The 72,089-nt window shown below is 38.3% G+C and overlaps 4 protein-coding genes across 5 annotated transcripts in view; 2 read left to right on the forward strand and 2 right to left on the reverse strand.

Moving 5' to 3' along the window:
* Positions 1–2,185: 2,185 nt before the first annotated feature.
* Positions 2,186–16,420, reverse strand: LOC121386594 (protein sister of odd and bowel-like). The gene is made up of 3 exons (XM_041517545.1): positions 16,362–16,420; positions 10,369–10,494; positions 2,186–3,678 (listed from the first exon to the last, which is right to left on the reverse strand). The coding sequence occupies exons 2-3, from the start codon at positions 10,463–10,465 to the stop codon at positions 2,318–2,320; spliced, it is 1,458 nt and encodes a 485-aa protein (XP_041373479.1). The 5' UTR covers positions 10,466–10,494; positions 16,362–16,420; the 3' UTR covers positions 2,186–2,317.
* A 6,091-nt stretch (positions 16,421–22,511) lies between these two features.
* Positions 22,512–37,785, forward strand: LOC121386798. Its single transcript, XM_041517814.1, has 7 exons — positions 22,512–22,705; positions 24,015–24,129; positions 24,575–24,892; positions 27,513–27,631; positions 30,805–31,036; positions 35,622–35,733; positions 37,472–37,785. The coding sequence occupies exons 2-7, from the start codon at positions 24,069–24,071 to the stop codon at positions 37,578–37,580; spliced, it is 951 nt and encodes a 316-aa protein (XP_041373748.1). The 5' UTR covers positions 22,512–22,705; positions 24,015–24,068; the 3' UTR covers positions 37,581–37,785.
* A 6,715-nt stretch (positions 37,786–44,500) lies between these two features.
* On the reverse strand, positions 44,501–56,373 carry LOC121386456 (zinc finger protein 16-like). Of its 2 annotated transcripts, none has more exons than XM_041517356.1 (4): positions 56,353–56,373; positions 48,907–49,047; positions 47,127–47,378; positions 44,501–46,298 (listed from the first exon to the last, which is right to left on the reverse strand). In XM_041517356.1, exons 1-4 carry the CDS (start codon positions 56,369–56,371, stop codon positions 45,082–45,084), a joined length of 1,629 nt encoding a protein of 542 aa, XP_041373290.1. In that variant the 5' UTR covers positions 56,372–56,373; the 3' UTR covers positions 44,501–45,081. The 2 variants fall into 2 exon arrangements, with proteins under 2 accessions (XP_041373290.1, XP_041373288.1); XM_041517354.1 differs by having other exon boundaries at positions 47,127–47,381.
* A 5,329-nt stretch (positions 56,374–61,702) lies between these two features.
* Positions 61,703–72,089, forward strand: part of LOC121385852 (fibroblast growth factor receptor homolog 1-like) — a 54,559-nt gene continuing 44,172 nt past the window's right edge. Inside the window, exon 1 of the mRNA XM_041516641.1 lies at positions 61,703–61,769. Coding sequence (XP_041372575.1) covers positions 61,730–61,769 — 40 coding nt within the window. The 5' untranslated portion in view covers positions 61,703–61,729. The remainder of the gene's footprint in view (positions 61,770–72,089) is intronic.

The raw sequence follows: 72,089 nt of genomic DNA on the forward strand, positions 1-72,089 counted from the left end.
TTTCTTTTCTTTGGGACGACGTAATTGGTCAGTTTTGTGATTTTAGATGGGAAAGTCTACTTAATCAAGGATTTTACAGAATTACTTACAGTAATAAAGCAGGGCGGTTGGTAATGTCCATTACGATTTGAGGTGTATCCGTCCTGTTATCACACAATACCCTGTGATCTTCATAAAAGAGACACGTCTTTTTAGTGTGTCTAGACACAGTGTCTGAGGACCGTCTGAATATACACCTGCCAATCAGGAACCACATAAAGGCCACGGAAAGAAAAGACCAATTAACCAAGAAAACACTCTGATTATTGTTTCAGTACGTGGGTTAATTTATGTAAGAAACATAATACAGTTATTTCAACACTTTGACAATGGTGGTTTATTTTGTATTAAACATAAATATATAATTGTTGCTGGCTTACTGGGATGACTATTATTACAGAACACTGCGATGCATCTGTAAAAATCAGGTATGTTTTGTTTCTTCATTTCGAAGACTTAATTCCTGACGTGACACGTTAGGTATTACGTAACCACCAGCTCGCCAGAGGGCGTATTCACTGGGATGGTACAAAATGGCTGCGCCCGTTATATATAATAGCCGTCACATTTAACCGTTTTATTAATTAACTATACGATTAGACTTGTTGATATTAAGCAATAATGTGCATTATATATCGTTGAATATGCATACCAGGCCAAATGCCTTAATTGTCCTCTTCTTTAACATATGGCACAAAGCAAGCATGACTGCAAATCGATTCATTAATAATAGTCATTTTTAGAATGTCAACAATTAAATGCAATGAGCAACTAACTTGTGCACATGTATATGTATGCAGATATCAATTTAATTATTTATTTACTTGTTTGTTCTTTTCTTTCGTTCTTTATTTCTTCATTTATAGATTTTATAGAAATAATAATTTATTTTAATTTGTGGATGGTATTAAATGGTATACGTTCTACAAACAATAAAAAACAAAACAAGTAACAGTGATCAGACAGTTTGCAATTACTAATTATGGCTTATTTCAATAATATAACAAAAAATATATGTTATGCATCGATACAATAATTATACCTATGGTTATGGGTACCTTTTCGTCAATAATACAAATTTAAGAATAATAAATCTGGTTTTGAAAACTGATTCCCTCCCTGCATTATACATACGTTTATAAATGTTTGAAATAATTTAATAAATAATCCAAAATTATCCATTATGTCTTTCAATGAATCAAATCGGTATGGTTGTAAAATAAAGTGCATAACTTCATGGTGGTAACATCATTTTATTATTTGTGTAGATTTTTATTGTAATCGTGATTGCTAGACAATGTATTCGCAATCGTAATTGATTACTTTCAATTATCTTGTAATCGTAATCGTGACATTCTAAAGTAATTGTAATCGTAATCGATTACTTTTTTCACGTAATCGCCCCATCTCTGGTTATACGTGTCTTTTTAATAAATAGCCCGCCTCATTGCATCTAAAACGAGGTGGGTCATCTCGTTGCTGTTTTTGTAGTGTTTTCACCAGCCCCCTTGGCGTGACCCGCCTCATTGGATGCTAAAATGAAACCCATCCAGTTGGTGTTTTTGTGCTGTTTTCACCGGCCCCATTGGCATTGTAATGCTAAAATGAAACCGATCCAGTTGGTGTTTTTGTAGTGTTTTTCACCAGCCCTCTAGGCATTGTTATACATGTCTTTTTAATTGATGGCCCGCCTCACTGGATGCTAAAATGAAACCCATCCAGTTGGTGTTTTTGTGCTGTTTTCACCGGCCCCATTGGCATTGTAATGCTAAAATGAAACCCATCCAGCTGGTGTTTTTGTAGTGTTTTTCACCAGCCCTCTAGGCATTGTTATACATGTCTTTTTAATTGATGGCCCGCCTCACTGGATGCTAAAATGAAACCCATCCAGTCGGTGTTTTTGTGCTGTTTTCGCCGGCCCGACACGTCTCGAAGTGTTCGGTCATCTCCTCGACCCGCGCGAAGCCCAGCTGGCAGTTGGCGCACCGCAGCAGGTTGTCGTTCTGGTGACAGATCTGGTGACGGTCGAACTTCACCTTGTCCTGGAAGCCCTTCCAGCAGATCTCGCAGCGAAACGGCACCTCCCCGGAGTGCACCATCTTGTGGAACTTGAGGTGGTTGGGGTTCCTGAACGCCCGCTCGCACTCGTCGCACTTGAACGGCCGCTCGTCGGTGTGTTCGCGGACGTGCACCTTGAGCCGCTCCGCCAGGTAGAAGGCGCGGTCGCAGTGCGGACACGGGTAGGGCGGCGTGTCCAGGTGCGTGTTCAGGTGCTTCTTCATCGTGGCGTACTTGCCGAACTCGCGCCAGCAGATGTGCACTTGTAAGGCTTGTCGCCCGTGTGCACGCGGATGTGGTCCGTCTTCTGCGCCAGAGTCTTGAAGCCCTTCTGGCAGTACGGACACACGTGGGGACGCTCGCCCGTGTGCGACATGACGTGCACGCGTCGCTGCTGCGTGTGCTTGAACCTGCGCTCGCAGTACTCGCACTCGTAGGGCTTAGACTTGTGGTCGTCGTCTCCAGACACCGCCGATCCAGGTGGGCGCCCGGGACCACGTCGTCCGGGTTTCTGCTCGCTGGATACAAAATCTTGTCTCACGGTTGAACCGTATGAAGAGTTGTTGACAGAATTACACAAATCCGAAGCAAACTGAACTGGCTTGTCTACAGTCGAAAAGGTCTGTCTGACGTCACCGAATTGAATTGAATTACCATAGTGACCCGTGACGTCACTGTCCGAATTGAGACTCTGGCTCAACGCCTTTGCAACTATGTCTTCGTGATGTGAAGAGTCCACAGTCTGATTGTCCGTGACGTTAGAACTTGTGACAGTTTTGTGGTAAGACTGATGCAGCGTTGCCTCGTTCATAGAAGCCCCCGAAGACGTTACATCAGGGTAAGACTGGGACGCAGTTGGTATGGAATATGTCATTTCTTTTACAACTTTACCACAGCTTGACGGGACCACTGCCTCCTGTAATCCTGCTTGATAAATGGGCGACCTATCGCGGGTTGGTTGAAATTTCGAATTCTCAAGCTGCGACATCACCGAGCCTGCACTGGCGTAAGAGCATGACGTGACGGAACCAAGAACACTGTACGACGTTTGACCCGCCGACGCCACCAAGCCGCTGTTGGCGATGATGTTTTCTGCGTGCATGCTGCTCACCGCAGACGGCCAATACTCCTTCTGCATCGCACCGGGCATGTGCGCCACGACCATCGACGCACCGTCCATTTCCTGTCTGTGGGAAGCGGCCATTGCCACGGACCCGTCACGACCAACATGCACTGGTGCCATGTTCACAGCAGAACCCGCGTGGTTGACATTCGCGACAACTGGAATAATGTCCTGCCTGTTCAGCGGAGCAGAAACGGGCACACAAACTCGTGGTGGGTCCACTGTTCCCAACATCTGCCCGAATGACCCGTGACCTCCCACCGCGGGCAGGTGGAGAGGTCCCGTGGCCGACCAAGGAGGGTAGTAGGCTGCATAGTTGTGCAAACTCTTCGGTTCCAGGTTCACCATCACTTGGTTGCCATGCGACGACCCCAGTGTTGCCGTTGTCATGACGGCATGATTGTTGTGTGGTGACGTCACATGGCCTTGCTTCTCCACTGGGAAGGTTTTCCATTGAGCTGTAACAAATATGAAAGAATCATTGGAAAGGCCACAAAATATGTACAAAGTCTTGAAGACTTTGTTTCTAAAAACAAAATCTCAGAAACAAAGTTTCCAATACTTACTATAAATGATTTTACGAGATTTTAATATTAGGCCTATTTCACAAACACTTTTGCATAATGATGGACACACATAGCTTATCATAATCTAATGGCAAACAGGGGATATATAGAGATTATTATACGAGCTTGTGTGTCGTATTAATTTTACGAAACGAGTGTCAGGATTGTTGTATTACTCGAGCAAGAGCGTGGGTAATACAACAATCCTGACACGAGTTTCGTAAACTCAGTACGATTCACACGCGATTGTAATAATTTCTTTATTATCCACATTATCAAAAATATTATTTTCATGAATAACAAGCTAGGACCATGTCAAAACGTTTGGAATGACCAAACAACGTCAGTGGTGTCATTTTGATATAGAAAATAATACATGAGTGTCCATTTGATACCATTTATCTTACAAGTTGTTTAAAAACGTACAGATACGTTTTTTAAACAACGAGTTGTAAGATAAATGACATCAAACGGATACGAATGTAGTATTCTATTTCTTACATACCACGAAACAATGAAAATGTAAACAACATAATGAACTAAATTATGTTGTTACAGAACGTAGCCTAACTGGGTCATGGCGTATGAATACTTGGCTTTAATACATACATACCACGTCATAACCAAATTACTACTGTACTAATAGATCCCTTTTCCTTAAAAAAAATAGTGCACTCTAAAACATTTGCAAACCACTCGGAAAATGAAATTGATGAGAAGTGAGCAGACATAACTGTTTTCCAACACGAAAGCAAGCATAGATACATTGTAGAAAAACACATCTATTTTAGTAAAAACAATAGTGATATTTCTTTAACCAAATGGTCCATGTACCGCATGGGCGGATCCAGGGGGGGGGGACCAGGGGGACGCGTCCCCCCCAAAAAATTTTCAAGTGCCCTCAAAATGTCCAAGTGCCCTTTTTGTTTGTAGAATTTTTTTTTTTTTAAGTAAACAATAATTATATTGTAGATAAATGAAATCAAGATTTTCGTGTACATGCGCAAGCTTGCAGATATGTGTCTGTGTTATTGAGTCTCAATGGGGCCCCATTGAGGTTCTAACGCGAGTGACGCCAATTTACTTCATTATTGCTAGTATATTATGACGTAGAACTGTAGGAATTCATATTAATTGTAAATATCAAAACTTGTAGTAAGGTGCCCTTTTGACGAGTCAATGTGCCCTTCTTTTTTGGTCCCCCCCCCCCTAAAAATATTTCCTGGATCCGCCCATGGTACTACCATACCCTTTTTGAAACCCTAACATGAGTTCATAGTTTTCAATTATTGCATAATATATCAGTTACTTATGATATTATACTATTTCCCCAGGAGTCTATATATTATAACTCATGGTAATACTGTGCCTCACAAGGCTGCACAGAGTGTAAAGCATTTACACATCCTATATATTTTATTTGTATACTAAGTAATGTATGTATGTGTATATGTGTGTGTGCGTGTGCGAGTACGTCCCATTAAACTGTGTATTTTATTGGCATATATGCATCTTTATTTATTTATTTACTTATTTACTTATTTATTCATTTATTATTTATATTCGTTTATGTACCTATGTATATATTGTGTTAACAATAAAATTTAAAAAAACAAACAAAAAAACGCGGTTTTCGTTAACATCAAATAATCGTCCCATCCCTAGTAGCAAGGGGTCTTATATATGCACTATCCCACAGACAGGATAGCACATACCAGAGCCATTCATATACCAGTCGCGGTGCATTGGCTGGAACGAGAAATAGCCCAATGGGCTCACCGACGGGGGATCGATCCCAGACCGACCGCGCAACATGTGAGTGCTTTACCACTGGGCTTTGTCCCGCCCCATCACGGAAAAGATTCTCAGAAACAAGGTCTCAAAAAAAAGTCGTAGATGTATTGTGGCTTTTACCTAGAATCAGAGGAGGAATCATTATGGTATATAATAGAAAGAAGTGTTTTATTTAACGACGCACTCAACACATTTTATTTACGGTTATATGGCGTCAGACATATTGTCAAGGACCACACAGATTTTGAGAGGAAACCCGCTGTCGCCACTGCATGGGCTACTCTTCCAATTGGCAGCAAGGGATCTTTTATTTGCGCTTCCCACAGGCAGGATAGCACAAACCATGGCCTTTGTTGAACCAGTTATGGATCACTGGTCGGTGCAAGTGGTTTACACCTACCCATTGAGCCTTGAGGAGCACTCACTCAGGGTGTGGAGTCGGTGTCTGGATTAAAAATCCCATGCCTCGACTGGGATCCGAACCCAGTACCTACCAGCCTGTAGACCGATGGCCTGCCACGACGCCACCGAGGCCGGTCTGGTATATAATAATTAATACTCTATATACATGTATTGTGATATATAGAGGATACACCCCTTCCCCCCCCCCCCCCTCCCCTTCGAGTGTCTCGTGTCTTGTCATCCATTAAAGGCTTTTGTAGGAGATATCGCTGACACTATAATTTGCGATATCTCCGCAAGCCTCGGATTTCATACTTTTATCAACTCGTGCTGATAAATTATGATAAGTGACATGAGGTGGAATGCCAAGGGAACTTTGGGGAGGATTGGAGGGGCATCGTAACAAACTGAAAATTAATATATAATAGAATTATTACTATTGCAAAATTGGGAGGGGGCACACGCCTCTGCGCCCCCCCCCCCCCCCCCCCCCCCCCCCCCCCCCCGATCCGCCTCTGCATACTTGAAAAGTTGTGTAGGAATCGATTTCAGTCCTTTTTTTTGTACTGCATTTGCATACATTACAGTAATATATTGTCTATCAGGCTAATTAAAGTGTTAAACCTTGCACCCCAGTCACATGCAATGAACTGTAACTCTGGATGTTATGGGTTACCAAGCTTGCAATTTTCAGACTATCTTCTACAATATCCTAGATATATCCAGTAAAGTTTTGAAAAACATTGGTGAGGATATATTTTGGGGGTCAAGGTCAAAGGTCATTGTCAAACTAGAACTTCCTAGGATTGATTTTTAAAAATGTTTTTGTGTATAATAAATTTCATTCGTCTATTCAAGACCTTTAAAGAACCATTTAAATTGTTTTCTTTCTATTAATAAATATGTTAGAGCCTTTTGAAAATGGGTGGTATCTTTAACGAGGTCAAAGTTCAATGATCTGTATCTCGACAATTAATTGAGTTAAAAGTCCAAAATGTTGGTTCGAAGGTTTTCTCATTGACTACTAAAGGTGTACCAAATTTCATTAAAATCTGAGACGGTGTATCGGATCCTAAAAGTGATTGATATTTCTATTATAGATTATTACATAGACAATACATGTTTGTGTTCTTTTGAATACTGGAGGTGCCTTTTTAAATACCTCCCTTCCCTGAATAATGGAAAAAAAGAAATGTTTTATTTAACAATGCACTCAACACATTTTATTTACGGTTATATGGTTAAGGACTACACAGATATTGAGAGAGGTAAGCCGCTGTCGCCACTTCATGAGCTACTTATTTCGATTAGCAGCAAGGGATCTTTTATATGCCTATCCCACAGACAGGATAACACATACCATAGCCTCCAGTCGTGGTTCACTGGCTGGAACGAGAAATAGCCCAATGGGTCCACTGATGGGGATTGATCCCAGACCAACTGTGCAGCAAGTAAATGCTTTACCACTGGGCTACATCCCGCCCCTCTGAATAATGGAGTGCCGTTTTTAAACGGTTCCCCATTGCTAGAATTCTGCATCAACCCCTGCTGAGGAAGGATGTATTGTCCTAGGGAGGGACAGTTCTACCATAGACCAAAAAAAACTTTTGTTTTGTCTTACGACACCACTAGAACACATTGATTTATTAATCATCGGTTATTTGAAAGAAAGAAATGTTTTATTTAACGAACGCACTCAACACATTTTATTGACGGTTATATGGCGTCAGACATATTGTTAAGGACCACACAGATTTTGAGAGGAAACCCGTTGTCGCCACTACATGGGCTACTCTTCCGATTAGCAGCAAGGGATCTTTTATTTGCACTTCCCACAGGCAGGATAGCACAAACCATGGCCTTTGTTGAACCAGTTATGGATCACTGGTCGGTGCAAGTGGTTTACACCTACCCATTGAGCCTTGCGGAGCACTCACTCAGGATTTGGAGTCGGTATCTGGATTAAAAATCCCATGCCTCAACTGGGATCCGAACCTAGTACCTACCGGCCTGTAGACCGATGGCCTACCACAACGCCACCGAGGCCAGTCATCGGTTATTTGAAGTCAAACATTTGGTAATTTTGGCATGTAGTCTTAGAGAGGAAACCTGCTACATTTTTCCATTAGCAGCAAGGGTTCTTTTATATGCACCATCCCACAGACAGGATAGCACATACCATGGCAATTGGTATACCAGTTGTGGTGCACTGGATGGAATGAGAAAAACCCAATCAGCTGAATGGATTCACCGAGGTAGTTCAATCCTAGAATGCAAGCAGCTCAAGCGAGCACTCAACCGACTGAGCTAAATCCTGCTCCTACTATAGACAAAGTGCATGGCAATGATTCATAGAAAAAATCAGGAACTTTTTTAACACAATCCTTTGACTATATTTTGATTTTGCATACTATGTCTGTTTTGGCTTCCACGTTATTGAACAGCTAAAACTTATTATTAAATAACATTTAGTGAAATATCTTAAAATATCAGTCACTCAGTGACGATAACACATTTAAGAGTGAAAATTTCACTACTTCACTCTAAAATGTGTTATCGTCACTGTAGAAAGTGTTATCTTCACTGTAAGAAAGCTGGAACTATTTTGCTGCTGGCATTTTAAAAATAAAGATAAATTGCCAAACATTATGTAATAAATAGAAAATTTCATGTCTTTTGTCAAACATGATTTATATCTCATCTCATGAAGTGCAACTCGTGAGATATGATTGCAAACTTCACTCGATGAGATATAAATCATATTTGACAAAAAACATGAAATATCATCTATTTATTTAACGACTATATGTAACCCGTGCTATACTGAGTTTTCTAAAAAGATATATATATATATCTCTGTGTAGATAACCCTCATTAGTCAAGGCTATATAATGTAGATCCTGAAATTAATGCGATCATAATATTAATGCGAAAAAATGCGAGGTCGTGTTATTCACATTAATAATATGACGCATTTATTTTTATGTTTTGTCTATGTGTCCGAAAAAAACCCACCAAAGATTAAAATTCTAATAAATTTATAAAACACAACTGGAAAACAAATCATCATTTGCGAGACAGACTAATTGTCCAATAGCCCAGCAAGATGCCAGCCACATGTGACGATTGCAGGGTCATTGGCCACCCTGTCAAAAGCACACATGATCCATCGTGCACGGATGGGTTTTAGCACACTTATCCTGATTTAACCGAAGGGTACACAGACGTGTATTGTTAGAAAAAAGTAATATTTCAAAGGGAGGCCACTTGCATTAATTTCATGTCGCATTTTAGTCTGCCCACCGCCAATCGCATTAATTTAGGGACACATTAATTTCAGGATCTACAGTATATGGCTGGTCGCTGTTATGTATATAGCCATTTCTATGCTAAGTGACAAAGATGGCAACCTCCATTGCCAATGTATTTATGGAATTAATCTTTGTACGCAACATTTAGTACGATGTGTGTATGGACCTGGATGCAAAAATATCTCTGCAAAGTGTGACATTGGGTAAGTACAAACAATTTCTGCAGTTTGACAGCTTTTTGGAATTCACAACAAAAATTCAAGTTATACCCTAATTATTTGTCACATGTAACCAGAAACAAATATATATTTTTATTTGACCTTATCTCAAAACATATTTAACTAGTTATATGGCAATAAATGATTAATTTTTAGCCCAGGCCCTGTAGTCACTAAATATTGGTTGGTGTAAAACTCACCTGGTGAAGTGAAGATAACAGTTTGGTTGGTGTAAAACTGACCAGGTGAAGTGAACATAACAGGGTCGCTAGATGGTGGTTGGTTGGTGTAAAACTGACCTGGTGAAGATAACGGTCACTAGATGGTGGTTGGTTGGTATAAAACTCACCTGGTGAAGATAACAGTTGCTAGATGGTGATTGGTTGGTGTAAAACTCACCTGGTGAAGATAACAGTTGCTAGATGGTGATTGGTTGGTGTAAAACTCACCTGGTGAAGTGAAGATAACAGGGTTGCAAGATGGTGATTGGTTGGTGTAAAACTCACCTGATGAAGATAACAGTCACTAGATGGTGATTGGTTGCTGTAAAACTGACCTGGTGAAGATAACAGTCACTAGATGGTGGTTGGTTGGGTGTAAAACTCGCCTGGTGACGATAACAGTCACTAGATGGTGACTGGTTGGTGTAAAACTCACCTGGTGAAGATAACAGTCACTAGATGGTGACTGGTTGGTGTAAAACTCACCTGGTGAAGATATCAGTCACTAGATGGTGACTGGTTGGTGTAAAACTCACCTGGTGAAGATAACAGTCACTAGATGGTGACTGGCTGGCGTAAAACTCACCTGGTGAAGATAACAGTCACTAGATGGTGATTGGCTGGTGTAAAACTCACCTGGTGAAGTGAAGATAACAGGATCGCTAGATGGTGGTTGGTTGGCATATGGGTTGATGTGACATCTATCTTGTTCATTGCTGTATATGCCTGACATACTCACAAAGTCGGTGTTTCATCTAAAACCTAATTTAAAAAATACAAAACAAAACATGTTGTGGTTTACTGTAATACAGACATTGACAAAAACATGATGATTGTAATCATATTCATAAGCGGAAGGTCAGGGGTATCACACACACAACACACCATCCAGTGCTTGAGAAAATCTTCGAAATTTGAGCAAAACAATGGAAAGAAAGAAAGAAATATTTTATTTGTTTTATGCACTCAACACATTTTATTTACGGTTATATGGCCTCGGACATATGGTTGAGGACCACACAAATACTGAGAGAGGAAACCCGCTGTTGCCACTTCATGGACTACTCTTTTCGATTAGCAGCAAGGGATCTTTTATATGCACCATCCCATAGACAGGATAGCACATACCACAGCCTTTGATGTACCAGTCATGGTGCACTGGTTGGAGCGAGAAATAGCGCAATGGGCCCACTGATGGGGATCAATCCCAAACCGACCACTCATCAAGCAAGCGCTGTACCACTGACAATGGAGACACAGGTCTTCTAGATTATGGTAGCCCCACTCCTATGGCTAGTGATATTCAATGTTGGGCTAGTAAATAACTACTATTGCCATGCCCGATGGCTAGTGAAATTTGTTTGGGTCAAATGTTGTAGTTAAGTCTTATTTTGTTAATATGAATATCCTGCCCCCAGCCCAATCCTCCAATGTTGGTGTTTTTAAGCTCTATCTCCCTCTTTAGGTGACATATCTGATTATTACTATTATTTAGTAAAATTGTATTAAGTTAGAGTAGAGTAGGACTAAAGTAGTGTCGGAAATAGAATAAAAATGATTTTCGTCAATTATTTCTTTCATATTAAACTGACAAATAAATATTTTGTAAATACCTATTTAATGATACTTTACCTAATTTAGCATTTACTTGTTTGGGCTCTCATTGATGTACAAGGTAGTATTTACTCTTGAAATTTAATGTAAAGATGTCAGTAAACAGGAGATTTGTGACCTTTATTGGAACAGGCTATAACACATTTTGATGGCTATGTGTCAATTTCATTTACCCTTAAACAAACTTTTAATTTAAAACTGAAAGATAACTGATTATTTTGAATTGCAGCATAGATTATTAATTTTTACCAGCATATTTAGTGAATATAAATACAGTAGAAATGTAAACAATCTTGCAGCCGCTTAAAGGTGCTATATCAGAAGTTATATGTGATCATCTGTTTGTGATAAAGATTCTCCAATAAAAATGTATTTTCTACTAGTATATAAAATCATTTCCTATAATCATAATTATGGACATATAGTTAAAGGTGTAGTCTTTAAATGTTAAAGCAAAATTTAATAAAAACATGATTTGCAATAGCTGTCATTATGCAACTTTGAGATAGCACCTTTAATACCGGAAAATAGATCACAAACTCAAAATGGTTCTCGACAGTTTTGCTCAAAAGTTACTTATAAATGTCTACTAATATTTTGTTTTGGAGAGGAATAGGGGTAAACCATCATAAGAAACAGTCCCTCACATATTGTAACAGCAATGAAATTGACATATGTTGACCAAACTTTGTTATAGTCTGTTCCAAGAAAGTGCACAAATCACCTGTTTACCAACTTATTTCTTTTAATTTCAAGAGTAAACACCACCTTGTACATCAATGAGAGCCAAAACAAGTAAATGCTAAATTAGGTAGACTATAATTAAATAGATATTTACAAAATATTTACTTGTCTGTTTAATATGTAAGAATAATCGACGAAAATCATTTTTATTCTATTTCCGACAGCACTATAGTGACTTTTTAATTGTGGCTAATAAATGTTTTAAATCACTGATCCCATGGCTAGTGAATTTTGTAAAAATTCTATAAGCTCTGGCATCTTGTGCTTCTTATACACAAGGGCCAGATGTAGCTCAGTTGTAGAGCACTTGCCTGAGGTGTGACGTGTTGCAAGATCGATCAACTCGGGCTTTTTCCACTTCCAAGCAAGTGCCCCATGACTACAATTAAAAAAACTGTGGTATGTACTATCCTGTTTATGGGAAAGGGCTTATAAAAGATCCTATGATGTTTTACTGCAGAGTATGACAAATATTTTGAAAAGTCACTAGCCACAGGGCTAGTGGGTTTGTGAAAATCACTAGCCCACCAAGATAAAGCACTAGCCCAAATTCCTGATCAATTATAACTGGATTTTTATACAATTTTTTGTAACATTACACATTTACGAGTATAACAGTAAAATAAAACAAACACTTAAATCATGTAACTTTCAGTTTTTTGTCGTGTTGTACGTTTGGTTTTTTGTCAAGCGTGATCCATCGTCATTAGCGTTTTCGCGTTTGCCCTTCCCCAGGGGAGAAATAATTGAGCAAACTCATGGTTGATATCTAAACCCACTATCAAAATAATTAAATTTAAATGAGGGTACGACAGTGTGACACACGGTAATAGATGGTTCAGTGTATTCGGTAGTGGGTTATACATTTAGGGCCCTACTATTTATGTCGCCAGGAACGGTGATGCCAATTGCTCAAATACAGGACATTATCCCGTGTCAGACCGATATCAAAAGAATATAACGGCGACATCTAATCCGTTGTTAATTGATGAACAAAAAAGGTATCATCTTGTATCGGCAGCTGTGACGCATTATCCAGACCGATACACAAATAGGTCAAGCAGAGTCATTGCATGTGCGTTACCATTAAAGTAAATTGTTTTCCTGATTGCCGATAACCACATGTCAGCGAAGTGTAAAATTAGAAAACAACAGGTAAATAAAACAAACACTGAAATTCAAAGCGTGACCGGGGTTTACTTGATTGAGAACTGTAAATTACTGACAGGAATATCACATATTGTGGCCCATAAAAGGTGTTCAGTATAGCATACCTGTGAAAATTTTTCAACAGAAAATGATGTTCATTCTTCAAAATATTATACATTTTGTGACCGTTATCTGACTAAATCATGTAACGCATGCTCTTAAATTGTGTAAATTAATTGTATTTTGGGCCAGAGGCCTTTTACTGAATAAACTGTCTGTCTGTCTGAATTTTATAAAAATTCTAGAAGTGCTGGGAGACATTCCAGTAAAATCAGCTGGTCTGAAACCTGTTCACCATGTATTTCCCCATTATTCTACTCACAAAATATGCATGTGATTCGTTTGCAATCCTATATACCTGTTTGATAGTAACACTAATATGAATAAACATTGTTACCGGATTCATTTTAATTCAGCATAAACCTACGCCACCCCAACTCACCGACTTCAAAAATGGGAGCCTGTTTCCCTATGACTGCAATTAATGGTGGATGGATGGATGGATTGTTTAACGTGCACATTCAGAGCAAGCTGTTGTAGCTCACGCCTGTCATGGGCACAGGTATCTGCCGGTTCCTCTGTCCAGGACAGGAAAGGTGGGTGGGGGGTAGGAGGAGGGACCACCTGCACTGGCAGATGCAAGGGGGCACCAGCTGTCCGACCGTGGTCGGTAACAGGTGGAGGGGAAGCTAATGGTAGCTATACATACCTATAAATAACTAAGGGGCCATTGAATAATATAATTATGTAACACAGCATTTGGCTTTTTTAAATATCCCCCCCCCCCCACCCATAACGTTTTGTAATCCTTAGACTACTCCCCCCTCCCTTCTACAATTATTTAATACTTGTGAATCCCACCACCCTCTTTCCTTGCTATTGTAAGATTATTTTACCAATATTATTGGATTTTCTGTTTTATTTTTGTTTGTTTTGTTCAGCAATAAATACTAGTACATTATCTTCAATGGGGAAAGGGGCAAGCGAGACGTAGCCCAGTGGTAAAGCACTCGCTTGATGTGCGGTCGGTTTGGGATCGATCCCCATCAGTGGGCCCACTGGGCTATTTCTCACTCCAGCCAGTGCACCACGACTAGTACATCAAGGGATGTGGTATGTGCTATCCTGTCTATGGGATGGTGCATATAAAAGATCCCTTGCTGCCAATCAAAAAGAGTAGCCCATGAAGTGGCAACAGCGGGTTTCCTCCTTCAATATCTGTGTGGTACTTAACCATATGTCTGACGCCATTTAACCGTAAATAAAATGTGTTGAGTGCATCGTTAAATAAAACATTTCCTTCCTTTGATAGGAAAGGGGGTAGGATCTAGCTTAGTTGGTAGAGCGTTCATCTGAGGTATTTACATCGTAGGATCGAATCACCTTGGTGGCGTCGTGGTTAGGCCATCGGTCTACAGGCTGGTAGGTACTGGGTTCGGATCCCAGTCGAGGCATGGGATTTTTAATCCAGATACCGACTCCAAACCCTAAGTGAGTGCTCCGCAAGGCTCAATGGGTAGGTGTAAACCACTTGCACCGACCTGTGGGCAGCGCAAATAAAAGATCCCCTGCAGCCTGTCGTAAAAGAGTAGCCTATGTGGCAACAGCGGGTTTCCTCTAAACAACAGTGTCAGAATGACCATATGTTTGACGTCCAATAGCCGATGATAAGATAAAAAATCAATGTGCTCTAGTGGTGTGGTTAAATGAAACAAACTTTACTATTAAGACAATTCTCCGATTGGGGGTTTTCCCATCCCAACCATTGCCCCCATAAATGTTATATATAAATAAAAGATACATTGCTGCTAATCGAAAAATATAGTGGGTTTAAGACTACAGATCAAAAATTACCAAATGTTTGATGTCCAGTCATTTGACGATTAATAAATCAATGTACTCTAGTGGTGTCATTAAACAATTTTAACTTTAACTTTGATGAAACATTAAAAGTGTATGCCTTATTTTTATAATCTAAAATTATTTCTGAGAAACATTTTGTTGCCATTCTTCTACTAAATTCAAAAGGTGATTGTTGCTTGTGTACCTTTTTTGTCTTCTGTGTCTGGAAAATTAGGGCTTCTAGATTATGGTAGCCCCACTCCCATGGCTAGTAATATTCAATGTTGGGCTAGTAAATAACTACTATTGCCATGTCCGATGGCTAGTGAAAAAAAGTTTTCAAATGCTGCATATAAGTATATTTTGTAAATATGAATATCCTGACCCCACCCCCATCCCCCAATCTTAGTGTTTTTAAGCTCTATCTCCCGTTTTAGGTGGCATTATTACTATTAGTAAAATGTATTAACTTAAAGTAAAGTATGTAGGGCTAGTGATTTTTTTTTTTTTTTTTTTTTTTTTTTTTTGTATCTTGTAAATATTAAAAATCACTTATCCCATGTCTAGTGGATTTTATAAAAAAATCTAGAAGGCCTGACTGAAATACAAGCTCCGGTTAAATCTTTGTGGCTACTTCTTTTCTTCCTTTCTTCCTTTTTTTCTTTCTTTCATTTTAACTTTTTAATAACTTTAATTTATTATTAACCAATATTGCTAAACAATGTAAATAAACTATATAGTCCTTTTCACTGGGAACGCCTTTTTTTCATACTATGGAATTTACTACAAGTTATTTATTTTTGAGCTGATTGTTTTCTATAGTCTGTCCAACAGGGAACGCCTTTTTTTCAAGCTATGGAAATTGTAAAAAGTTATTTATTTCTGACACAAAAAAAATAGTATTTCTTTTATTATTTCCAAAATACTTTTATTTTTCTTCTTAAGTCAAACCAAACTGAAATTATTTACAAAAAAAATAATAATAAATAAAAAATTGTAGGAGAATGGGGCAGACTACAGGAAACCAAACGACGAAAAACATTTATTTATTATGCGTAGCCTCATGAAGAATCTTTCGCCACTGACAAACCGGAAGAATTCAGCCATTAATTTCACATCAGGCGCAATCGCTGACGGCAAAAACTAAAGCGTCTTACATTAACTTTAAATATTAACGTCAAAATTGTGTTTTTTGCAAACAAATAATCCATAACACTTACCGCATTTACATGAAAACGTCAATGGAAGCTGTCTAAAATATTCAACGATCAATTCTCGCCATTTCCTAATGCATAAAGGGAGATAACTGTCATCGAAAATTATTTAATAAAGCACCGCTAATTGGGGGTGAAGTTGGCCTATTTTATTCATTACCAGTCTCTCAACATTTTAATTGTAATAGCTTATCTAAATATTATATTTAATACTAGTGATATTAACAGATCAGTATGCGCAGACTGATATAATTTGGGGGGGAAAAAAAAAAAAAAAAAAAAAACACAGGCATTAATGGCCAACTTCGTCCTGCAATATATTTGATAGGGCCTCTACAAATTAATGATATTATTGATAAATGAACATAATTTGCCGTATATTACAGTCCGAACTTTAAATGTGATTAAAACAGCGAAACAAAATAAGAAAAAAACTAACTTTTGTAAAGAGGTACCAAATGTGTACCGTATTAGGCGGTCATAATAAAATTTATTTGCAAATTTAGGCCTGTGGAGATTAGGCCCTACCTTCTGTTTTTTTTCAAAAACATATCAAATTGTTATTTCCATTCAAGGAAGGAAGGAAATGTTTTATTTAACGACGCACTCAACACATTTTATTTACGGTTATATGGCGTCAGACATATGGTTAAGGACCACACATATATTGAGAGAGGAAACCCGCTGTCGCCACTTCATGGGCTACTCGATTAGCAGCAAGGGATCTTTTATATGCACCATCCCACAGACAGGATAACACATACTACGGCCTTTGTTACACCAGTTGTAGAGCACTGGCTGGAACTTAGAAATAGCCCAATGGGTCCACCTACGGGGGTCGATCCTAGAGAGACCGCGCATCAAGCGAACGCTTTACCACTGGGTTACGTCTCACCTCTATGTGCATTCAACTGATTTGGGGTTTGTTTCTCGATCCAGCCAGTGCACGACAACTGGCCGTGGTACGGCCTATGTGCTTAAATATGTCTGTGCAGACGCGGATCCGGGGGGGGGGGGGGGGGGGGGGGGGGGGGGGGTCTGGACCCCCTTCCCCCCCCCCTGCTCGTGACCAAGAAGCAGGATTTTAATAACGGGAATATACTTCAAATCCATCTAAAGCTATCTTCAAATATGAAAATTTCCTATCGAGGGGGGCCCTTCAAAGGCTCAAGACTGGACCCCCCCCCCCCCGCTAAAATTCCTGGATCGCCTCTGCTGTGGGAAAGTGCATATAAACGATCCCTTTCTGCTAATGGAAAAATGAAGCGGGTTTCCTCTTATTCAAAACAATACTGTCTGTTTATTAAATTGTAGGCCTATATGTTCACCTTGGTCCTGGTACCGCATTTCAATTTCTTTCCATATTTCTGGACGTGTATGGCAAAACTCACATATATTTGATTCTATATATTTTATTTTATAAAGAAAAGTGTTTGTTTTTATTATTCGATGTAAGATTCTATATTGAAAGTTGTGTATTTTATAGATAGAAATGGTAAATTACAATCTAATTAAAATTAGCTCCACTATTAGGCCTACATGTGGATCTAACAGCAGCCAGTTGGAGCTCATGTCCACCAATCAAAACTTTACTTGCAGAATCATGCCAGTGATTTAAAAATAATTTGAAAACATTCCGAATTATCCTGAGGGTATACGACATGTTTCATGTGAATTACGAATGCCTTATTTAGACCAGTAGAAATAATTTTAATCAGATTGCTAACAACACTGTGTAGTCTCCAATGTTTAAGTAGCATTTCGTCTGTAAATAATAATTTAAATATTGACCAATCACACTTCGCCTTTTATAACGTTATTTGGGAGCATACAAATTCTAAAAATATCGGGCGAGTCTATTTTAGAGGCCGCAGTACAGCGAACCATACCAATACGTACGGGATGGGTTATCAGTCTTCAATTTTACATTACAAATTATTTATTTATTAAAAAAACTAAAAACTAAATCAGTCTTCAGTTTTACATTACAAATTATTTATTTAATAAAATAAAACATGTTTTACGGCATTCGTAATTCACACGAAACATGTATACCCTCAGGATAATTCGGAATGTTTTCAATTTTTTTTTAAATCACTGGCATGATTCTGCAAGTAAGGTTTTGATTGTTGGACATAAGCTCCAACTGGCTGCTGTTAGATCCACATGTAATAGTGGAGCTAATTTTAATTAGATTGGGTAAATTATAGATTGTTTTCTACTCTTGCGAAGATAATATGTAAACGAAATTTGAATATTTCCATTGGGAAGATGACACTATTGTTGATTTGTTAAAATGTACATATTTTTTGGCATCCATTTGTAGTGTTAATGAACAAACCAACTTTAAAAGGAAATATAGGATTGTTATTACTTGTTGATTTTTTATAATTGACTTTATCCCACGTGTAAAGGTTTTAACTGTTTTTATTAAAGATGAAAATTCTAAAAAAAAGTTCGATCGTATTTGAAATTTAATTCTAAATGCTTCATAGTTTAAAAAAATCGACCCTGTTCATCCATTAGATCTTTTATAAATATGACACCATTTTTAATAAAGTTTTCATAATATGTGGGTTTCTGGTCAAGTTATTTTACTACCCGCAAAATTAGTTATAGGCTAAAACAATTATAGGTGTTGTTTTATGTTGTCCAAGGCGTCTTGTATTTATTTTATATCAAACAATGTCATTGTGATCTATTTATGTGTTCACTCAAATTGTGTTTTATATTATCAATCATATTTGGTCCTAATTAGTTTCCAAACATTCCATACATTTCGGGGTATTTTGTCTCTTTTGCCCCCATCACCGACCTTTTATGTTTGCCACACGACTCATAGACAGCATACAATCCTCAGTTACGGTGCGATTGTGAACAAGCTTCATTCTGTCAAGCCAGTCCTGGGAGTGGCAGTCCTCCTCTGGGTGGTGCAGGAAGGGTGCAATCTGATTAAAATTAGCTCTACTGGGTCTACCCTGGTAGATCTAACAGCACTGCATGGACTCCCGTGTCTAGGTGACATTTCATGTATAAATTACAATTCAAATATCGACCAATTATACTTCGCCGTTTATAGCGTTATTCGGGAGCATACAAATTCTAAAAATATCGGGCGAGACTATTTATGTAATAGGCGAACTTGTTGGTCTATTTCAACATTAAAAAAACAGGGGGGGGGGGGAGTACAGTAATAAACTCTGGATTGTATACTAGTATAAACAGATGTTATGGCTATACCATTACGTTTTTTTTTTTTCGTCTTGAAACGAATTTTATATAACATTTTATATTGAAATTAGTTTCCGGCATACTTCGTAATTCACCCGAATCATTTCGTATACCCTCGGCATAATCCCGAATGTTTTCAAATTCTTTTTAAATCACTGGCATGATTTTGCAAGTAAGGTTTTGATTAGTCGAATGAAAGGTCAACTGGACATGAGCTCCAATGGGCTGCTGTTAGATCCACATGTAATAGTGGAGCTAATTTTAATTAGATTGAGGAAGGATGCAATCGTCTTGTGTCGTGCTCGCATCGGTCATACGTACCTGACCCATTCATTTATTCAGAAGAAGGATCTTCCACCGCAGTGTGAACACTGTTAAAGGCATACTGTCACAGACCACTGACCTATTAAATGGCCTAACAAAGTATTACCTAAACAAGTATAAATTTGATTTGTCCCTAAATGTACTTTATTCAACCATTTATTTAGCCACGATACTCTTCTTACTAATGATATTTCGTAAAAATAATTGAATTATGGCAATGGTCCATAATTCAAAAGCTAATATTGCCAAGAGGGTTGACATGGATTTTACTCCATCATGGTTCAGTTATGGTGATGCGATAGCTAGATTTGGTTTCTTAATGTACACTGACGTTTAACCATATTTTGTTGGAGTGTATAATCATTTCCAACAAACGCGAAAAGATATATATATTTGGAAGACAAAATGTGATGGAATCATTTCGATTTCACCCACAACTTATTTTGAAATGTCTACGACACATAGACTTTTATTCGAAATTTTAATATATTTATCTGTGATATTCATATACACGACATTTTAACATGCTTGTGATATTTATACTTTGCACAACTCTACAGTTTTTAAATTTTATATTGATGTTGATCATCAGTTAAAGGGAGAGTAAACTCAAACATGAGCCTTATGTGTTGAAAAGATGCATACCCGGACCACCAACACATACCGACACTTTAACGAATTAAAAACACGTAAATTTAGAGTTAATAATTTTAAAAAAACGTTATTATTCCTACTAACTACGGGAAGCCATTTTCTTTTCTTTTCGAGGCGTTCGGAATTCTAGCTTGGGGCGTAGTGACGTCGGTTCCGACCAACTCCTGTGTGTGCACAGTGTAAACAAAGGCAGTTATTTACGACAAGGCGCTTCGCTTTTATCAACCTGACTTCTAAAACAACATAAATGACTTGATAATATAATAAACTATTTAACTAAATTTATTTCAATTTGCATTAATAGAGCGAAATGGGGTTATAGTATTTTTTCTCTCTTAAAAAGTCCAAAGAAAAATGCATATTATTAGGCCTATTGGTAGGGTACGTTGGAGCAAAAACGACCACTCACGATACCCAAGTGATAATTTTCTTTTTTATGGAACTACGTAATTGGTCGGTTTTGTGATTTTAGATGGGGAAAGTCTACTTAATCAAGGGTTTTACATAATTATTTACAGTAATAAAGCAGGAACGGCTGATAATGTCCATTACGATTATGGGGGTGGCCGCGGGGTTATCCCATAATATCCTGTGATCTTCATAAACTAGGCACGTATTTGTTTTATGTCTAGCCATCTTGACTGGTGACCGTCCAGTGTCTGGGGACCGTACAAATATACACCTGCCAATCAGGAATCACAGGTACAGGCCACGGAAAGAAAATACCAATTAACTAAGAAAACACTCCGATTATCATTTCAGTACGTAGGTTAATGAATGGACGAAATATAATACAATTACTTCGACACTTTGACAATGGTGGTTTATTTTGTATTGAAGAATAATGTATACTTATTGCTGGCTTACTGGGATGGATATTATTACATAACATTGCGATGCATCCGCAAAAATTAGGTACGTTTTGTTTCTTCAGTTCTAAGACTAATTCCTGACGTGGCACGTTAAGTATTACGTAACCACCGGCTCGCCAGAGGGCGTATTCACTGGGATGGTACAAAATGGCTGCGCCCTTTATATATAATAGCCGTCACATTTAACCGTTTTATTAGTTAACTATACGATTATACTTGATGATATTAAGCAATATTGTGCATTATATATTGTTGAATATGCATACCAGTCCAAAAGCCTTGCTTAAGCATTCCTTTAATGCATTTTCCCCATTGTTTGACACCCAATAGCCGATGTATTTTTTGTGTTGGGGTGTCGTTAGACATTCATTCATTACGATGCTCAGATGATGAAACATGGCATACCGGTTTATCGTTGCAGCACAAATAAAAACAACAACAACAACAACAAACAGTTAACAAAACAATCACTGTACAATTTAAAATTAAAGTTATAACTGATACTTGAGCTTAGCTTAGCTTAGTAACTGGTTTAACGTGTCCATATACCACTAAGGTTAACCACAAAGATAGGATCTGGGGTCTGACTCGGGACAGGGACAGTTATCGAGTACTAAATCTATAGTAAATAATTTTCATGCAAGAATCATGAAGAATGTCACACGATGTGGGACATAGCGTGTATAGTAATTGGCCGTGTACCGCCGTAATTTAAGTGGGCCGTTTAAAGGGGTGAGACTCAGAGTAGCATAAATACTATGGAATGTGTTATGAAATGTTATGGGAGAGGGAGGTAACGTAACGTTTTCAAATCTATTGTCTCATTTGCAGTCAATCATTGCTATTTTATTCTTTAACAGATGATTTTCTATCTAGTATTTATTACCAAAACAAATATAAATAAGTAAAAACATATATTAATTATATTTTTTTATTAGCAGTTTTTTTTTTTTACTACAATCCACTAGTTAACATTTAATTATACGTCATATAATTACAGGGGAAGCGCTATAGCGAGGTGAGCGTAACATTGATAAGCGTTACGTAATTCTATGGGGTGGGTGGATTGGGGGTCTTAACGTTACAGTAGCCGATGTTTTTTTCGTGCTGGGGTGTCATTAAAAATTATTTCATTCATTCATAATTAATTAATTCATTCATTCGTCGCAACGATAGTAGCAATATCCGGTGTCGATCGCGGGAAGTGATGACGTATGGAACTACTACACATGACGTATCTTCCTTTCTCCCGGGCCTGCCATGTTGAAAGTGAGTAATCTTATTAGTCCCCTTTAGGTTCAACGGAAGGGGTTATAGGTTCTGTCTGTCTGTATGTCTGTCTGTCCCACATATAGTTTTCCATATCCCCCCCCCCCCCCCCCAATAATACCTCGAGATATTGAGCTGGAATTTTGTGTACAGCTTTACCTAGCCCGAATACTCTGACTGTGAGCTAGACGGACATTTGGACATAGCTTGGTCTCTAACTGTAATGAGAGCGTATTTGTCTAAATGTCCGTCTAGCTCTCTTACAGTCAGAGTACTCGGGCTAAGCTTTACCATGTTTTGTTACAGATGGTTTGAGTTTCATGCCGATTTACTAATTTCTGACAGAGTTATGGCTCTTGAACTTAGGAGATATGAAGATTTATTTTTCGTTTTTTTTTTCTTCTGTTTTTGTTTTGTCAATGCATAGCTTTATCATATATTGTTAACTTACACTTACAGATCAAGTTTGACATTCATTGGTGATTTACCCATTTTTGACAGTTAAGAAGACATCATTCATCTCAAATTTTGTGTCTAGCTTTATCATGTTCTGTTGCAGATCAAGTTTGACATTCATTGGCGATGTACCCATTTGTGATGAGTTACGGCCCTTGAACTTCAAAGATACAAAATGTATTTTCCAGACTTGTTTCTTGCAATGCCTCAAGATATTATTATTTTGTGTCTAGCTTTATCATGTTGTTGCAGATCAAGTTTGACTTTCATGAGAATTTAATTTTCACAGTTATGTCTCTTGAAAATGAGTTTTTCTGACTTTTTTTTTAAAACAATGAATGAAGATATTGAGATGAAATTTAGTATATAGGTTTATCATACATGTACTTTTACAATCAAGTTTATAGCAATTTACCCATTTTTCACAGAGTTTTGTCCCTTGAACTTAGGAGATAAAAAAAAGTTGTGGGGTTTGGGTTGTTGCTTTTTTTTTGGGGGGGTGGGGTGGTTCTTTTCTTTTTTTTTCTTTCTTTTTTTGTATCCTGCTGTCTCCTTTCCTTTCTCTCCTTTGAATTCCATCTCATTTCTGCCTAATCTGGCAACTCCTATCTTTCAACTTCGTTCACTGTCCACCTTCACATCCCAGTCCTTGTTTCTCTAACTGTTTTATAGCAACCTCACACATGCAACAGCAATAACAACTGGAAATTGGCTGACTAGTGTGTTTTTAGTGGAGTTCAGGAATCAGTATGTATATTATATAGATATGACATTGCGACTGGCACTTTCCCTTTGTCATGGGAATTGAAACACAAAAATTAAATGGCTGATCATGTATTTAATAAATTTTCAGGATTATTATTTTGCCATGAAAAGTGAAAAAGTGAAGTACTAGCTGTTAGTGACAATGTATAGGACTTGCCTGGACATAGTGATGGTGTTTTTTATTTACCTGCAATATGTGGAAGGTTAGTTAATTTACACTTTCATTTCAAAAACTCCTTAGAATTTAAAAGAGTACCAGTACCTACTACACATGTATATATACTTGTATTTATTTATTCAAATCAATATATCTATTTTGCCACTGGCATAGCCAGGATTTTACATTGTGGGGCCAACCTATATTGGTGTGAGGGAGGGCAACCCACACTATGTGTAAATATGCATACATGTATGATGTTATAAAATTTAATAGTTTAAAAAAAAAGTTTGATAAGGGGGGCCATGGTCCCTGTGCCCCTTCCCTACACCACTGTATTTTGCATTATGAAACGTTATGGGGGAATGGAAGTGGTGTTTGTTAAGTGTTACGTAATGCTTTCAAAATATGTCTTTATATATATATATATATGATAATAAAAAATGGGAATTATTTATATTTGATTGGGAATGTTTGCTGTGTACTTTTAGGTGGAGCCGTTCTTGAAATAATGCCGTGTGTTACAAACTGGTTTGATGGAGTGCCGCTGAATTTGACGTGCGTTCTCGTGAGTGGAACAGTTGACACCAAAGTCAGTTTCTCGAGAAATGCCGAATCGAAAGTGCAGTGTAATTCTGCTTTTGCCGATTGTTTTACGCACGATCCCGCGTACAGCCATCTTGGACATTCTTCACAGTCTATGACAATGCTGATTCACAGTTTTAATGAAGGAAAAGATAACACAGCGTGGACGTGCATTGATAGCAGCCCCCCTGTATCGCCCATCCCGTGTATCATTAGTTTATCAGGTAAGTAAAAAAATAGAGTAAAGTTTGTTTTATTTAACAACGCCACTAGAGCATTTTTTATCTTATCATCGGTTATTGGACGTCAAATATATGGTCATTCTGACACTGTTTTTTAGAGGAAACCCGCTGTTGCCACATAGGCTACTCTTTTACGACAGGCAGCAAGGGTCTTTTATTTGCGCTTCCCACAGGCAGGATAGCACAAACCATGGCCTTTGTTGAACCAGTTATGGATCACTGGTCGGTGCAAGTGGTTTACACCTACCCATTGAGCCATGCGGAGCACTCATTCAAGGTTTGGAGTCGGTATCTGGATTAAAAATCCCATGAATCGATTGGGATCCGAACCCAGTACCTACCAGCCTGTAGACCGATGGCCTAACCATGACGCCACCAAGGCCGGTATATTAGGTAAGTATAGCACAGGGCTCGAACTTAACAAAAGCATTGCCGTCAGTGAGAAATAAATTGCCATGGGTTGGGAGTATCACTGATGGCACTTTTTTCTTCTTCTTTTTTTTATTTAACGACGCACTCAACACATTTTAGTTATGGTTATATGGCATCAAACATATGGTTAAGAACCATACAGATAATGAGAGAGGAAACCCGCTGTCGCCACTTAATGGGATACTCTTTTCGATTAGCAGGAAGAGGTCTTTTATATGCACCATCCCACAGACAGGGTAGTACATACCACAGCATTTGATATACCAGTCATGGTACACTGGCTGGAACGAGAGAAAAATCAGAGGAAACCTAGCTGCTGCATTTTTCTTAATGCAGCAAGGAATCTTTTATTTACACTTTCCCATAGACAGAAAAGCACATACCATGGTCTTTGACCAGTTGTGGTGCACTGGTTGGAACATTTGAATGGATCCACCAAGGTGGTTCGATCCTGCGATGTAAGCACCTCAAGCGAGCTAAATCCCACGCCCTCATTACATGGAAAAGATCTTGAGTAAAACTTGCACATATTGACACACAAAAAAACCCATTTGTTTTGTTTAACGACACCACTAGAGCAGATTGATTAATTAATCATCGGCTGTTGGATATCAAATATTGACACAAAGAAGTCTTGAATAGCACACATTAAATAATCACTGAAGCAATATAATTAGAAAGTTTGTTTTGTTTAACGACACCTCTAGAGCACATTGATTTATTAACAGCGAGCCTGTTACAGTTATCAAACCGAGCCAAATAACCACGATATCAAAACGTAGTAACGTGATTTTTTTTTTATCATGCAACCCCTTTCAACTTATATTTTTGTAATATGTTTCAGTCAAAAGCGGTATAGAATCTATTAGTTTTATTGTGTAGAAACTACTACCGGAAGTCTGACAATAGCAGGTGTCTGAAAGTATCTTGGGAATGGCATGGCCAGCCTAAAAGTTATGTTTTTCCAAATTTTAAATAAAATACTTTGATTATATTTCAAAGTCTTTTGTGTCACAACATTACAATTTTGGTACCTTTTTCTGTGAAAATAAACTCAAGTTTATGTGTGACCTGAAGATCTACATCACTGGCTGCTAGCTAGTAAACATTCTTTGCAGGAAGCTACTTGCTTTTTTGTTTCAAAATGTTTAACTAAAAACGCTGGCTAGTTCCGAATGGGAGCGAATAATGGAGAATTGCAAAATAAGAGGTAATTTTACATTACAGGAAGTGTAAATGTTATTATATTTATTTATGCCATTCAGCAATTATTGTTGTAAAGGGATGTTTGAAAAATGTGAAAACTACCTACCTGAAAATTTAGCAAACCTCACAACTCATTTCCTAGTGACATGATAACACATTGAATTATCAGATAGGGGTTATCAGGTCAATAGGAAGCATGGTTCAATATAAACACCACTTTTTTGTTAAGTCGAAGATGGCAGCGAACATGGAGGTTGTATTTCTGGAATTCATCTTTGTTCACACAGTGCATGTACGGTAGTCGAATGGACTTGAGCAATAAAAAGACGCTCGCAAAGTGTGGCATCGGCTAAGTACATAGAAGGCTGATGGCAATGCAGATCAAAATATGAGAAATGATCAGAAACTGTTAACAAGGCCTTGCATATTATATTGTATTGTATTGTATTATAAATTGTATTATATTATTATCAGGGTTTCAGTCAAAGTGTAAAACGGATATGGTGCCAAATATTTTTGCAGATTTTTTTTTTTTAAGTTAACTTTTTGACCAAATTAATTACTCTTATCATTACTGTAATTACTTAACCCTAACCCAAAACTTAACCCATATTCTTGATTGGGAGGGGGGAGGGGCATTCAATTCCATAGTACCATACCCAAACATTTCTTTTTGTCAGAAGCACATTTTATTATAGTGTATTGCATTGCATTATACTGTTTGAATTAAAATTGGCAATGGTGTTCGGTATATCACAAAAATAAAATTATTTGACAAAAGTACATTAGATTTCTGAGCGAGACCAGAACTGGGTCTGTGTGGATTTTCAAACAGTAGATCCTGAGCCAAGTTTGTGCCAAATTTTCAGGTTAGTATCCAGAGAGTGAACAATCAATGGTACGTGTAAGGAAGCCCTCTAGTTTGTTTTTGTTCATTTAACTGTTTAGATGTTTTCTCTTCCAGCTAAATATGCTGTCAGCCATGAAGATATGACCTCACTAGAGAAAGTTACTATACCATTCAATGTGTCCGTGACTGGAATCTGTACTTACCAACTGCCAACTTGTACCTGGACATATATGGTATGTTCATTAAAAGAAAGAAAGAAAGAAATGTTTTATTTAACGACACACTCAACACATTGTATTTACGGTTATATGGCGTGAGACATATGGTTCAGGACCACACAGATATTGAGAGAGGAAACCCACTGTCACCACTTCATGGGCTACTCTTTTCGATTAGCAGCAAGGGATCTTTTATATGCACCATCCCACAGACAGGGTAGTACATACCACGGCCATTGATATACCAGTCGTGCACTGGCTGGAACGAGAAATAGCCCAATGGGCCCACCGACGGGGATCGATCCCACATCGACCACGCATCAAGCAAGCGCTGTACCACTGGGCTACGTCTCGCCCCACTTATGTTAATTAAGTGATCGTTTTATACATAGTGGTGTTCATGCATTTACCGTTACATGGTATATGGTATGTTCATGCATTTACCGTTGCATGATATATGGTATGTTCATTCATTTACCGTTGCATGATATATGGTATGTTCATTCATTTACCGTTGCATGATATATGGTATGTTCATGCATTTACCGTGGCATGATATATGGTATGTTCATGCATTTACCGTTACATCATATATGGTATGTTCATTCATTTACCGTTGCATGATATATGGTATGTTCATGCATTTACCGTTACATGATATATGGTATGTTCATTCATTTACCGTTGCATGATATATGGTATGTTCATGCATTTACCGTTACATGATATATGGTATGTTCATGCATTTACCGTTGCATGATATATGGTATGTTCATTCATTTACCGTTGCATGATATATGGTATGTTCATGCATTTACCGTGGCATGATATATGGTATGTTCATGCATTTACCGTTGCATGATATATGGTATGTTCATTCATTTACCGTTGCATGATATATGGTATGTTCATTCATTTACCGTTGCATGATATATGGTATGTTCATGCATTTACCGTGGCATGATACATGGTATGTTCATTCATTTACCGTGGCATGATAGATGGTATGTTCATTCATTTACCGTTGCATGATACATGGTATGTTCATGCATTTACCGTTACATGATACATAGTATGTTCATTCATTTACCATTACATGATACATAGTGGTGTTCATGCATTTACCGTTACATGATAGATGGTATGTTCATTCATTTACCATTACATGATACATAGTATGTTCATTCATTTACCATTACATGATACATAGTATGTTCATTCATTTACCATTACATGATAGATGGTATGTTCATGCATTTACCGTTGCATGATAGATGGTATGTTCATGCATTTACCATTGCATGATATATGGTATGTTCATTCATTTACCATTGCATGATATATGGTATGTTCATGCATTTACCGTGGCATGATATATGGTGTGTTCATTCATTTACCGCGGCATGATATATCATATGTTCATTAGTTTACCTGGACATACACGATATGTTCATTAGTTTACCTAGACATATACGATATGTTCATTAGTTTACCTAGACATATACGATATGTTCATTAGTTTACCTGGACATATACGATATGTTCATTAGTTTACCTGGACATATACATAGGGCTAGCTCTGGCACTAGCCAAATTCGCCAACTTGCGAATTTCAAAATCAGTTGGCAAATTTAAATAATTTCATGAAATAATTGATTTTTGAAGTTTGCTAGATAATTTGGCAAAATATTTTGCTGACCCATAGCCAACTCTGATTAACAGTGTGTATACAGTACCTTAATTTCCTTGGGCATATATAGTATGTTCATCAATTTACCTGGACATGAATAGTATGTGCATTAATTCACTTGGACATACCTGGATATAAATACATATACGGTATGTTCATAAATTTACCTGGATATAAATACATATACAGTAAGGTATGTTCATAAATTTACCTGGATATAAATACATATACGGTAAGGTATGTTCATTAATTTACCTGGATATAAATACATATACGGTAAGGTATGTTCATTAATTTACCTGGATATAAATACATATACGGTAAGGTATGTTCATAAATTTACCTGGACATATATGGTATGTTTTTTTATTTACCCAGATATATACATTGTATGGTATGTTTATTAATTTACCTGCATATATAGTGTATTTTCATTAATTTACCTTGACATATGGTATGTTCATTAATTTACCTGGATATATAGGATTAGTTTACCTGGATATATAGGATTAGTTTACCTGGATATATACAGTATGTTCATAAAGTTACCTGGACATATACAGTATGTACATTAATTTACCTGGATATATACATATGTACATTCATTTACCTGGACATATTTGGTATATACACTAATTTACCTGGATATATACAGTATGTACATTAATATAATTGGATATACATGTATATGGTATGTACCTTTAACTTACCTGGACATATACGGGATGTAGGGACTGGACGGTAATTTAAAGCACTTGCCTGATGTTCAGTCACACTCAATACATTTTATTTAAGGTTGTATGGTGTCAGACATAGATATAAGGGCCCTATGGGCAACCTAGGGAGACACCACAGCATCGTAAAGGTCTAAAATTAACGAGCTACTCTCGATTCACTAATATCAAAACCTATATTAGCTCGGCCATTTACCTTTCGACCGACCGTTCAAAATTGCGCCAAATTCCCTCATTCATAATTGCGCACCCTTTTCTAACTTCTCCATTCAAATTCCATAGTACCACCACCACCCCAACCCGCCTGCTAACGATTTGATCGGGCTGCTGGTGCTCCCTGGCACCTGCCAGTGCAGGCGGTCCCTCCTCTCCCCTCCTCCCACCTTTCCTGTCATGCACTACAACAGCTTGTTCTGAATGTGCACGTAAAACCATATGACATGACATGACATGATACATACAGTTGAATCCCGTTGGCTTGAACACCGTCGGTGCTCAAGAAAGTGTTCGACCCATCGGTTATTTCAACCTAACCATTCGGTTAACATCGTGTAAGTTTAACTCGGGACCTAATTTTTGGTTCGAGCATTGCGGTGTATTCGACCCTTCCTTACTTTCATGTATGGGATCTGTAGAGTTAGTTTAAAAAATTAAATTGGAATATATCGCTGTGTTGCAGTGTATTCGACCCTCCCTAGTTTGACCCAATGAGATTCTACTGTATATTATTTTTTATTCAACAATTTTTTACCATTCCTTTGCAGATGCAAGGTATGTCTGAGAAAAGAATGATACCAAGTGGTCAAACACATATAAACAACACTACAGCATCCTGTAACGCAGGAGATCAACAAGCAACTTGCATTTTGAAAATCGACTTCGTGCCAGAAGAGTTTTTCAACAGAGGAGTGTCTCTGCATGTATCAATTACCCATCCCTCATTGATGGGCAGTTCCACTCCAATAGACATTGTCAGCTCAACAATGTTTTTCACAGGTTGGTACTCTACACAATTAAGGGCCACCAGATATTTTCAGCATTTTTCTTTAAATATGGGGGTGGGGTAGGGGGGATGTAGCCCAGTGGTAAAGCGCTCACTCGATGCACAGTTGGGTTGGGATCGAACCCCATCCATGAACCCATTGGGCTATTTCTCGTTCTAGCCAGTGCACCACAACTGGTATATCAAAGGCTGTGGCATGTACTACCCTGTCTGTGGGATGGTGCATATAAAAGATCCCTTGCTGCTAATCGAAAAGAGTAGCCCATGAAGTGGCGACAGCGGGTTTCCTCTCTCAATATCTGTGTGGTCCTTAACCATATGTCCAACGCCATATAACCGTAAATAAAATGTGTTTAGTGCATTGTTAAATAAAAGATTTCTTTCTTTCTTTCTTTGTTTACTTATTTTTGCAGTCTTCTGAGCTTGCTGGTGTTGAAGTTCTGTATGAAAGCTATTTTCAACAAAATTAACAAAAACACAATGAGATGTTTATGAATCTGCTGAGCGGTATATCGAGTGGCTAAAAGCTGTTTTATTCAAACGGTTACAGATTAATGTTTCATGCACTCGGGCTACAGGACATTACTGGACATTTGATCTAAAGCCATTAACTGGAGGATTAACATCTACTGCATTCGACTCTCCATGTTTGTTTAATTTTAATTGTATTTTAGATGCGTCACAGTAACATGGAGATAACATTGCAAAGCTTGGTATTAAATAGGTTCATATTTTATAAGCAAAACATCAATAAATCAGACTCACCCTACCCCAGTTAAGTGCCACCTTGTATGCCCATGGGTAAGTCTACATGTACATAGCACAGTCATAATTCCCGCATTCTTTGTTCATATCAGGGATCCGATATGGACAACCATTTTTAGACGACTTTGCAAATAATTTTACGTTGAAAATGGAAATTTTTATACTTAGCTAAACAGAAGAATGGTGATCAAATATAGGTGACTTAATTTTGGAGCATGTTAGTACCATATGTGCAGACCTGTCAACCTTTAGTCAAGAGAAAGCAGGAGGTGTGTGTTGAAAAAGCAGGAGATTTTGTCAAAAAGCAGGAGATTTCTTAAATTCACACAATTTAACCCAAAATTGCAAGATTTAAAAAAAACATTATTACAGTAAATTATATGAATACTATATAATGTCATATATACTTCTTAACCTTAGATCTTGGCATTAAAAAACAAACAAAAAAAACAAAACTTTTTTTTAATAAAAATTTTTTAAAGTTTAAATATTATTATGATTTAATACATATTTTAAAAAATAATAATATTTTATCCAAAAATGTTAAGAACATGAACAGGAAATAAAAAATTTAATTAGTACATTTACGGTATTACACTTACAGCCTTACAGGTTGCGTTACATTATCATTTGTGGTTCGTGTACCTAAGTACCAAAGACAAATTTATATAAATCTTATAAATTAATATTCAGTTTTTACTATAATGAGGAACGGTGGCGTGGTACTTATTTAAAATCATTATAATGATGCAATAAACATTGTATTTTCATTAATCATAAGTAAAACCTCATTACGGACATCGTATGAAATATACCGGAATTATACCCATTTCCGTGAGTAACTTTATGTCAATGTCAAACACAACATTTTTTAATTGTACAAAAATAATTTCTTGAAGAGTACCCTTATAACCAACATTTTACTGCACAAACATACAAAATTAACTGACACAAGTATGTTTATACAGCTAATTGGTCTTTTCGTTGTCTTGCTGTGACATGTGATTTTAACATGCATCGTGTGTATCGCTGTCAACTCGGAGTCTGGCAGTTCAGATTCGTCATAGTTGCATTATGTAATCCAGTGGGAAGACATTTTACAATTCAGAGGTGTTATTAGAACTAAATTGGATAGTTGTTGTTGTTTTTATGCAACACTGAATGTCAATACACAGCCTGTTGAATTAGCGGCAACACGCTTCGTAGCCATTACGATGACAACAAACATTATAATAACACGTCATTTTATAAACGCCATGTGTTTTTTTAACAATATAAATAGGCTATCCCAAAATTCTCACTTCGGCAAAGGTTAAACAGTCGGGACAATTCGGCCTGTTACATTCTCAGAAACCGAAAGTAGTCGACATTTTCTGAATGAGAAAAAAAAGGTAGAGTTACTTCCCTTGTGTTATTTTGACAAAAGAGGATCGATTTTTTTTTTTATGCTTACAAAAATGTCATTTAACAGGAGAAACTGTCTCCAGCACAGGTTAAAGGAGATTTGATCAAATACCGGGAGACTCCCGCGGAATCCGGGAGGGTTGACAGGTCTGTATGTGAGCTCAGTCGGTTGAGTGCTCACTTGAGGTACTTGCGTCGCAGGATTGAACCACCTCGATAGATCCATTCAACTGATTGGTTTTTTTCTCGTTCCAACCAATGCACCACAACTGGTCAAAGGTCGTGGTATGTGCCTTCCTGTCTGTGAGAAAGTGCATATAAAAGATCCCTTGCTGCTAATGAAAAAATGTAGCGGGTTTACTCTGATGACTACATCTCAGAATTACCAAATGTTTGATATCTAATAGCTGGTGATTAATTAATCAATGTGCTCTAGTGGTGTCATTAAATAAAACCTTTAACATATGTGAATATAAGCGCATAAAACAATGATATACACATGCCATAGATCTATACTATAGTTGTAAGTAACGATACTAATCATGTATACAATTTACATTTATAACATATACATTCATGATTATCTCGATGCACAAGGGGCGGAACATAGCTCAGTGGTAAAGTCTATTTCTTGTTCAATCCAGTGCTCCACAACTGGTATATCAAAGGTTGTGGTATGTACTATCCTGTCTGTGGGATGGTGCATATATGTACATGAAAAGAGCCCTATAATTGTTACTAATGGATAAAAATTACTAAATATTTGACATCCAATGATGAATAAATCAATGGGCTCTAGTGGAAGGAAGGAATGTTTTATTTAATGACGCACTCAACACATTTTATTTACGGTTATATGGCATCAGACATATGGTTAAGAACAACACAGATACTGAGAGAGGAAACCCGCATGGGCTACTCTTTTCGATTAGCAGCGATGGATCTTTTTTATACCACAGCCTTTGTTACATCAGTTGTGGAGCACTGGCTGAAACGAGAAATAGCCTAATTAATTAACTGGGAATCGATCGTAGTTCGACCACGTATCAGGCGAGCGCTGTACCACAGAGCTACATTTGTATGTCCCGCCCGTATGTATACAGATTATGGACAAATGGAATTTGTAGTTTATAGCAGTGATTGTGATTGCTCTACTAACTGACCGTTCATAGCATATGTCTGGTCATTCATAGTGTATGTTTGGTCATTCATTGTGTATGTCTAACCATTCATAGCGTATGTCTGGTCGTTCATAGTGTATGTCTGACTGTTCATAGCGTATGTCTGGTCGTTCATAGTGTATGTCTGACTGTTCATAGCATATGTCTGGTCGTTCATAGCATATGTCTGACTGTTCATAGCGTATGTCTGGTCGTTCATAGCGTATGTCTGACTGTTCATAGTGTATGTCTGGTCATTCATAGTGTATGTCTAACCATTCATAGCGCATGTCTGGTCGTTCATAGTGTATGTATGTCTGGTCGTTCATAGCGTATGTCTAACCGTTCATAGTGTATGTCTGGTCGTTCATAGCGTATGTATAACCGTTCATAGCATGTCTGGTTGTTCATAGCATATGTCTGGTCATTCATAGCGTATGTCTGACTGTTCATAGCGTATGTCTGCTCGTTCACAGCGTATGTTTGACTGTTCATAGCGTATGTCTGGTCATTCATAGTGTATGTCTGACTGTTCATAGCGTATGTCTGGTCGTTCATAGTGTACGTCTGGCCGTTCATAGCGTATGTCTGACTGTTCATAGCATATGTCTGACTGTTCATAGCGTATGTCTGGTCATTCATAGCGTATGTCTGGTTGTTCATAGCGTATATGTCTGGTCGTTCATAGCATATGTCTGGTCGTTCATAGCGTATGTCTAACTGTTCATAGCGTATGTCTGGTCGTTCATAGCTTGTGCCTGGTCGTTCATAGCGTATGTCTGGTCATTCATAGCATGTCTGGTCGTTCATAGTGTATGTATGGTCATTCATAGCGTATGTCTAACCGTTCATAGTGTATGTCTGACCGTTCCTATATGTCTGACCGTTCCTATAATATGTCAGGTCGTTCATAGCGTATGTCTGGTCGTTCATAGCGTATGTCTGGTCATTCATAGCGTGTGTCTGGTCATGGAGGTGTTATAGCGGTTACTGTAATTGCTCTGTTAACTGACCGTTCATAGCCTATGTCTGGTCATGGAGATGTTATAGTGGTTACTGTAATTGCTCTGTTAACCGACTAATTGTTCTGTTAACTGACCATTCATAGCCTATGTCTGGTCATGGAGATGTTATAGCGGTTACTGTAATTGCTCTGTTAACTGACCGTTCATAGCCTATGTCTGGTCATGGAGGTGTTAAAGTGGTGACTGTAATTGCTCTGTTAACTGACAGTTTTCTGTATTTTCAGAACCTACTAATGTGGTGCCCGTGACTGACCTGATGCTAGGTAGTGTGACGGGAACTGTGGTCGCTCTCTTCCTGTTTGTTGCTATTCCTTTTGGTTGGATAATCTACAAGAGGTAATTATAGAACTCGTAAGAAATTTATCTCTTTGCGAGTTGATTTGTGTCCAGGCTGGGTTGGAGGGGTATTTACAGGGAACGGTAAATTTTTGTATTCAAAAATTTGATTAGCGATATTTTTAGTCAGTTGAAATTTAATTAGCCTATCTCATGGTCCATTCCTTGACGTGGTGAGGTAGCTTGCATGTCTCAATGACTTGGAGAGCTATGCCAGCTGGAGCATCAGCTCCTGGTAGGGTCACCCAAGCTGGACTGGTCAAAGGGTAGAGACTAGACTAATATGGACCGAACAGCCAGAGGATGCGATTCACGAAAGACAATTGTCTAGGAGAAGCAAACTCCAAAATCAAAACTGGGCTGGAGAGGCTCAGAATTCTAGTAAGGAAACTCTCCTAGGAGAAGGAAAACTCTAAACTCAAACCAAGTCCACTGAAGTCAGAGTATAGGAGCTATGCATCAGTATTAGTGTGGAAACCGAAAGGAATTAATGTCTGTTCATGCACCAATAAATGTCTGTACATGCACCAAGAAATGTCTGTACATGCACCAAGCTCTATGATCATCATCAATTAGCAACTATACTGTTTAATGTTTTAAAATCGTGTAGCTATTTTTAAAACTGGCACAGTGAATCGCGATGCATGGTATATATGTGCTTTCCAATCTGTGGGAAAGTGCATATAAAAGATCCTTTTCTGCATTAGGAAAAATGTAGCTTATTATCTAAATTGTGCACTCAATTTATTATCTCAAGCTATCAATGTATAATGTCAATTTTAAGCACTCAACATGTATGTCTTTTTCTTTTGCAATTCTCGTTTTTGGCTATACAGTACTGATGCAGAAGTTGAGAGCTCAAGATAATAAGTCGAGTGCTGGAGATAATAAATTGAACACTCAAAATAATAACTTGAGCACTAAGAATAATAAGTTGAGCACTAAGAATAATAAGTTGAGCACTAAGAATAATAAGTTGAGCACTTGAGATAACAAGTCAAGCATTTGAGATAACAAATCGAGCACTCAATAATAAGTCAAGAGTTTTAACATAACAAGTTGAGCATTCAGGATAATCAGTCAAATGCTCGAGGTAATATAAGTCAAGACACTTGAGATAATAAGTCGAGTGCTTAAGATAATAAGTCAATTGCTCAAGTTAATAAGTTGAGCAGTTGAGATAATAAGTCAAGAGCTCGAGATAACAAGTCAAGTGTGCATTCAGCATGCGCAGAAAAACAAACAAGGTCGATCGATGTTCACTTGTGGCTTAAAAGTACTTTGATGACGTCAAATTAGGAAAATGTAGATATGAAATGCACATTTCCAAGTGCAGATGATGTTAATGGAAAGTGGGCCTTATATTGAGATCTTGACTTACATTGATGTCGAGGGCTGAACCTATTATCTTGAGGTCTCAAATTATATTGTCGGATGCTATACTTATCTTTTGTCAATGCGTACATACCTTCAGTGGTATATAATCATGATAACAGGTCCGAGAGCTTGACATTACAAGTTGAAATATTGAGATAATAAGTTAAGCACTCGATAAATCATTTATTCTCTTTATTTGTTATTTCAATGCTAATCTTTGGCATACTGTTAAAGTGGTTATCATAACACCAAGAGAAATAACGCTATTTTGTGTTGTGTAACTTTTGGGAAACACTAAAACAAATGTGGCCATTTTATGTCACACAGTAAATAAAGCATAGATTTTTATCTTTCTTTACAGGAAGAAACTACGGAAACGTGAAGATAGGATGAAAATAATTACTAGAACTGTCGAAAACCAAAAGCAAGTTGACAACCCTGCTTTCTCATATATGCCACCTAATACCTGAATACAGGTGTAGAAATGGTGATAAACACTGCAATTTGACAGGGTCTTGTTTCTCTTTTCCTATGAAACCATATCAGTAAACAAGCTCATAATGCAGCAAGTCAATTTTTGTTTAATATTTTTTTTTATCCCACTGGTCCCTTTCCTTTCTAGGGGTGGGACGTAGCCCAGTGGTAAAGCGTTCGCTTGATGTGCGGTCAGTCTAGGATCGATCCCCTTCAGTGGATCCATTGGGCTATTTCTCGTTCCAGCCACAACTGGTGTAACAAAGGCTGCGGTATGTACTATCCTGTCTGTGGGATGGTGCATATAAAAGATCCCTTGCTGCCAATCGAAAAAGAGTAGCCCAAGAAGTGGCGACAGCAGGTTTCCTCTCACAATATATGTGTGGTCCTTAAACATATGTTTGACGCCATATAACCGTAAATAAAATGTGTTGAGTGCGTCGTTAAATAAAACATTTCCTTCCTTTCCTTTCTCTCCTTTGAATTCCTCCCGATCTGGCAGCTCCTATCTTTCAACTTCTGTCGCTGTCCACCTCCACATCCCAGACCTTGTCTCACAACCGCGACAGGTGCTTGTTACTTGTGGCTATCTGTGCCACATACCTGCCATTTTCCCCATCAGCTTTAGCAGTGGTTTACATGTGCTCTGACCTCTTCAGAGAGTGTTCAGTAGTTACATGTACTTCTGGCATTGTTAAGAGGTACTTGTAAGGGAACCGATGAATTGGCATGTAACTACAAATTGTATAATGGTGAAAACATATTATTAACTTTTAAATCCATACCAACTGTTATAACATATTTTGTAAAAACAATTTATGGAAATAAAAAGGTTTCTTTATAAATTATTACCAAATTGTATAGATTAAAGTTCATTTCTAAAATACAGGGGTGAAAAAAAAAGAAGTTTGTTTTGTTTAACGACACCACTAGAGCACATTTTATTTATTAATCATTGGCTATTGGATGTCAAACATTTGGTAATTTTGACATATATTCTAAGGATGGAAACCCGCTACATTTTTGCCCGTGGTAAAGCACTCGCTCGATGCGCAGTCAGTCTGGGATCAGTCAGTCGTTCCAGCCAGTGCACCAGGACTGCCCATTGTATGTACTACCCTATCTGTGGGATGGTGCATATAAAAGATCCCTTGCTGCTATTGAAAAGTGGCAACAGCAGGTTTCCTCTCTCAATATCTGTGTGGTCCTTAACCATACGTCTGATGCCATATAACCATAAATAAAATGTGTCGAGTGCGTTGTTAAATAAAACATTTCCTTCCTTCATTCATTTGCCGCAAACGGATTATAGATTACCGGTACATTATGATGGGTTTATGTTTTTTATTATTACTCACTTTGATTCCTTTATGTTTCAGTATTTTACTGTTTGTCATTTCCTTTTTAACAGAAAGTTATATTTTGTGAACTGGGAATATTGGCATGCTCGAACGATGTCCAACATGTTTTCATTTCTCCTAAGTTCAAGGGCCATAACTTTGTGAAAAATTGGTAAATCGTCATGAAAGTTAAACCTAATCTGTAACGGAACATGATACAGGTAACACAAAATGTCAGCTCAATATGTTGATCTCGAGGCATTGCCAAAAAAAAAAGTTGTGGAGCACTGGCTGGAACGAGAAATAGCCCAATGGGTCTACTGACGGGGATCGATCCTAGACTGACCGCGCATCAAGTGAACGCTTTACCACTGGAATACATCCCGCCCCTGTTGATTAGTTAAAAGTATCATAGGTTTACATACATGTATTTAACATACTGGCATTGGCTATGATGAATTTTACTTGTAGAAAGCAGAAAATTGCATGTTAGAATGGCATGTTTTCAAAATTTGTTATATAGTGTCGGACATACGGTTGACCACACTGATAATGAAAGAGGAAATCTGTTGCTGCCTCACAATGGGCTATTTGGAAGATTAGCAGCAAGGGATCTTTTATATGCAGTATCTCTGTTAGAAAAACATGTCCAGTTAGATTTGAATGAGGTGAGTCTTTGGTGCAACCATAATAAGATGTCTCTTAACTTAAATAAAACTAAAATCATGCTTATTGGTTCTTCTAAAAAACTGACCTCGATTGCAGAAACCTCAACAGCATTGACTGTATATGTAGATCACATACCAGTGCAATGTTCCACTTCTGAAAAATTTCTTGGTGTACACATTGACCCAACACTGACATGGGCTAACCACATAAATGCCATTATTAAAAAATCTTCTTATTTATTATACATTTTTCGACAAAACAGAAAATATCTTGACCAAAAGACCAGATTAATATTCTACAGCTCTTACATATTACCTCACTTAGACTATTGCTCCACAATTTGGGGAACCTGTTCAAAACATTCTATAGGAAAACTTCAAAAAATCCAAAATCAAGCTGCAAGACTTATTACTGAAAAAAGCAAAGAAATGTCCACTGCAGAAATAATTAGCTCTCTCAAATGGCTTAAAATCAAAGAGAGAATTGACTTTAGAACCTGCCAGTTTGTCTACAAAGTCCTCAACAAACTATCTCCATCATATCTAGAAACAATGTTTCAAACAACTTCAGAAATTCACTCCTTAAATCTGAGGTCAACTCAACATAATCACCTTTATGAATTAAAACCAAGAACAGAATTTTATCGCCATAGTTTTTCATGCAGGGGAGCTAAACTGTGGAACACACTGCCTTCAAAGATAAAATATTCTCAATCCCTCACCTCATTCAAATCCAGTTATTTTAAGCACTATTCAAATAATAATCAATTTTAAGATATACCTTTGTTCTTGATTTTGTGTTTGTTAAAATAATTATGATGTATTGAGTTATCACTGACTCAAGTTTCTTAACAAATTGATTTAAATATTATTTATATATTCATAATATGTGCTATTGTTCCTCATGCTATACATATTACATGTATGTTGATGTTGTTTCTTTGAATGTATGTATGTATAATATCATGTATAGATTAGAGAGGGCCTCATGGGAGACCAGTCACCTTGTACTGAATGTGTTTACCCTCTGAAAATAAAGAATTTTATTATTATTATTATTATTATTATCCTACAGACAAGATAGTACATACATGTACCACAGCCTTTATTACACCAGTTGTGGAGCACTGAATGGAACGAGAAATAGCCCAATGGGTCCACTGACGGGGATCGATCCTAGACCGACTGCGCATCAGGCCAGTGGTTTACTAATGGGCTACGTCCCACCCCATAATACTAAACGAGTTCAGCTACATTCCAATACAAAGTCCTTCGTAATAATTTGAGAGTTTGTTATTCACAATATTTGCAATTGTAACAAATTATTTGACTGGCTCGTACAGTTGTTCATTGTATGTCGTTATTTCATTTGATCCAAATATTTTGTACAGGACTGTTTTGCTTATACAATGAAACCCTTTCAAATCGGACACCCTTGGGACCAAGACAAATGTCCCGTTTTTAAGAGGGATCCGGTTTAGAGAGGTTAAGTTCTGTCCTTGTTTTTAGAAAGGGACTCTGTAAGATGTCAGAATTTGAGGGAATTCCAGTTTACAGAGGGTCCGGTCTTGAGAGATTTCACTGTATATTCAACATATACACTTGTATACAAATGTTACACATCATGAAAAATTTCATTTTTTAAAGTGTTGCATTTGTCAGTACATGTATCTGTAATGATGAATTTTACTTGTAGAATGCAGGAAAATGCATTTAAGAATATCTTGTCTTTAACTTTCCAAGGGATGTCTCTAAACACCCGTAGAAAATCTCAATGAGACCCCCTCCTCAAATGTTCACTTACTTTTGGTATGCCTGTATATGAATAACAATGCCTATGCTTTAAAATTAAGTGCCAACATGTCTTGCTCCCCTCTGAAAATTTCCTGCAGAGGCCAGGTGTGTGGGTGGGGGCAAAAATATCAGTGGCCTAGGGGTGCCAGTTACTCTAATATGTCTCTGGGTAGGGGACTAATAAAATAAAGTGTCTTGTGACCTGGCTGATTAATGACTGAATTAATCTTTCTACATGGAAGTAGATTAGTTAGGGGACTAATAAAATAAAGTGTCTTGTGACCTGGCTGATTAATGACTGAATTAATCTTTCTACATGGAAGTAGATTAGTTACATAAACAATAATTTAAAAAAAAAAAATTGGCCACATGGCTTTGCTAAAACAAAATGTATGTAACTTACATGTAGACCAGTGGGATTGTAAATGTCATTTTTTGAGAAAGGCCATGAGGCAGAAAGTTTAAATAACATGAGTTTTTTGTGGTTGAAATGTATGTGAAATTCAACTAAATAGGGAGCAAGTTTATAATTAAAGTGTTTGTGTACATATGTATATAACAGGGGGGGGGGGGGGGGGGGGGGGGGGGGGGGGGGGTGTGTCAAAATGTATGTGAAATTCAGCTATATAGGGAGAAACTTTATAATTTATAATTTAGGTGTATTTGTGTACATATGTGTATGACTGGGGTTTTTAGGGTCAAAATGGATGTGAAATTTAGCTAAATAGGGAGCAAGTTTATAATTAAAGTGTTTATTTGTGTACATATGCATACAACTGGGGGGTGTAAAATGTATGTGCAATTTAGCTAAATAGGGAACATGGTTATAATTATGTTATCTTGTTATGTTTATTTGTGTACATATGTATATAACAGCTGGTGGGGGGGGGGGGGTGGTGGGGTGTGTAAAATGTGTGCAGTTTAGCTAAATAGGGAACATCTTTATAATTAGTGTTTATTTGTGTATATAAAGAGGGGGGGGGGGTTAAAATGTATGTAAAATTCAGCTAAATAGGGAAGTAAGATTTATTTTATTCCAAACCTGACATCTATTACTAATTATTTCCCTTCCCAAAAATGGAAGTAAAACATTTCTATTCTCTGGTGACAAACCGTTAACAACAGATTGATAATTTGGGCATTATTTTAATGTTTCTTCAAGATTTTCTTCACCCATTTCAATAAAATTTGCATTCTCTTGCACAAGTTGTTTTCTTTTACAGGACACTGTCAGGCGCGTGTCAGGGCCATCTCTGGGTGTTATAGAAAATTTCGCCAAATTATCTCATGAACTTCAAAAATTGCAGAAACATTATTTTCAACAAAATATCAACCATAGCATGAAATTCTTTCGTCACATTGAAATAAAAGTCGCCACTTGTGTTTAAAATTCGCAGTTGGTGAATTTGGCGAGTGCCAGAGATAGCCCTGCATTTTGTGGATCCAAACACATCCCCTTCTCACTCTAGGAATCTTCTCCCCCTCCCCATCGGGGGGGGGGGGAGTGTCAGTCTAGACACGCATATCCAGCACTAGTTCCTGCACATGCCACCGATTATACTGATATTATACTGTTGTAACGTTTTGTTATGGGGTGTGCATGCCATTCAACTAAAAGCATTAGAAAACATTGATGCCAATAGCACACATGGGCGTAGGAAGTCTACAGTGGCGGATCCAGAAAATCCATTTAGGGGGGCCCCAGTGACATGAGGTGGAATGCCAAGGGAACTTTGGGGGAGGTTTGAAGGGGGATCGTAAAAAATAATAACAATATAAAATAAAATTATAACTATAGCAAATCCGCTTCTGGAAGATGCCAAAAGGTGGGGGTGGGGGGGGGGAGGGGGAGCACACACACACATATATATGTACAAATATATAAAAACCATCCCTGCTACTACAAAGTGGGAGGACACATGCCCTCCCACCCCAACGTAACAAAATAAACACTGCAATGGTTTGTGTGTGTAAATGCTTTTAAAAAACCACAAATTACATCGGAAGTGGGACCTGATGTAGCCCAGTGGTAAAGAGCTAACGAATATACACCCTTGCAATAGCCTAAACAGAAGCTTTGAGCAATATATCATTATTGTGTTTTCGATTTTAATGACTGTAACAAGTTTGTGGCTGCCATGACAATGAAATGGGATGGGATAAACTGCCTAAAATCAGTCCACAGATTATTAATGTTGAGTGCGACACACACAAAGAAAATCCCTGCGACGAAAACAACCCTGCTCCTATCCCCCACAAACCAACGACAAAAACAAACTCCTAATACACATTTATAGTCAGTGTGCATCATTGTCTTTTCATTTCATTTCAACTTATTTTCGTGCTTATATCCAATTAAGGTTCAAGCACGCTGTCCTGGGCACACACCGCAGCTATCTGGGCTGTCTGTCCAGGACAGTGGGTTAGTTGTTAATTGTTTGTGGTTACTTAGTGAGAGCAAAAGAGGGTGTAGTGGTCTCACACCTACCCATTGAGTCGTTAAAACTTGCTCTGGGTGGGAGCCGGTCCTGGGTTGCGAACCCAGTACCTACCAGCATTATGCCCTGGGCACAAACCCAAGCTATCTGGGCTGTCCGTCCAGGACAGTGGGTTAGTGGTTAGTGAGAGAGAAGAGGGTGTAGTGGTCTTACACCTACCCATTGAGTCGTTAAAACCCACTCTGGGTGGAACCCGGGACCGGATTGCCAACCCTGTACCTACCAGCCTTATGTCTAATGGCTTACCATGCCGCAACCGAGGCCGGTAATTTGCATCAAAAGGGAATGGATGAAATTGGCATGTAACTCTTTATCATCACTAAGTCTAGTCATGTTTTAAGTGTCCGACGTATGTTTCACTGAGCAGTTATGTTTCACATTTATGTCGAGTTTGTTACCGAGTCAGTGACATATGTTTTACATCACTGACCTACTACATGTAGTCAATGAGTTATATAGAGAATAATACATGATTGGCCGTTAGATACCATTTATCTTACACAGTTGTTTTAAAGTGTATCTAACGAGTTAGATAAATGGTATCTAACGGACACAAATGTATTATTCTATTTCTTACACTTCCTCAAAAACCAGGTTTTAAGCAAATTTTAACATGTTTATCGGCTAAGATATTTAAATCCCATTGCACTTGTAGCTGACTTATGTGTCACAGACACATGATGGCCAGGTTAACTATAATATACAGTGTAATTGATTTCCACTGTGCTGTTTTTTATTGGACATATGGCATTGGCGACCTGGTCATCACCTAGGAGCAGCCAGTCGTATGTCTTGAAATTGTTAACACACGTTATCAAAAATAGCATGGTGTGTAAGAAAAGTCAATACGGTTTTCTTGGCGCAATGAATATATATGTCATGCAAGTCAATAGGTCATGTTTTTAATCTGTTACCAAGAATATACATGACACAAGTTACTGAGTTGATGAGTCATGTTTTCAATCTTCTCTACACTTGACCTGCTTTTGTCATGCAAGTTATGTTTTAAATGGGTCTTCTTGACACAACGACTGCTTGTGTCACAAGTCATCGAGTCATGTTTTAAATCTATCTTCTTGACACAATGACTGCTTGTGTCACAAATCATCGAGTCATGTTTTAAATCTATCTTCTTGACACAATGACTGACACATATTCTTCTTGACACAATGACTGCTTGTGTCATGAGTCATCGAGTCATGTTTTAAATCTATCTTCTTGACACAACGACTCTGCTTGTGTTATGAGAGTCATCGAGTTACGTTTTAAATCAGTCTTCTTGATACAATGACTCTGCTTGTGTCGTGTCAGTGAGTCAGGTCGCGAGAACACCTTGTCACAATCGACACACGTCAGCTTTCTCTCATCTTCCATGTGACGCTGTACGTGACACCGCAACACGTTGGCGTTGCGGAACCGTTTCTTGCAGACGTCGCACGTAAGAGAGGTCTCGGTGACGTGTGTCTGCGCGTGTCGTGACAGGGTGTCGGAACGGGAGAAACACTTTAGGCAGACGTCGCACTTAAACCGCCTCTCCTTGGTATGCACAAGCACGTGCGACTTCAGACTGCCACTCATGGTGAAGCTCCGTCCACACAGCGTGCACGTGTACGGTTTGACACCGGTGTGGATACGCGAGTGTCTGATAAGACTGTCGCCGCGGGTAAACGTCCGCCCGCACACGTGACACTGGTGGGCCTGCCCGTCCTCGTGCGTCTTCACGTGCCGGATCAGCTCGGACAATTTGTGAAACGTCTCGCGGCACACCCAGCAGGCTGGAACCGACTCCTCTCGATGGGAGTTATCTCCCTTGTGCAACACCTGTGACACATTGAGCAGTTTCGTGTGCTGAACAGTAGGTGAATCCGAATTCATCGTCGGTGGACTTGAACATGAAGAGGCAGGCTGTATCATGCCCTGACAACTGTCGTGGCTGAAGTTTGAATAAACAGACTGTTGCGTTTTTTCACCAGAGTGATGACCGACATTCGAAAAAACAGATTCTGCCATTCTTTGACCAGTGATGTGGCCAACGTCCGAGTAAGTGGATGCCGAAGTTCTCTGATCTTCTTTGTCGTGGCCAAGATTTTGATAGACGGACTGAGTCATTCTTTCACCAGTGTTCTGGTTGTCAGTCCTGTCTGAGTAGGCAGACTGTGTCATTCTTTCACCAGCACCATGGGTGAGGTTTGAATAGGCAGACTCTGACGTTCTGTCACCAATGTCATGTCTGACATCTGAATAAGTAGATGCTGAAGTTCTTTGATCTGTATTACGGCCGACACCGGAAGTGGTAGACTGTTGAGTTTTCTGTTCAGAATGAGAGTTTGTACAGGGTGACTGTTTGACAGGGTGCTTCATGCCATGACTGGACTCCAAATATGTACCGTGTGAACCTTTCTCCTCAGGATATGCTGTGGAAAGAAAAACCAGAGTATATAAAAAATAAAAATAAAACAAGAGGTACATGATACGCCCGTCAGGAGTTTTGACGGAAAACCATAGATATTAATGAATATGTTATGGGTATGATTCAATTCTAATTACGTGAATGTAGACAAATTATTTGATTTATCTGTGCAGTAGACAGTGAAAAGTAGGTCACAGTGACCTCGTAATAGTATACGACACACCACCTTCCCAAGTTCCTACACATGAGGTTACTGTATGTGTTCATCAGTTTACAATTGACATGTCTGCAGATCTTAAAATTCACACAAACCTTGTACATGTTCATCAGTTTACTGTTGGCCTGTCTGTAGATCTTAAAATTCATACAAACCTTGGTGGTTGTACGTGTTCATCAGTTTACTTTTGGCCTGTCTGCAGATCTTAAAATTCACACAAACCTTGGTGGTTGTAAGTGTTCATCAGTTTACAATTGACCTTTCTGCAGATTTTAAAATTAACACAAACCTTGGTGGTTGTACGTGTTCATCAGTTTACAATTGACCTTTCTGCTGATCTTAAATTCACACAAACCTTGGTGGTTGTACGTGTTCATCAGTTTACAATTGACCTGTCTGCTGATCTTAAACTTCACACAAACCTTGGTGGTTGTAAGTGTTCAACAGTTTACAATTGTCCTGTCTGCGGATCTTAAAATTTACACAAACCTTGTACGTGTTCATCAGTTTACAACTGACTTTCCGCAGATCTTAAAATTCACACAAACCTTGGTGGTTGTACCTGTTCATCAGTTTACAACTGGCCTGTCTGCAGATCTTAAAATTCACACAAACCTTGGTGGTTGTACGTGTTCATCAGTTTACTGTTGGCCTGTCTGTAGATCTTGAACCACTCCTCCACTGTGGTCACCCCCTCGCTCTCTGCACCGGTCAGAAGACGCTTGAAGTCGTCCATAGGGTACCCAGTTGGGCCCGGTCTGCAAGGAGACTTCTGTGTATCAACTGTTTGTCCATCTGGAGATGCACTGACCTTCTTGTGATCTTGATTGTGACCTGACACTAAGTACTTTGTCCCATGACAAACTCCTGCTGATTATAAAGTAAATAAAATATATAAAAGATGGAAGGAAAGAAATGTTTTATGTAACGATGTACTCAACACATTTTATTTACGATTATATGGCGTCAGACATATGGTTAAGGACATATAACAGGTATTAAGACAGGAAACCCGCTGTCGCCACTTAATGGGCTACTCTTTTCAATTAGCAGCAAGGGATCTTTTATATACACCATCCCACAGACAGGATAGTACATACCACGGCCTTTGTTACACCAGTTGTGGAGCACTGGCTGGAACTAGAAATAGCCCAATGGGTCCACCAACAGGGATCGATTCCAATATAAAAGATGGAATAAATACAGTTGAATCCCATTGACTTAAACCCCCGTCAGTGTGCAATAAAGTGTTTGACCCATCGGGTAGTTCGACCCAACCATTCAGATAACATTGTGCAAGTGTAACTCGGGACTTGGTTCTTGGTGACCGGCCTCGGTGGCGTCGTGGCAGGCCATCGGTCTACAGGCTGGTAGGTACTGGGTTCGGATCCCAGTTGAGGCATGGGATTTTTAATCGAGATACCGACTCCAAACCCTGAGTGAGTGCTCCGCAAGGCTCAATGGGTAGGTGTAAACCACTTGCACCGACCAGTGATCCATAACTGGTTCAACAAAGGCTATGGTTTGTGCTATCCTGCCTGTGGGAAGCGCAAATAAAAGATCCCTTGCTGCCTGTCGTAAAAAGAGTAGCCTATGTGGCGACAGCGGGTTTCCTCTAAAAACAGTGTCAGAATGACCATATGTTTGACGTCCAATAGCCGATAATAAGATAAAAAATCAATGTGTTCTAGCGGTGTCGTTAAATAAAACAAACTTTTTTTTCGTTCTTGGTTTGAGCGTTGCGGTGGATACGACCCTTCCGAGTTCGACCCAACAAGATTCTACTGTATTTTGAAATCACGAAAACAAAAACATAAAATCTAAAAAAGATTTAACGGTATTGGGTTCTCTAATAACATATAGGGAAGGAAGGAAATGTTTTATTTAACGACCCACTCAACACATTTTATTTACGGTTATATGGCATCGGAAACATATAGGGATTAACCTTACTGGGTCCCCACCCTGATTTGCTAACGTATATCCGGTGGTTTTATCACTGGCGTAACCAAGATATATATTTGGAATGGGAGTAGGGAGCAACTACACACTGTCTACAAGTAGTTATGGAGGCGACAGAAAAATATAAAAGATATTAAGGGGGATTGGGACATGGTTACGTCCAAAGTCATGATTTTCAGAAAAACAAGTTTTAATGTTTAAAAATAATAATTTTTAAAATACATCAATTTTTTTTTTTTTTACATTATATAGCTTTGGTATCATACCGTAATATGCATACCCATCTTTTTTATACTCATCTCCCTAAAAAATAAAGGTTTTCTTTTTGTTATTTTTTTTAAACATTACAATGCAAAATATGGATTTCCTCTCATTCTGAGGAGTGGATAAAATGAGTTCAGATTATGAAAATTTGTTCTACAGTTATCCTCACCATGAGACTGGGATCCATGGTGACCTTTGTCTGTCGAGTTAACCTCAGTGACATCGGCTCCACCCTGGAAATACGATGAGCGGACAGGTCCACCATCATCACACGTAGAGGTCAACCTACCAAGCGGCATTTCTTTCACACCTGTACAGAGAGAAAAGAAAAATTAATGTTTATTTACAGACTCCTGGGCACTTGCTAAATTACTGGTCAACAAAACGCTTGGTCTTAGGCCCACTTTCCACATGATTTTATGTGCAAGTTTAATGATACAGTATAGGTAGTACTATACCAAATAACTTCCGGCTGGGTCAAAGTTCGAGGTGCACCGAACTTTTGATAGAGAAGTGAACACCACAAGTCCTGTGATTGGTTATAAATGTGAGTGTGTTGGTTGTAAAAAATAATAGTTTCATCTGGGTAAAATAAATGTGCAATTTTATTTCATCTAGTACCAATGTGTCAAGTGGCCTTGTGCTTGAAACATGTATGGGGTACCTGTAAAAAAAAGTACTCAAATTTTGTGCGAAACTAGGGTAGTCATAGACGCTACCCGTTATCTCAGAAACGAGCAGCTTGACCCCATTTTTTTCTGATTCACTTTAAGTGTAAGGGGTGGTAGTATTTATATCCGTGGCGTTTATGTCGGTTGATACGTTGCAGGTTGGAGTTTTAGCCGCATATGTTACTATTGTCGTCTATGGGATTTGATTTGGTAGTATACACCCTATACACATTATACCTTTTCCATATATGCGATTCTGTGCGCCTGCAATCAGCATGCTGACAAAATTTTGATCTATGAATGATCGTTCCGCTCGTAAGTTGTTGTTTTTTTAGCACAATGATGGCATTGTGTTAAGTTAAAGTTTGTTTTGTTTAACGACACCACTAGAGCACATTGATTAATTAATTATCGGCTAATGGATGTCAAACATTTAGTAATTCTGACTCGTAAGTCATCAGAGGAAACCCGCTACATTTTTTCATTAGCAGCAAGGAATCTTTTATATGCACTTTCCAACAGACAGGACAGCACATACCATGGCCTTAAAACAGTTGTGGTGCACTGGTTGGAACGAGAGAAAAAAAATTAGTTAAATGAATCCACTGAGGTGGTTCGATCCTGCGACTGAAGCACCTCAGGCGAGCGATCAACCGACTGAGCTAAATCCTGCCCTCTCACTGGGCGAAATATTTATCTTGCAAAAACACACACATGGAAAAAACATTTATCGTGTTAACGGAAGCAGGCCTTAGAAAAGAGGAAAAGAATGGCACCCCAGCACATTGTTTACATAATGACATAACACACACGGTCTTAGATGCTGGAGAATTTAAGGAAAGGAATGTTAAATTAATGGCACTTCAGCACATTGTTTACATAATGACATAGCACACACGGTCTTAGATGCTGGAGAATTTAAGGAAAGGAATGTTAAATTAATGGCACTTCAGCACATTGTTTACATAATGACATAGCACACACGGTCTTAGATGCTGGAGAATTTAAGGAAAGGAATGTTAAATTAATGGCACCCCAGCACATTGTTTACATAATGACATAGCACACACGGTCTTAGATGCTGGAGAATTTAAGGAAAGGAATGTTAAATTAATGGCACCCAAGCACATTGTTTACATAATGACATAGCACACACGGTCTTAGATGCTGGAGAATTTAAGGAAAGGAATGTTAAATTAATGGCACTTCAGCACATTGTTTACATAATGACATAGCACACACGGTCTTAGATGCTGGAGAATTTAAGGAAAGGAATGTTAAATTAATGGCACTTCAGCACATTGTTTACATAATGACATAGCACACACGGTCTTAGATGCTGGAGAATTTAAGGAAAGGAATGTTAAATTAATGGCACCCCAGCACATTGTTTACATAATGACATAGCACACACGGTCTTAGATGCTGGAGAATTTAAGGAAAGGAATGTTAAATTAATGGCACTTCAGCACATTGTTTACATAATGACATAGCACACACGGTCTTAGATGCTGGAGAATTTAAGGAAAGGAATGTTAAATTAATGGCACCCCAGCACATTGTTTACATAATGACATAACACACACGGTCTTAGATGCTGGAGAATTTAAGGAAAGGAATGTTAAATTAATGGCACCCCAGCACATTGTTTACATGACATAGCACACACGGTCTTAGATGCTGGAGAATTTAAGGAAAGGAATGTTAAATTAATGGCACTTCAGCACATTGTTTACATAATGACATAGCACACACGGTCTTAGATGCTGGAGAATTTAAGGAAAGGAATGTTAAATTAATGGCACCCCAGCACATTGTTTACATAATGACATAACACACACGGTCTTAGATGCTGGAGAATTTAAGGAAAGGAATGTTAAATTAATGGCACCCCAGCACATTGTTTACATGACATAGCACACACGGTCTTAGATGCTGGAGAATTTAAGGAAAGGAATGTTAAATTAATGGCACTTCAGCACATTGTTTACATAATGACATAGCACACACGGTCTTAGATGCTGGAGAATTTAAGGAAAGGAATGTTAAATTAATGGCACTTCAGCACATTGTTTACATAATGACATAGCACACACGGTCTTAGATGCTGGAGAATTTAAGGAAAGGAATGTTAAATTAATGGCACCCCAGCACATTGTTTACATAATGACATAACACACATGGTCTTAGATGCTGGAGAATTTAAGGAAAGGAATGTTAAATTAATGGCACCCCAGCACATTGTTTGGGGGGCAGGACGTAGCTCGGTGGTAAAGCGTTTGCTTGATATGCGATCGGCCTGGGATCGATCCCCGTTGGTGGGTCCACTGACTATTTCTCACTCCAGCCAGGGCACCACAACTGGTATATATGTGTTATCCTGTCTGTGGGAATGGGATGGTGTATATAAAAGATCCCTTGCTGCTAATCGAAAATATCTGTGTGGTCTTTAACCATATATCCGATGCCATATAACCGTAAATAAAATGTGTTGAGTGTGTCGTTAAATAAAACATTTCCTTCCTTCCTTCAGCACATTGTTTATGCACTGGCTACTGGGTGTATTATGTACCAGTACCTGCAACGCTTTACTTTTCACCTATTTACAGAAACGAAAGGAATCTTTATTTATGGACACCAGCACATTGTTAATTTACTGGCTTACAAAACACCCAGAGCCTAATTTACTAAATTCTGTCAACTTTGCAATCTCATAGAGCAATCCAAAAAAAGATTTATAATGACGATGCAATGTGCAACAAAAGAGCTTTGTGAATTTAATTGAAGTTTATTTTCTTTAACAACACCACTAGAAAACATTGATTTATTAATTACCGGCTATTGGATGTGAAACATTTGGTAATTTTGACATATACTTGTAGTCTTACAGACAGGATAGCACATACGTAACCAGTCGTGTGGCACACTGGCTGGAACAAAAAATAGCCCAATGGGTCCCACCGATGAGGATCAATCCCAGACCAACTGCGTATCAAGTGAGTGTTTTACCACTGGGCTACATCCTGACCCCTTTGTGAATTACCGGTAGGTCCCTGGTCTTAAAGTGTAAGAAAGGAAAGAAAGAAGAATTGTTTAATGGGCACCCCTGCACATGTTTGTGTACTGGCTATTGGGCAACTTATGTGCCAATCTAATTAAAATTAGCTCCACTATTACATGTGGATCTAACAGCAGCCAGTTGGAGCTCATGTCCACCAATCAAAACCTTACTTGCAGAATCCTGCCAGTGATTTGAAAATAATTTGAAAACATACCGAATTATCCTGAGGGTATACGACATGTTTCGTGTGAATTACGAATGCCTTAAAACATGTTTTATTTTATAAAATAAATAATTTGTAATGTAAAACTGAAGACTGATTTAGTTGGGGGTTTTTTTATAAATAAATAAATAATTTTTAATGTAAAATTGAAGACTGATAACCCACCCCGTACGTATTGGTATGGTTCGCTGTACTGCGGCCACTAAAATAGACTCGCCCGATATCTTTAGAATTTGTATGCTCCCAAATAACGTTATAAAAGGCGAAGTGTGATTGGTCAATATTTAAATTATTATTTACAGACGAAATGTTACCTGGACATTGGGGACTACGCAGTGTCGTTAGTTTTAAATCACTGGCAGGATTCTGCAAGTAAGGTTTTGATCGGTGGACATGAGCTCCAACTGTCTGGTGTTAGATCCATATGTAATAGTGGAGCTAATTTTAATTAGATTGCTTATGTGCAACAACTATAATACTTTACTTTTCACCTGATTACAGAAAGGAAAAGTCTTTAGGCATATTTGTTACCTCCGTGTTTTTGCTACAGTTATCTCTGTCTGAGAGAGTGGTCATAATCATCAAAATGTCAGTCAAGATCTCAAAGAGCAGATAGTCCGAATGGACATAGAAAGTGTAGTTTGAGAATAGCATTGAAGGCACTCCGTCACAGATTTAGTGGGCCTTTTTTCTCTAAATATAGATTATAAATGGAAATTACATTAATTTTGAATACCAAACCTTGCTATTGTAGTGTTTTCCCTAGCTTGTTTTAGCATGGTGCGGCACCATACCTCAATAGTCTAACACCATCTTGCCGTAATCAGCACCATGCTGCCCTGAGATTAAACAAGCCTTTTTCAGTAATTAATTATAAAATTGCCTTTATAAAACACCCTAAAAGGTATTACTAGTATTAATTAATAAAATATGCCTTTTATATCTTTTGCCATTCATTTATTAAAGCAAGCACATAAATTACATTAATGTTTATTTCAATTAATGTTTGTGTATTTTTAATGAAATATAAGTGCCCCGAAAATGGTGAAAATGCCCCAAAAGTGTTTGGTCTACCATGCCTTGACTAATTTCTAGGGAAATCACTATACTGTATCACCCAAAACATTTAAACTGAATCACGAATGAGGGAATCCCATGACGATCAGTGAGCAGCTTCATTTTTTTTTAAACCCGGCCTCGGTGGCGTCGTGGCAGGCCATCGGTCTACAGGCTGGTAGGTACTGGGTTCGGATCCCAGTCGAGGCATGGGATTTTTAATCCAGATACCAACTCCAAACCCTGAGTGAGTGCTCCGCAAGGCTCAATGGGTAAGTGTAAACTACTTGCCCCGACCAGTGATCCATAACTGGTTCAACAAAGGCCATGGTTTGTGCTATCCTGCCTGTGGGAAGCGCAAATAAAGATCCCTTGCTGCTAATCGGAAAGTAGCCCATGTAGTGGCGACAGCGGGTTTCCTCTCAAAATCTGTGTGGTCCTTAACCATATGTCTGATGCCATATAACCGTAAATAAAATGTGTTGAGCAAGCAATTTTTTTTTAGTTTTTTAATTTGTATGTTTGTGTTGTTTTTCATCTTTATAGTTTGTGTACTGTCCGTAGTGTTTTTATTTTCTCTTTTGACAGATAATCTTTCAGCAGCTGATAATTTGTAATTTTTACTTATTTATTCATCATTATTATTACTAATACTATTATTATTATTTGAGTACTGCAGAGGCAATATTATGCTATTCATATATGGTGTATGAAAAATGTAAACAAAAGGGTCCGTTAGATGCATATTCAAATACTGAAATAGCCATTATTTTTTCCTGAATTATGGTAGGTATGTGAGAATCGGCCCCAGGCATCGCATATGCTTAGGTCAAATACCTGGTTTCTGGGTTGATCACAGTGCAGCGGGCAGTGGAAATGCTGTACTTTCAAGTGCATTTTTTGGGTCGTGGGCGCAAGGTTGAAAATCTACACTTATACTGATGACATAGTTTACATTTTCAGCAGTTGCCTCGTCTTCGATTTATTTCCATAAGATTCCTAGAAGTTTCACAAATCGTCTGTTAAAAGTTCGGTATACATAACCAATAAAAAACGCCTCTGATTTACCGAAAAGCGAGTAAAGACTCTTTTCAAACTTATATAGACCTGTAGTATGTGTTCTTTTCTACCTTTATGTGGATTTTCAAGAGAATCCTACATACAGCCACTGATTTATACCAGCAGCAGGATCGGGTGTCCAAGCCGTTGATGGGCTGTTTTGTCAACAAACCTTCGATAATCAACCTCAAAATAATGATGGTTAATCTCATTGGAATTCTTCAAATTGTAATCAGAATAGTTTATTAACAAGCAAAGATGACTTTGATATGCATTTCATTGAAATTTGAGATTTAATGCAGATGGTTAATGATTTTGTCTGGCATGTTTTGTTCTAAAAGTGTGCACGGGACTGGAAATTAGGTCACGTGACCCAAATGCTGCCACCTGATTGGTCCAGACTGTTGTTTACATTGAAATTAGCCATGTGCTCAGTGTTTATTTTCTACATATGGTTTATTTTCATCAGTTTTGATGTTTGTTTTAATATGTTTTGAATGTGATTATTCAAGTGAGAATAGACCCATCTGATAGAACTTTTCGATAGCTGTCTGCTGGTGCAGGTTTTGTTGAAATATTCCAAATGTTATGGGCATTTTTCAGAATGGGACTACCGCTAATTACCGGGTAATTAGGTAGGTAATTAATTAATTATTAGTGAATTAAAATGACTGATATTGTGATAAGATGATTTTAAGAGGCAATAACCCATCTCTTAGTGGTGGGAATCTTTCTTACCAATGATACAGATGAAGGGTTGTATGGCATTTTGAAGCACATTTTTAAAGAAAGTGATCACAGTGTTTCTTTTGTTTTGAATGTAAATCCATTGACGAAAACCACCCTAAATTAGGCGACTTCAAAATACCATAGCACCCTCAATATTTATCCTATCACAATTCAAAGACCATTTTAAATGTCTTTTCTAGCTATTTCCAATGATACCAATTGCACTGCAATCACCTGAATATGAATTTTTTTCTCACATACCTAATTATGGACCGTCAACATAATTCAATTATTTTTACAAAATATCAATTATAAGTGGTTTATGGTAGTTATGTACTATGTAGATGGTTAAATAAAGTACTTTTATTGTGTACAAATGTGTATATTTTCGGATAATACTTTGTTTGTTTATTAATTAGGTCAACCATCTGTGACTGAGTGCCTTTTACTTAATGTGTGCCTTGCATTAGATCGGCAGAGTACTCGGGCTATATCAAATCAAAATCTGATGATATTAACCAATATAATGCATTACATTTATTATTAGATAATGTTTAAAGTGGAGACCGGGCGGATGTTTTACTTTATATTCGCGATTCTGTCAAACACTAACGGAATTTGGGGCAAATAGTAAGGGAGATAACTAGGCCTATCTACTTATAGTCAACTACAGTTATAGGCAGGAAAAAAAACACCTTTGTGGATGCTGGGATAGCCTATAAATAAGAAATAAGATTTACACCGACTAATACCAGGCTAACAACAATTCGGATACTTTAAGTAAAAATATCGTAAAATGATCGATTACAAACAAACCAACTTCCTTCGGTACCATGTGCAAGGGAAATAACTCTATAGTGTCTGTCACATCGGTCCTGCCAATTCTCGTTAAGAGCCATTATACTCCAACAGCCCTATAAGCACCGGAAGCGCTGAGTGACGTGGGGGAGGGGTGGGGGGCGTTTGACGGCGACAGGAGGGGCATAGCCCACACTCTGACGATGATGTATTGACCCCTTCCTCAGTTGAAAATCAAATCATTGTGTTACAGCTGTTAAGATAAGGCGTGCGCTACAACAGCTTGCTCTGAATGTGCACGTAAAGCCCTATGACCTGACTGACCTACAGCTGTCACCCTCAATTGCTGTCCTATTCTATTTTTTGTTGAATATCCCGAAACTTTATAGGTCCTACTGATGGAATCTAAAAAGACGTCCCAATTCTTTCCAGGACATTTGATATAACTGCTGTTTTGACAGTGACTGGCGAGTGTATGCCATCTTAGCAGTCAATAATGTTCCCTCCGTGCTGTTTTATTCAGAAATACAGCGTTTTACTCGAGATTTGCCAAAGCAAGCTAGGAAACTTGTAGTAGGCCTAGTATGACGAAGCACCTGACTGCCCCTGCCGCTATGACCTTAATTAACTGTCAAAACACTCCTTTGATTCCGTCTTGTGCAGAAACACCAGCCTCAGTGGCGCAGTGGTTAAGCCATCGGACTACAGGCTGGTAGGTACAGGGTTCGTAGCCCGGTACCGGCTCCAACCCAGAGCGAGGTCTTAAGGCTCATTGGGTAGATGTAAGGCCACTATACCCTCTTGTCTCTCATTAACCACTAACCAACTAACAACTAACCCGCTTTCCTGGACAGACAACCCAGATAGCTGAGGTGTGTGCCAAGGACAGCGTGCTTGAATCTTAATTAGATATAAGCACGAAAATAAGTTGAAATAAAATGTGCAGAAACGAGAGTTTGAATGTGCAAATAGTTTTGTCGTTGAGATTCCGTAATCGACTGACATATTATAAACTTTGTTTTTTGTTTCTGTGGCGCGCCATTTTAACACGATAAAATTCTTTAAATTATATTTTTAATGTAGGTATATTCAAGCGCTGTCCTAGCAGTAGCGGATCCAGGGGGGCTGGGGTCCGGACCCCCCCCCCCCCCCCCCTTTTTTGTAAATTCGAGCATGATTTGTTCAGCTGTAAGAGGCGCGCTGTGTAAAAGGAGAGATGAGTCATCACATTTGGACCCACCCACCCACCCACCCCCCCCTCCCTTTCAGAAAGCCTGCATCCGTGCCTGCCTAGTGTAATTAACTGTGACCTGGATCGTTCAACAATTACGCAACGCTCGTCAGCTCACCCTATCCTTGTTTTTTGTTTTAACAAAATATAACCAAAATAAATGGATTTTATAAATAAATTGTACTTTTCTTTGGTTTAGTAATAATATTAAATTTTTAAAACTCTGTTAAAGAACAAAATAGCAATAAACGGCTGTCTTTTTTACTCTTTGTATAAAATTAGATTTTACGTTGCACCTTAACGTTCCATAACGTATATTCATTATGATAGGCTACCTCTACTAAAGTGTTACGTAAATGCTGTTCAAACGGCCCCTAGTGGATTGAAGTGGTCACGGATTCAAACCAGGGCCCCGTTCCACGAAGCAATATTAGCACTATTATCACCTTAGTGCATAAGGTAGCAATGCACTTAAGGTGATCTTAGGGCTAAGATCGCTTTGTGGAACGCGGCCCAGAGCCGTCGCATTCAGAGGAGGAGCTTAAATGTTTTAATTATATGACGCACTCCAGCTCAGTCGGAAGAGTAGGCCTACTCGCTAGAGAAATATTAATCCAGGACAAAACCCCAAATTATGAAAAGGACAAAACCATAACAGACATATATAATTCCCTGGGCAAGAAACAAAACCCCACAGAACAAATATTCATTATCTTGTTTCAAACGTGGACAAGTAAACTCCAAGGTACGCTGTCTAGAATGTTTTGATCATGGGCGGATCCAAGGGGGGGGGACCAGGGGGACGCGCCCCCCCCCCAAAACAAATTGTTCAAGTGCCCTCAAAATGTCCAAGTGCCCTTTTTGTTTGTAGATTTTTTTTTTTTTAAGTAAACAATAATTATATTGTAGATAAATGAAATCAAGATTTTCGTGTACATGCGCAAGCTTGCAGATATGTGTCTGTGTTATTGAGTCTCAATGGGGCCCCATTGAGGTTCTAACGCGAGTGACGCCAATTTACTTCATTATTGCTAGTATATTATGACGTAGAACTGTAGGAATTCATATTAATTGTAAATATCAAAACTTGTAGTAAGGTGCCCTTTTGACGAGTCAATGTGCCCTTCTTTTTTGGTCCCCCCCCCCCTAAAAATATTTCCTGGATCCGCCCATGTTGATGAAACATAAATTGGCACTTGTCCCGCTGTACATAGTCGATGGGACTGTTAATTTTAAGGTTTTACGGTATGCCCCACAGCCTCTTACTAAATTGCCCTTTGATGAAGTCTACACATGTCTGAAGTTGCTATAAGACACCACACCTGACGAGGGGCTATCTTCCACATCTCTGTAGATATATGGTGGTCTTCTAGAAGACCTTGTTTTCCAGACCACCACACGTGTATAATAGATGGCGAAGACTGTGCCAGTTACTTTTGTGAGGGATGGAAGATTATTTCCGTACTCTCGTCGACCACGAACACCCAAGCATCCGACTCCGGCCATCATCAATTAAGACCAGGCGATGGTGGTGACTTCCGTGCTGTGAGACTAGGGTCTCCTTACACGAAACGATCTTAGCGTTAAGATCAACGTAAATGCATAAGTAGAAATATAGTGTATAAGTTTACGGTGATCTTAGCGCTAAGATCGCTTCGTGGAATGGGGTCCTCGGTAAACGTCCACAAGGTCGATGAAAAAAGTTTGTTAAAGTTTGTTTTGTTTAACAACACCACTAGAGCACATTGATTTATTAATCATCGGCTATTGGATGTCAAATATTTGATAAGTTTTACATATTATAATCTTAGAGAGGAAACCCGCTACATTTTTCATTAGTAGCAATGGATATTTTATATGCCCCATCCCATAGACAGGATAGCACATACCACGGCCTTATATATACCAGTTGTGGTGCACTGGCTGGAGCAAGAAATAATCCAATGGGCCCACTGACGGGGATCGATCCCAGACCGACCGCGCGTCAGGCGGACACTTTACCACTGGTCTACGTCCCGCCCAATAAGAGCAATGACACCGTTCTCACGAGGCGATGAGGGAATTGCGAAACAAGACCTTACATCATGGGCGTACATAGGATTTTGAAAATGGGGGTTCCAAAATAGATTGCAGAGATATTGGGCATATATTTCTATGTTGAGTTTTGAAAAGGGGGGTTCCAAAATAGATTGCAGAGATATTGGGCATATATTTCTATGTTGAGTAAATATAATAATGTCAGATATCAATGTCAGATATATTAAATTATAAAAAAAGCGATTTTTTTTTTTTGGGGGGGGGGGGGTTCGGTCGAACCCATCGAACCCCCCCCCCCCCCCCCCCCCCCCCATGTACGCCCATGTACATGTGCAATGACCGACATTTTAAAAGGGCACATTTATGTTTACCAAGGGCAAATGAGCCGAGCTTCCTCAGGGGAGAACAGTCGGGAGTTTGAAATGCCCCCCAAATTTTTTGAAAATAAAGATGCTAAGACACGCGTTTTCAGGGCAACTCAATTTGTAGGCTACCACGTACATTTCATCTGCTACATGGGATCGATCCCCGTCAGTGGGCTATTTCTCGCTCCAGGTGCCAGTGCACCACGACTGGTACATCAAAGGCCGTGGTATGTGCTATCCTGTTTATGGGATGGATCTCTAACTGCTAATCGAAAAGAGTAGCCCATGAAGTGGCGACAGCGGGTTTCCTCACTCAGTATCTGTGTGGTCCTTAACCATATGTCCGACGTCATATAATAGTAATTGAAATGTGTTGAGTGCATTGTTAAATAAAACATCTCCTTCATCTGCTACTGTGATTAATTTTAAAGGGGCACATCAAACAGGCGGGTGGGGTGTTATGTGACCCTAGTGGACCCATTCTCTAATTATATTTTTCCTTGACAACTCACGCGCTACGACTGGTACATCAAAGGATGTCGTATGTACTGCTCTGCTGTGGAAAGTTTATAAAAAGATTCCTAAATTTCTACTAATGGGAAATGTAGTGGGTTTCCTCTTAGACTATATATGTTGGAATTATCAAATGTTAATTGACCTCCTATGGTCGATGATTAATATGTGTTCTAGTGGTTTCGTTAAACAAAACTAATTTTATCTTGGCGCCACTCACCTATCTACGGTATGTTTGTTTTGTTTAACGACACCACTAAAGCACATTGATTTATTAATCATCGGCTATTGGATGTCAATTACATTTACGGAACCCCAGAGATGACAAACGTGAAATGATTATTATTAAATTTGCTAACTTAAAAATGTTCCAGAATGCAGGTGTGTGTGTAGCAATCAATGCAGGGTCAAGCGAGCGAAGTTTCTAGGGGTCGAGCCATACTATCCTGGAAAATATATTTTTAAAAAATAATATTTTGGGCACAATAATTATTTTACACCCCCACTCCTTCCCAACACACACAAGCACACACGTGCCCTGGAATGCACGTTCGAAGAGCATATACAATGGTGTAGGAAGGTGCCAAAAAATTTAGGGGGGGGGGGGGAGAGCACACATGCGCGCGCGCACACACACACATGGGGCGGGACGTAGCCCAGTGGTACAGCGTTCGCTCGATGCGCGGTCGGTGTGGGATCGATCCCCGTCGGTGGGCCCATTGGGCTATTTCTCGTTCCAGCCAGTGCACCACGACTGGAAGTGGCGACAGCGGGTTTCCTCTCTCAATATCTGTGTGGTACTTAACCATATGTCTCACACCATATGACCGTAAATAAAATGTGTTGAGTGCGTCGTTAAATAAAACATGTCTTTCTTTCTTTCACACGCGCGTGCGCACACACACAAACACACACACACACAAACATTTATACCATCGCTACTGCTACTGCCCCCCCCCCCCCCCCCCCCCCCCGTTTTCTACACCAATGAAATATATTTTAGCAGACTATATGTCGAAACAAATTTAAATCTCTGTCATAAAAACTCGACCTTTTCAAACCTAAATATATAAATTCAAGTTAATTTAGTATTATGTAGTAAATACACGTACACACATCCATTGAGTTGACGGTATGACATTAAATAACCATCAATCTATTTTAAGATATATACGTTGACTCCAGTGCGCATGCGCAGGAGGACCAGCACTGTAGCAGATGACAAGTGGTTGATGTCTGTTTGGGGATAATGTTCATAATACTTATATTTGCAGCTATTGTGTGTGAAGGTGAGTGTAACAAACATCTTACATTTAGTAAATCGATCGTGTTTGTCAACACGTCAGTCTGTTTGGCAACCGAGATGGCAGCCTACAAAGAGCGCGGATGATACATTCACAACACCGGCCTTTGTTTATGTATAAGCGTCCGGAAACGAGGTTGACGGTAGTGACGAAAATACACAAAATAGAGGTATTAAATTACAAAACACAGTCCAACATTGTAACACATGTTAATGGCATATCATCCACTCTAATTGTGTGTGCGAACGGGTGAGCGGGAGAAAAGGGTAGGCCTATAGGATAATCGGTTTTCTTTTGTAACGTATTTGGCAACCCGAAATTGCCCCACCCCCCCCATTTTGTTGGACCTCGGGTCTTAACCCCCCAATTTGGCTGAATGCCAAATATTTTGCCTCCCAAACCAGTTTGCTGCAGGCAATTAATTCACTCCTAAACAAAACTGTTGGTTTGTCCCCAATGAAATGTTGGTTAGCCCCCACCCCCACCCTCACCCTAGTCCGAATCAAATGTAATGTATAAATGAATCATTTAAAGGCGCTTGAATTGGGTAATCAGCCACCATGGTAGTGTCATGGTTAAACCATCGAACATAAGGCTGGTAGATACTTGAGAGTCAAACTCGACCCTAGCCCGAGTATTCTGACTGTAAGAGAGCTAGAGGGACATTTGGACATAAATATGCTCTCATTACAGTCAGAGACCAAACTATGTAATTTTTTGGCAATCGCCGACCACTAAAAAGTAGTCAAAGATTTCCGCTCTAATACCACAACAATCCTATGTTTGATGTCAAATACATTTACATCGACCATTTTCGAGTTCCTTGATTAATTTTTTTTAGATATTAATCAATAATACACACACTACAGAAAGAAACTCGACAGCACCACATTCAGCTAAGCTTCGGCAAACTCCGGACAGCAGAATTCTAAGTTTGCCCACCTATATTGTGACGTTGCGTCACATGATCGCCCACTCAGCCATTCCGTCTTCCAGGAGCCATCTCATACAATAATACGACAAGTGCCCGACAATCACAAAAAAAGAAGTTTGTTTTGTGTAACGACACCACTAGAGCACATTGATTCATTAATCATTGGCTAGTGGATGTCAAATATTTGTAATTTTATCAGTGTTGGAGAGGAAACGTGCTACATTTTATCATTAGTAGCAAGTGATCTTTATAGGCCTATGCACCATCCCACAGACAGGATAGCACATACCACGGCCTTTGATATGCCAGAGTGATACACATGTCAAGCAGGCATACGACTCGTAGATCAAATACTTTTTTCACCTTGAGAAAACGTGAATATAATATTGTTTCTCTCTCTCTCTTGCTGCTAATTGAAAAGAGTAGCCCATGAAGTGGTGACAGCGGGTTTCCTCCCTCAATATCTGTGTGGTCCTTAACCATATGTCCGACACCATATAATTGTAAATAAAATGTGTTGAGTGCATCGTTAAATAAAAAAATTTCCTTCCTTCCTTTCCTGTACTGAATACTCACTTTATATACATATATATATGGGGGTTAAAATTCATAACTTTTATTCCTTTTTTATTTGTTCCATTATGATTTCTTTATCACCTGATATGATCAAACATGCTTTTTCTTTCATGCTTTGATGTTTATCATTTCGCCTTCCTGGCAGTTAAGACTCATCTTTCCTGACGAAAAAAAGGCGGAAAATAGCCCAGTGGTAAAGTGCTCGCCTAATGCGAGGTCTGTTTAAGGTCGATCCCCGTCAGTGGGCCCATTGGGCTATTTCTGGTTCTAGCCAGTGCACCATGACTGGTATATCAAAGGCTGTGGTACATGCTGTCCTATCTGGGATGGTGCATACAATAGATCCTTTACTACTAATGGAAAAATATAGCAGACCTGTTTCCTCTCCAATAGCCGATGATTAATAAATCAATGTGCACTAGTGGTGTCATTAAAACAAACTTTAACTTTTAACTTTTCCTGGTGAAGACTACTAGCCAATTCATTTTTGTTATTAATGACAGCAGTGGAAAGACTTTTGTCATGTGTTTTCTGTGATGTTGGACCTTGATGTTTTCATGCAGCTGATTCTGCGGGTTAATTAGCATATGATTTTCAGGTTATCGTTTAACAAGTAATTAAATCCACTGGTAGTCTTCTCTTGAAATCCAAAAAAGACTGAAGCTATCACCTTACCGACTGATAAAACTATTTTGACTTCCTTTGAAGAGGACAAGTGCTTCCACCTTTTGCTTTTCGTTCTATCAACAATTAAAATGGGCTAGTGAATTTTTAAGCACGACCAGTGAATTTTTAAAGCCACTGGCCCCATGTTAAAGGGACATACCCTAGTTTTTAAACACTAAAGCATATTTTTTACTTTTAGAGCCGTTTTTGATAACTGAAATAATACTTTACTTGGATTTTATTGTTTATATTATCCATTTCCATACATTAAAAACGCATGTGTGTCTGAGAAGTAACAGTTATGGAGTCGAGTTATAATCTATTTTTAGAGGGTATTTCACCATTTCAAAGTCACAGACTCATGTTTCACTCAATTGTAACTTCATCCAAATGTGTTACAGGTTTGTCTGTCCCTTTAAGTGAACATACAGAACCCCAGTTAGAGTTAATATGTCTGCCTTTACAGTTATGTTTTAAACCTCGAAGTAGGAAGTAACATATTATGGCCTGCTGTTCTTTTTTTATCTTTAAATAGTAGGTCTCAAAAGAAATATATCCTGATAAGAACAAAACATGACCTGCTGAAAATAAAAACAGTACACGGTGAAGGGAGGTTCTGGGATAGTCTGGAAAATTGGGACTTTTGAGATGTTTTAGTGCATTATGAAATTAAAATATTACAGAATCACATGTGAAATAGAAGAGGAGATACATACATCAGTCTTTTAACCTGAACTTTCTGTTTTAGTGGTTTCAACAGTTGAATGTCCCTTTCACCTGCTGGGGGGGGGGGGGGGGGGGGGGGAGGTCGTACCCAAGCGGTAAAGCATTCACCTGATGCACAGGCTGGCATAAGTACCGTACTACACCACCGAGGCTGGTTTCTATGTATTTATCCTACAACTAAGTACTGTTTCTACTGGCCGATTATAATGATTGATTAAAGCAAAGTCATAATCATACACTAGCAGAATATGACTTTTGACATCATGTCGCTTTACATCACATACATACAGGTAGATACGTTACAAATGCGTTCATTTGACTGCTAGGTCATCGTACAATGTACTTGAAATAACAGAAATAACAGTGTTTCCCCTTAATTTTTGCCCCTGCGCGTGCTGTAACCTCACCGTGGTGCAGGGGTGTAACATTTTCTTTGACAATGGCCAATACAGCACAAAATTGAAGTTTTGAGTAAAATTCAGTATCTATCTGCGATATTTATGTTTTAGCACAGTTCTTTACACTGTTTTAGTTTAAATCTTGAATTTTTATATTGATGTTGATCATCACTTTATTTATTTGCATTACCGTAGTTTGACACCCAATAGCCGATGTATTTTTCGTGCTGGGGTGTCATTAAACATTCATTCATTCCTTAATTTTTGATGGATTGGAGGATAAAAATAATAACTAGTTAATGTTGTAAGATATCAGCTTTATTCTGTTCAGTCATTATCTAGTTGTTCCCTCAATCTAATTAAAATTAGCTCCACTATTACATCTGGATCTAACAGCAGCCAGTTGGAGCTCATGTCCACCAATCAAAACCTTACTTGCAGAATCCTGCCAGTGATTTAAAAATAATTTGAAAACATTTTGAATTATCCTGAGGGTATACATGTTTCATGTGAATTACGAATGCCTTATTTAGATCAGTAGAACTAATTTTAATCAGATTGCTAACAACACTGCATAGTCTCCAATGTCCATGTAACATTTCGTCTGTAAATAATAATTTCAATATTGACCAATCACACTTTGCCTTTTATAACGTTATTTGGGAGCATACAAATTCTAAAAATATCGGGCGAGTCTATTTTAGTGGCCGCAGTACAGCGAACCATACCAATATGTATGGGATGGGTTATCAGTCTTCAATTTTACATTAAAAATTATTTATTTATAAAAAAAAAATAATAATAAATCAGTCTTCAGTTTTACATTACAAATTATTTATTTTATAAAATAAAACATGTTTTAAGGCATTCGTAATTCACACGAAACATGTCATATACTCTCAGGATAATTCGGAATGTTTTCAAATTATTTTTAAATCACTGGCAGGATTCTGCAAGTAAGATTTTGATTGGTGGACATGAGCTTCAACTGGCTGCTGTTAGATCCACATGTAATAGTGGAGCTAATTTTAATTAGATTGGTTATTCTCTATATTATTTAATTTCAGTACATTTGTAGTTATTTTCATGCTTATATCCAATTACTAGTAAGGATCAAGCATGCTGTCCTGGGCTATCTGGACTGTCAGTCCAGGACAGAGGGAATACTAAATTACTAGTAAGGATCAAGCATGCTGTCCTGGGCTATGTGGACTGTCAGTCCAGGACAGCGGGAATACTAAATTACTAGTAAGGATCAAGCATGCTGTCCTGGGCTATGTGGACTGTCAGTCCAGGACAGAGGGAATACTAAATTACTAGTAAGGATCAAGCATGCTGTCCTGGGCTATGTAGACTGTCAGTCCAGCTCCAGCCAGTGCACCTCGACTGGTTAATCAAAGGCTGTGGTATGTGCTATCATGCAGGGATGTCATTAATAGCCGGTTTAGCGAATTTTCGCCAGCTATTGAATTAATTGTCACCGGCTATTGAACTTCCAGTAAACAATGTTTGTCGACATTTTGTTGATTAATGGCCGCCTATAATTTGATTTTCACCTGCTATTTTTATTTTTGATGACATCACTGTCCTGTCTATGGGATGGTGCATATATTCCTTGCTGCTAATTGAAAAGAGTAGCACATGAAGTGGTGACAGCGGGTTTCCTCTCTCTATATCTGTGTGGTCCTTAACCATATGTCTGACCGTAAATGAAATGTGTTGAGTGTGTTGTTAAATAAAACATGTCTGTCTTTTTTCCAACCCATTGAGTCATTAAAGTTGCTCTGGGTGAGAGCCAGTACAGGGAGGTGACCTCAGTACATAGCCGTACGTCCGATGGCTTGACCACTACACAACAGGGGCTGGTCCATTCTTTAATTCTTGCTGTTGGGCTATTTCTCGTTCCAGCCAGTGCACTGTGACTGGTATATCAAAGGCCATGGTATGTGCTATCCTGTCTATGGAATGGTGCATATAAACGATTCCTTGCTACTAATGGAAAAATGTAGCAGGTTTCCTCTCAAACAGTGACTGCATCAGAATGACCAAATGTTTGACATCCAGTAGCCGATAATTAATAAATAATTGTGCTCTAGTGGTGTCGTTAAACAAAACAAACTTTGTTTATTTTATTTTATTTTTCTCTATTCTTGCTCAACTTTATTTTCGTACTTATATCCAATAATGGTTCAAGCACACTGTCCTGGGTTCACCACAGCTATCTGGGCTACTTGTCCAGGATAGTGGGTTAGTTGGTTAGTGGTTCGTGAGAGAGAAGAGGATGCAGTGGTCTTACACCTACCCATTGAGTTGTTAAAGTTGCTCTGGCAGGGAACATTATCGCATTGCAAGTTACAGAGATCGCTACCCAATTTTAAAACAAACAGTAGTTACTAATCGGTTTTCAGTTGACTAGAAAACTAGAAATATTGTTAATCAATATTTTGAAAACAAAATGTTCCATGTCTGGGTGTGAGCTGGTACCTGGAGCTGAACCCAGTACCTATTAGTCTTGTGTCTGATGGCTTAACCATTACACCACCAAGGCAGGTCCATTTTTTATGTTAAGGAAAACTGCTATATTAATGTGCCCATATTCACTGAAGGTTCAGGCATGTCCATCCTGGGCACAAGTTCTGATTTGTGCCAGATCTCCTGCCCAGGACAGAAATTCTGTACTTGGCCCATTCCACGTTACGTGTGTTACACTTCAGACTCACTTTGGGTGAAAATGTGTGTAAATTAGAAATCTATAAAAGGGCTCCTGTTATAATCTACTGATTAGTAATAATCCTACTTTAGTACTTCACAAAATAAAACAAGAAACATTGGCTAAATTTCAAACATATTTGTAATGGCTTAGATTTAATTGCGTTACGTGTGTTCACAACAATAAAGTTCTGTGAATTTGCAAAGAAACAATTGGCTCACAAAATGTAAGTTAATAATTTCAAACATGTAGTGTTAATGGCTTAGTTAAGTGTGTTAATTGATTTCATTTACGTGTGTTACATTCGCACGACAGACAATTTTCTAGTCAGATTTGAAATGTTTTTACAGAAAAATTAAGTATTCTTTTTTTCATTTGCAAGTGAGGGGGTTAGCATACACCTTTTTTTTGGTATGTTGCATTTTAATCACCAAACTTGTAGTAATATTCCATCAGAAAAGAATAATCCTTTTACTCAGATATTCAGACTTTTCCAAATCAACTGGTAAATGTAGTGTTAGGCCTGTGTTACATAAAATTATGTTTTAATTTGTGTTACGCGTCTGATTTCATTAACTGAACATTAGCTTGTTTAGCATCCTATCACAAACAAATTTTATTTGTTTTAGCTGCCTTTGTTTTTAGTGACTGTTAATAGGGGCAGTGTTTTTAACAGAAAAATTAAGTATTTTTTTTCATGGGTGGAGTTTAGCAACCAGGGGGTTAGCACACCAAAAAATAAACCTTTTTTCAGTGGGTTAAGAAAATATCACTCATGATAATATTGCATGTTTACGCTCAGTTCATACTTGTAGTACTAAAATTCTGGTCAGTGCCTCCTGAACCTCCTTTTACAAAATCTTACATCAGACTTGTCAAAATAAGGAGGTGTTGGCAAAGCCATTTGTAAGAATTTATTAAAGGAAGAAATCAATATATCATATTTTGATGAATCTGTGTCCCTTATGATAAAACACTAATGCACTGTAGTGATTGGTAATTACATACAGATGTTGCAGGACTCACACTGGAAGAAATTTAGTTTTAGCCAATTTTGAGATATATATGTCGAGAGTTTACTCAAAATTTATTCAAAAGTGACTAATTTAAAGAAGATTTTATTTGCCAAAGACTAAATGTTGTAGCTACTTTGCATGAAAAAGAGCAGCTGGCTAATTTGTCAATGGATAGGGTGAGCCCTGGTGTTTGTTCCTTATAAATGGCCAGATTCCTAAGAGGGGGGGCTTTCACGTTAGTCGATTCATCAATTACAAAAAGGTAAATGGAGGTGGCCAGTAGATACATGTACCATTAATTCCTACCCATGTGTGCTCTTTGGAAAATTGAACATCCAGTTCTTGCTGGCATGCTTGGGAGCTAATTACACAGGTCAAGATATTATTTTTAAATAAATTCCCAACTCTAAATATTCTAATGTTAAGTGTAAAACCAGTACATAAATATATAAATAAATACTTCAATACATGTATACAGACAGTAGCAGAGTTCACATTGACTGTATTTAGATGGTTTTGTACAATTTATTACTTAAAGACATGTTTGTTGGGTAAAACATTCATCCCCTACTCCATGTAACACACATAACGTTACGTGTGTTACACTCAATAAAGGCTGCATTGTATAATAACTTACAGCTTTTGCAAACCAAAAATGGTCAAATTTGTTTCATATTGATATTCTAACTTCTAACCTGAAAAAACATCTTAAACAATTCAATATTTTACTAGTTATGAACACTTCTTGGTTATTTGTGTTACGTGTGTTACATGCAAAATAGTGTTACTTTTGCATTGTTTTTCAAATAAACCTGTTATATGATGAGAAAAGAAAGAGGTGGTAAATCGTAAGACACCCAGTTGTCTGTCAAATGACTATATACTGACTCATTTTGGTATTAACTAACAACATTTTAAGCAAAGAACAAACTTAAAGTTCTATTTTTGTGTGTTTTTTTGTTTTGTTTGCAGGTGTTGTATTTTCAAATAGCGGCACACACAAAATTATCTCACTGTTCATGATTTGTTTGTTATTTAATATAAATATACATATCCAAAGTATTAAAAAAGTACTTTTTTAATTTATAAGATGAATTTTAATTTTTGCATCCCAGGATGAGTTTGCATGGAATGAGCCACTTACAGTGCTGTGGTTTATAATTTCATTTCAACTTATTTTTGTACTTAAGGTTCAATCACGCTGTCCTGGGCACACCTCTGCTAACTGGGATATCTGTCCAGGACAGAGGGTTAGTTGTTAGTTGTTAGTGGTTAATAAGAGAGTAGCACGAGTAGCATACAGCAATATTTTTCAGTATCTATTAAAGAGGTGGACGGGACGTGACCCAGTGGTAAAGAGCTTGATGCGCAGTCGATTTGGGATCAATCCCCATCGGTGGGCCAATTGGGCTATTTCTTGTTCCAGCCAGTGCACCAGAACTGGTGTGTCAAAGGCTGTGGTATGTGCTATCCTGGCTGTGGGATAGTACATATAAAAGATCCCTTGCTACTAATGGAAAAATGTAGCAGGTTTTCTCTCTTAGACTATATGTCAAGATTACCAAATTTTTGACCTTCAATAGCCGATAATTAATAAATCTTATTTCCAGTGCTTATATCCATGTTAGGTTCAAGCACACTGTTCTGGACACATATCCCAGTTGCCTGTCTAGGACAGTGGTTAGTGAGAGAGATAAGTCTGTGTAGTGGTCTTACGCGAGTGCGAATAATTTTTACATGCACATATACCACTAGAGTTTCGAGCATGTACGTCCCGGGGCCTGTCTCTGGATAGTCAGGGGCTTGTCCCGGGACAGAAAAAAATTAAGCAGACAATTTTGAAATTTACATCCAAAAATTAAATAGTGGGCCTTTAAAATTTTGATGCGTATCTCTAATATAATTAATAAAGAAAATTCTACTCATTAAATTTGGTCACTAGATAAGATCGGGTGGTCAGAAAGAAATTAGATAAGATCGATGGCCTGACTCAGGATGGAAGGGGCGGGGTAGTGGTCTTACACCTACCCATTGAGTTGTTAAACTCGCTCTGGGTGGGAATCAGTACCGGGCTGTGAACCCTGTACCTACCAGCCTTATGTTTGATGGTTTAACCACGACACCGCCGAGGCCGGTGCCAGTCCAGGGACAGAAAATCTGTAGGGAAGGGAGGGGAACTCTATTTACATGCCCATATGCACGCCCACCCCAAGTTTGGTCTCTGACAAAGCCAGTGGTCAACTCTGGGGCGGGAAAGAAATTCTGTATGTACTGCACTACAGTGCTGTGGTTTATAATGAAGATGTATGAGCAATGCAGCTGACTAGTATTGATTGCGGTGTGCTGTAATTCAGTGGTGCCGACCTCTGACTCACTGCGCAACCCTCTCTGTCCATGCATAGCGAGACGTATTGATCAACGAGCTCTTCTCGTGCAGATGCTGATTTAATCTCTAATTGCCACGGAAACTGCCCAGTCTCCTATTCAATGCTAATAACACAGCCCCTACTTTTGAATGCTAGCTGTCAGCTGCTGATTTTAAAATATCAAAGTCTGCTGTTGAATGCTGAAAGCCAATAATTGTAATTTTGTATTCTCTACTGTTGAATATAAATGTACTTGAATTACCTGCTAATTTTAAAACATTCAAGTTAAATCTGTCCCTGGATTATGCAAATTAGGCAGGATTCTGTGTTTTTGTCGGAAGCGTGAGATAATGAGATGGAATCACAAAATATCTGTATTAAATCATTTGTACGATTTCTGCAGAATTTTAAATAAAAAAAAAAAAAATAATAAAAATACCAAGCTGAATTCAGTGCCTGAAGTACTAATTTTAAAACACTCCTGCTGTCAATGTAAAAAAAAAAGAAAAAAAAAGAAAAGGAAAAGCCAGATGGCTTTTGAAAGGTAACAGCTATCTAGTAATATTAATTTATTATCCAAGTCTCATGTTGAATGCTAAAATCTAGATAGGTAGGTAGGTAACTAGTAGGTAGGTAACTGGGATTTCTAACACGCCCATCCCTAGTCAGACCTCTGATCTGATCGGGGGCCTGACTCGGTGACAGGACTTAAAATCTAGAATGTTGTTGAAAGTTAAAGTGGTTCTTTTTTAACTACACCACTAGAGCACATCGAGCTATTTGATCATTGCCTTTTGGATATTAAACATTTGATAATTAATACTGACATATTATGATATAGAATTGGAATTAGAGGTAACCCACTACATTTTTACATTAGCAGCTAGGGATCCTACAGACAGGACATCACATA

This window comes from Gigantopelta aegis, chromosome 12 (assembly GCF_016097555.1).
Source record: "Gigantopelta aegis isolate Gae_Host chromosome 12, Gae_host_genome, whole genome shotgun sequence".
NCBI lineage: Eukaryota > Metazoa > Mollusca > Gastropoda > Neomphalida > Peltospiridae > Gigantopelta > Gigantopelta aegis.

Excerpts from the sequence above, each read along its gene's own strand:
- LOC121386594 (XM_041517545.1), bottom strand. The coding sequence starts at position 10,465 with ATGTCAGGCATATACAGCAATGAACAAGATAGATGTCACATCAACCCA. Across the intron at positions 3,679-10,368 it reads TGTTATCTTCACTTCACCAG|CTCAATGGAAAACCTTCCCA; the intron begins GTGAGTTTTACA and ends TATTTGTTACAG.
- LOC121386798 (XM_041517814.1), top strand. The coding sequence starts at position 24,069 with ATGTATAGGACTTGCCTGGACATAGTGATGGTGTTTTTTATTTACCTG. Across the intron at positions 24,893-27,512 it reads GTGTATCATTAGTTTATCAG|CTAAATATGCTGTCAGCCAT; the intron begins GTAAGTAAAAAA and ends TTTCTCTTCCAG. Across the intron at positions 31,037-35,621 it reads CTCAACAATGTTTTTCACAG|AACCTACTAATGTGGTGCCC; the intron begins GTTGGTACTCTA and ends CTGTATTTTCAG.
- LOC121386456 (XM_041517354.1), bottom strand. Across the intron at positions 47,382-48,906 it reads CCATGGATCCCAGTCTCATG|CAGGAGTTTGTCATGGGACA; the intron begins GTGAGGATAACT and ends CTTTATAATCAG. Across the intron at positions 46,299-47,126 it reads GAACACGTACAACCACCAAG|CATATCCTGAGGAGAAAGGT; the intron begins GTTTGTGTGAAT and ends TTCTTTCCACAG.